General features: G+C 41.8%; 1 protein-coding gene across 2 annotated transcripts; it reads right to left on the bottom strand.

Annotated features, from left to right (window-relative positions):
• Positions 1–17,163: 17,163 nt before the first annotated feature.
• Positions 17,164–69,014, bottom strand: MAP3K7CL (MAP3K7 C-terminal like). 2 transcript variants are annotated; one of them, XM_040421763.1, is made up of 5 exons: positions 68,674–69,014; positions 40,285–40,393; positions 21,902–21,963; positions 18,484–18,599; positions 17,164–18,063 (listed from the first exon to the last, which is right to left on the bottom strand). In XM_040421763.1, exons 2-5 carry the CDS (start codon positions 40,352–40,354, stop codon positions 17,883–17,885), a joined length of 429 nt encoding a protein of 142 aa, XP_040277697.1. In that variant the 5' UTR covers positions 40,355–40,393; positions 68,674–69,014; the 3' UTR covers positions 17,164–17,882. The 2 variants fall into 2 exon arrangements, with proteins under 2 accessions (XP_040277697.1, XP_040277698.1); XM_040421764.1 differs by lacking the exons at positions 40,285–40,393; positions 68,674–69,014 and adding an exon at positions 25,135–25,325.
• Positions 69,015–72,089: the final 3,075 nt, after the last annotated feature.

Below are 72,089 nucleotides of genomic sequence, written 5' to 3'. Positions count from 1 at the left end.
GGCACCATGAGGATTAATGCACATTATCCATGGACCACCTTTGAGTGATTTAACTCGGTGATCCCGTGCATTGCGACTCAGCACTGGTGATACTTGTGTAATTAGGAGCATATTATGCATGTCATTCCTATATTACCTAGAAACTGTGCTATCTAATCATAGCAATATCTGGACATGCCTTGTATATCACATCTATACATATGCAAGGTGAAGGCCATTTTTGAATGACATGGTCACTGAATCAAGGGTTTTGTATTCAATGTGTTTAGATATCTGAGGGTTGACTGAGAGTCATACACGTGATGAATTATTCATATATGGTTTACTTTAATTATACTTACGGAATCATGGAACTTTGATCAATCTGGTACTAATCATGTTGGCCTGAAAGTTGCTTGTAGATTGAGAGATCACCTTTGTTGACTATCTGGTGCATTAACAATCATGTTGATATAAATCATCTCTGTTTATCATCTGGTGCATAAACAATTGTATTGATGTCTTTTTAAATTATGTATTGATTTTCATTCTTTTTGGTTAATTCATTTTGGATTCATCATAATCCTTGTATTTTTGTTTTTTTGTTACCCAGTATTTTTCCCCTGATGAACCTATACTTGGGGAAACGCGTTGGAATGTTTAGGGTAATATGAGGGTGAGTCAGGGCAGGCACGAGACCACCGGCCACCCACCATCAGGGTGTTCCTGTGGGTTGAGGTACTAATCGCGGTCCTGGTAGGGATAGCTTGTTCCCACGTGTGCCCCCACTGTCAGTCTCTCCCCCCTGACTTTTGTACTAACAGTTTGAAAACAAGGATATGACGTAATATTAGTTTTTTGTTTTTCATTTGCTTTTGATATACTTTGAAGTGGCTTGTATATTATAAATATTAAGCATTAAAAGTTACGTTTTAATTCTTGCCTACTGTGATTCAGATGTGATATTGCAGGAATTGATATATATTGAAAAAATATTTTTTGTGGATTTGTGAAGTTTTTGACACTATAGGTGGTGGCGGAAATCCTGATGGAAGTAGGGCCCGCAATCCTTGGCGTCGTTAGCACCTGTGCCATCCCAGGGTACGACTCGCTCCCGGCCTCCAAAACGTTCACCCAGTGTGCCGTTAGGGAAATGTAGCGTCCCTGGCCACAAGCACTTGTCCATGTGTCAGTCGTTAAGTGGACCTTCCCAATAACTGCGTTGGTCAGGGCACGGGTGATGTTACGTGACACATGCTGGTGTAAGGCAGGGACGGCACACCGGGAAAAATAGTGGCGGCTATGGGTAACGAGGGACCACAACCGCCATCAGGCTGCGGAAAGCCTCAGTGTCCACAAGCCTAAATGGCAACATTTCCAGGGCCAGCAATTTGGAAAGGTGCGCATTTAGTGCCATGGTCTGTGGGTGGCTGGGTATTTGCGCTTTCGTTCTAAGGCCTGGGGTATGGACATCTGTACGCTGCGCTAGGACACAGAAGTGAATGTGCTAGCTGATAGTGCTTGCGAAGGTCCAGGTGCAGGGCGGGAGGCATCCGGGCCTGCGTCTTGGACAGGGGATTGGTCATCACGTAACACAGGGGAAGAGGAGGCAGTGGTGTGACCCGCAGACACTGATTGTACACCCAGGCGTTCGGCCCACCTATTAGGGTGCTTTGATGCCATGTGACGGAACATGCTGGTGGTGGTGAGGTTGCTAGTGTTCACGCCCCTGCTCATTTTGGTACGGCACAATTCTTTTGTCGTCCTCACTTTCCTCAGAAAAGCGCCAGACTGCGGAACACCTACCCCTTGTCAACAGAGATTGCTGCAAGGGGGTGCTCCGCGGAACAGTTGCGGGCCTGTTTGGTGTGGCCGCCTTCTCCCTTTTGCCACCCCACTGTCTCTTCCAGCCTGTTGCGGTGCTGCGGATCCCTCCCTCTCTGTACTGCTGTCCTCGCTCGGCTTGCCACCTTCCCAGGTTGGGTCAGTGACTTCATAGTCCACCACCTCCTCTTCCACTTCCTCACTCTGGTCATCCTCCTGACTGACTGGTTGACCTAACAACAACCTCACTTATTGAAAACTGTGTCTCATCCTCATCATCAACCTCTTGAGACACTAATTGCCGTTGACTTATTGGCAACTGTGTCTCATCATCGTCATCATCCACCTTGTGAAACACTAATTGCCGTTCCCCACCGTCATCTTCTTCTGACTGTGGATGCTCAAGTGTTTGGGAATCGGTGCACACAATCTCCTCATGTCCCTCTTCAAGCGGGCTTGGCGAGAGGCCCAAATCAAGGAATGGCGATGAAAAGAGCTCCTCGGAATATCCGAGTGTGGGATCACTTGTTTGGCAAGACTCTCCATGGTGGGAGGAAGGAGGATCAGGGCGAGGATTCTGTTGACCAGACTCTTGGCTACTGAGACTGGACTTTGTGGAAGACAGGGTGGTGCTTAACTGACTGGAAGCATTATCTGCTGCAATCCAACCGACCACCTGGTCGCACTGGTGTGACGTCGAGAGTGGTGTCCTGCGCCGCCCTGCAAACTGGGACATAAAGCTAGGTATCGTGGATGAGTGTGTTTCTTGTGCTCTGGCAGCAGGCACAGTTTCACTGCGCCCAGGGCCACGGCCTCTGCGTGCACCATCAGCATCACGGCCACTTCCCCGTCCCTTACTGCTCGCCTTCTGCATATTAAATGGTATATATGCTTGCAAGTATGTTATATGTACAGTAGTGCAGGTTTTGTAAGTGTATGCGCACATAAATTACACTGAATGTCTCAGATATTTGGGATGCACAAACGTTATACAGGAGATATAGCGCAGGTAATGTAAATGTCCGCAGCGGACACCGTCTACATAAAAAGTACACTGGATGTCACAGATATTTAGGCTGCGCACACGTTAGACAGGAGATGTAGCGCAGATAATGTCGCTGTCTGCAGCGGCCAAACAATTGCAAGCTATTTAGCGCAGGTTGCGCTAATAATATATATTGCTGCCAGATACAACTATAGTCCTTAACCACCTCCGGACCGCTGTACGCAGATTCGCGTTCCGGAGGTGGCAGCGCTGCGCTCAGCGACGCATATACGTGTCATCTCGCGTGAGCCGGGATTTCCTGTGAACGCGCGCACACAGGCGCGCGCGCTCACAGGAACGGAAGGTAAGAGAGTTGATCTCCAGCCTGCCAGCGGCGATCGTTCGCTGGCAGGCTGGAGATGTGTTTTTTTTAACCCCTAACAGGTATATTAGACGCTGTTTTGATAACAGCGTCTAATATACCTGCTACCTGGTCCTCTGGTGGTCCCCTTTGTTTGGATCGACCACCAGAGGACACAGGTAGCTCAGTAAAGTCCCACCAAGCACCACTACACTACACTACACCCCCCCCCCCGTCACTTATTAACCCCTTATTAGCCCCTGATCACCCCATATAGACTCCCTGATCACCCCCCTGTCATTGATTACACCCCTGTCATTGATCAACCCCCTGTAAAGCTCCATTCAGATGTCCGCATGATTTTTACGGATGCACTGATAGATGGATCGGATCCGCAAAACGCATCCGGACGTCTGAATGAAGCCTTACAGGGGCATGATCAATGACTGTGGTTATCACCCCATATAGACTCCCTGATCACCCCCCTGTCATTGATTACCCCCCTGTCATTGATCAACCCCCTGTAAAGCTCCATTCAGATGTCCGCATGATTTTTACGGATCCACTGATAGATGGATCGTATCCGCAAAACGCATCCGGACGTCTGAATGAAGCCTTACAGGGGCGTGATCAATGACTGTGGTTATCACCCCATATAGACTCCCTGATCACCCCCCTGTCATTGATTACACCCCTGTCATTGATTACCCCCCTGTAAAGCTCCATTCAGATGTCCGCATGATTTTTACGGATGCACTGATAGATGGATCGGATCCGCAAAACGCATCCGGACGTCTGAATGAAGCCTTACAGGGGCATGATCAATGACTGTTGTTATCACCCCATATAAACTCCCTGATCACCCCCCCTGTCATTGATCACCCCCCCTGTCATTGATCACCCCCCCTGTCATTGATCACCCCCCCTGTCATTGATCACCCCCCCCTGTCATTGATCACCCCCCTGTCATTGATCACCCCTCTGTAAGGCTCCATTCAGACATTTTTTTGGCCCAAGTTAGCGGAATTTTTTTTTTTTTTTTCTTACAAAGTCTCATATTCCACTAACTTGTGTCAAAAAATAAAATCTCACATGAACTCACCATACCCCTCAAGGAAACCAAATGCGTAAAATTTTTTAGACATTTATATTCCAGACTTCTTCTCACGCTTTAGGGCCCCTAGAATGCCAGGGCAGTATAAATACCCCACATGTGACCCCATTTCGGAAAGAAGACACCCCCAGGTATTCCGTGAGGGGCATATTGAGTCCATGAAAGATTGAAATTTTTGTCCCAAGTTAGCGGAACGGGAGACTTTGTGAGAAAAAAATTAAAAATATCAATTTCCGCTAACTTGTGCCAAAAAAAAAAAATTTCTATGAACTCGCCATGCCCCTCATTGAATACCTTGGGGTGTCTTCTTTCCAAAATGGGGTCACATGTGGGGTATTTATACTGCCCTGGCATTCTAGGGGCCCCAAAGCGTGAGAAGAAGTCTGGTATCCAAATGTCTAAAAATGCCCTCCTAAAAGGAATTTGGGCCCCTTTGCGCATCTAGGCTGCAAAAAAGTGTCACACATCTGGTATCGCCGTACTCAGGAGAAGGTGGGGAATGTGTTTTGGGGTGTCATTTTACATATACCCATGCTGGGTGAGATAAATATCTTGGTCAAATGCCAACTTTGTATAAAAAAATGGGAAAAGTTGTCTTTTGCCAAGATATTTCTCTCACCCAGCATGGGTATATGTAAAATGACACCCCAAAACACATTCCCCAACGTCTCCTGAATACGGCGATACCACATGTGTGACACTTTTTTGCAGCCTAGGTGGGCAAAGGGGCCCATATTCCAAAGAGCACCTTTAGGATTTCACAGGTCATTTACCTACTTACCACACATTTGGGCCCCTAGAATGCCAGGGCAGTATAACTACCCCACAAGTGACCCCATTTTGGAAAGAAGACACCCCAAGGTATTCCGTGAGGGGCATGGCGAGTTCCTAGAATTTTTTATTTTTTGTCACAAGTTAGTGGAAAATGATGATTTCTTTTTTTTTATTTTTTTTCATACAAAGTCTCATATTCCACTAACTTGTGACAAAAAATAAAAACTTCCATGAACTCACTATGCCCATCAGCGAATACCTTGGGGTCTCTTCTTTCCAAAATGGGGTCACTTGTGGGGTAGTTATACTGCCCTGGCATTCTAGGGGCCCAAATGTGTGGTAAGGAGTTTGAAATCAAATTCTGTAAAAAATGACGAGTGAAATCCGAAAGGTGCTCTTTGGAATATGGGCCCCTTTGCCCACCTAGGCTGCAAAAAAGTGTCACACATCTGGTATATCCGTATTCAGTAGAAGTTGGGGAATGTGTTTTGGGGTGTCATTTTACATATACCCATGCTGGGTGAGAGAAATATCTTGGCAAAAGACAACTTTTCCCATTTTTTTTATACAAAGTTGGCATTTGACCAAGATATTTATCTCACCCAGCATGGGTATATGTAAAATGACACCTCAAAACACATTCCCCAACTTCTCCCGAGTACGGAGATACCAGATGTGTGACACTTTTTTGCAGCCTAGGTGGGCAAAGGGGCCCATATTCCAAAGAGCACCTTTCGGATTTCACTCGTCATTTTTTACAGAATTTGATTTCAAACTCCTTACCACACATTTGGGCCCCTAGAATGCCAGGGCAGTATAACTACCCCACAAGTGACCCCATTTTGGAAAGAAGAGACCCCAAGGTATTCGCTGATGGGCATAGTGAGTTCATGGAAGTTTTTATTTTTTGTCACAAGTTAGTGGAATATGAGACTTTGTATGAAAAAAAATAAAAAAAAAATCATAATTTTCCACTAACTTGTGACAAAAAATAAAAAATTCTAGGAACTCGCCATGCCCCTCACGGAATACCTTGGGGTGTCTTCTTTCCAAAATGGGGTCACTTGTGGGGTAGTTATACTGCCCTGGCATTCTAGGGGCCCAAATGTGTGGTAAGGAGTTTGAAATCAAATTCTGTAAAAAATGACCTGTGAAATCCGAAAGGTGCTCTTTGGAATATGGGCCCCTTTGCCCACCTAGGCTGCAAAAAAGTGTCACACATCTGGTATCTCCGTACTCAGGAGAAGGTGGGGAATGTGTTTTGTGGTGTCTTTTTACATATACCCATGCTGGGTGAGATAAATATCTTGGTCAAATGCCAACTTTGTATAAAAAAATGGGAAAAGTTGTCTTTTGCCAAGATATTTCTCTCACCCAGCATGGGTATATGTAAAATGACACCCCAAAACACATTCCCCAACGTCTCCTGAATACGGCGATACCACATGTGTGACACTTTTTTGCAGCCTAGGTGGGCAAAGGGGCCCATATTCCAAAGAGCACCTTTCGGATTTCACAGGTCATTTTTTTACAGAATTTGATTTCAAACTCCTTACCACACATTTGGGCCCCTAGAATGCCAGGGCAGTATAACTACCCCACAAGTGACCCCATTTTGGAAAGAAGAGACCCCAAGGTATTCGCTGATGGGCATAGTGAGTTCATAGAACTTTTTATTTTTTGTCACAAGTTAGTGGAATATGAGACTTTGTAAGAAAAAAAAAAAAAAAAAAAATCATCATTTTCCGCTAACTTGTGACAAAAAATAAAAAGTTCGATGAACTCACTATGCCCATCAGCGAATACCTTAGGGTGTGTACTTTCCGAAATGGGGTCATTTGTGGGGTGTTTGTACTGTCTGGGCATTGTAGAACCTCAGGAAACATGACAGGTGCTCAGAAAGTCAGAGCTGCTTCAAAAAGCGGAAATTCACATTTTTGTACCATAGTTTGTAAACGCTATAACTTTTACCCAAACCATTTTTTTTTTACCCAAACATTTTTTTTTTATCAAAGACATGTAGAACAATAAATTTAGAGCAAAATTTATATATGGATGTCGTTTTTTTTTGCAAAATTTTACAACTGAAAGTGAAAAATGTCATTTTTTTGCAAAAAAATCGTTAAATTTCGATTAATAACAAAAAAAGTAAAAATGTCAGCAGCAATGAAATACCACCAAATGAAAGCTCTATTAGTGAGAAGAAAAGGAGGTAAAATTCATTTGGGTGGTAAGTTGCATGACCGAGCAATAAACGGTGAAAGTAGTGTAGGTCAGAAGTGTAAAAAGTGGCCTGGTCTTTCAGGGTGTTTAAGCACTGGGGGCTGAGGTGGTTAAAAGGACTTTTGGGTCTCTAATCACACGCAATTTAGCGCAGGTTGCGCTAAAAATATATATTGGTTGCGCTAAAAATAATATGTATTACCGGACACAACAATAGTCCTTAAAAGGACTTTTGGGTCTCTAACACCAACCCTGCCTAACCAAAAAATTTAATTAAATTCCCTACACTCTCTGTCCCTTCTACAGCACAGCTCTCCCTGACTAATACTGGCCGAACCACGTGTCATGGGGTGCTTTATAGCACCCGATGACGTGTTCCGGCCAGCCAATCACTGTAATGCCAGTAACCAACATGGCTACGGCATTACAGTGAGTGGTAGTACTTACGTGCACGTTAATTGGCTGCGTAGCAGCTGCAAAACGTGCGGGGAGGAGACTCGAGCATGGCGCTCGAGCACACACTGTATTTGGCTGAACACCGCGATGTGCCGAGCATAGCGATGCTCGAGCCGAACTGGTGTTCGGCCGAGCATGCTCAATCATCACTACTCCTAAGCTGTGATAGGGAGAGAGCTGCAGCAGAATGGACACGCCCCCTTAGCTGCAGCAGAGAAGACACTCCCCTTGAGCTGTCAGCTTGATATAAATATAGCAGAGCAATGAATCGGGAGATCTCTGTATCCATGCGAGGTACAGGCCTTGAGATTGTCATGCACTATATGATGTCTGATTGTCATTTTTTACATTATTCATGGGATAACCCTTTAGTACTCTTAATTGTTCATTTGCAAATTTGCAGATATTGATGGTTAATTTTAATAAATTATGTTTGTGATCATTATATTGGAAGCTTAGAGGGGTTGTGCAAGAATTTGGGGGGGGGGGGGGGGTAGTAAAGGGAAGCTTACTTACCTGCTTCCTGGCGCTGGCTCCCCGTTCTTTCTCCAGGCCTGCGATGCTCCGCTGGGATCCCTCGATGTCAACATCGGGTTTGACATTACCGCAGCCAATCACTGGTCATGACGGTGACTGTCTCCCCTTATGTCATGACAAATGGTCACATGACACAAAGGGATCCAGTGTCTACCGTGGCCAGTGATTGGCTGCGGCGATGTCAGACCGCTAGGAGAAGGAGCAGGGAGCCAGCGTCAGGATGCAGATAGGTCTGGTAAAGTGGCGTGTGGTTTTGCCCCAATTAAATCACGGTTTGTCTTTTGTTGATCTGAGGAACCGTTCCTGAGTTATCATACTTTTTCTTAATATGCAAACTAGGCATTTGGTGCAACGAGGGCCTCACTGTTGCTCTCATTGCACCCCAGCTCCAGCCCCTCCCTGGCAGCTTTGATTGACAGGGTGAGGGAGTGGCAAACCAGCCAGGGAGGGACTGGCCACAGGATTGGGTGCAAAAAGACCAATGGTGATGCCCTTATTGCTCCAAAGGCCAAATTTTCTTATTAAGAACAAGTATCATAACTCGGGAACGAAGCCTCGAAGCAACAAAAGAAAAACAGTGTTTTAATCACATGAACCACATCTATGGTTCCAGGTTTTCTATTAATGACCTTTCTTTAGGTCCCTGGACCAGCAGTGATAGCGAGAATAGGCAGCCATAATAGCCTGGCCTTCATCCCCCTTTGGATATATTCCCACCACCTTAGGTCTATATGTGTAGGTATTCCCCGGCGTATAGCTTCAGCATATTCCAATATACAGTATAGTCAGCCGTGACATATGTTGGCCATCCACCCAATGCAGAAAAACATGCAGTATATTTTTTTCTTGCATTGGCCTATTGTATTGGAAAGCACAGTCTGATACTGGTGTACACCACCCCCATGGAGGTTAAAAGAACATTATTTTGGTCTTTGTTGGGCCATTAGGTGTCTATGGCTATGTTTGGCATACAGTATGTGCGGAACGTCTTCATGCTAAATGTGTTCATCCAAGTTGGTATGGACGTCGCAGTGACTGGATAAAAGTCTGTAGGGGTTCCAGAGTTCAAAACAGAAAATCCTGGAAAGTCCCTTTAAAGGGGTTTCCCCATCTAAACATGTGTGCCATATCACTAGAACATGCCACAGATGTCAGACTTCTGGGACCTGCTCCTATCTTGAGAACAAGGCCACCAAAGGGAAGGAAGGCGCACCGCGCATGTGCTGCATGCTCTCCATTCGCTGTCGAGAGTCTTCCAAAAATAGCCAAGCAAACACAGAGGTATTTTCGGAGGTACCATATCAGTGAAAGGTGAGCAAGCCACGTATGCACTGCCACGTCTCTATTCTCAGCTATAGGACTGACAGAAATTGGCAAGCCAGCGGCCGGCTATTTTCGGAATGTATGGGGGGGTGGCCATGTTTGCATGACTGCTCTCCCTTCACGTTGGAGGCCCCGTTCTCAAGATAGGAGTGAGTATCTTAGGTGGGACACACACCTATCCGACATTTGTGGAATATACTAGCAATATGCCACAAATGTGTAGATGGGAATACCCCTTTAAGTTTTCCATTTAAAGGCGTTGTCTAGTATATAATATATAAGGTGTTAGGTAATTCAGAGTTTATAGAGTGGGACCCCCAGAATGCCCGGGCCCCTTCTCTACAGCATTCTTACCTGCTTCCGTGCACCTGCGTCCCTCCGGATCCCTGCACAGCCGCCGGTAGCGCAGATCAAAACATGTAGCGACGGGGGGAGCAGCCAATGGCAGGCCGCGACAGTGACCAGCCTCCCCAGTGTCACCAGCGATGCTAGGGAGGCTGGTCAAAGAAGATGGTCTAAAAAGTAGGGATTGTTCAAAGCGGACAAGCTTTAATGACCAGAGAAATTTTGAAAGCTGGAATTGATAGAACATTGCAGTCTCTTTATTCTGCTTTTACTTGGTGAGGGGTCCAGGAATCAGATCCTCACCAGTCATCCTCAGGATTGACCATCAATGGAATATCTTGGGCATGCCACTACTGGCTCATGCTCCTCTTGGGGAACATCACCACTGAGGCCAGAAATTAGCCACAGCACTAATGTGACCCCCATTCTGGATGTGCCTGGAAGCACCCAAACCGTTCCTGGAACAGAGGGATGAGGAGCGGGTGAGTCATTTTTTTATTTTAGGATCAGCCCTCTACTGGCCAAATTGAAAACTGACATAAAAGCTGGAAAAACCCTTTAAAGCAGTTTTCCCACTCAGAACACTTATCTTCTACTTCTTATAGTAGATAAGTGGGGGACTGAAAACAAAGGTCCCAGAGTCCCCTATGAAAATGGTGTGGTGTTGCTCATGCGTGTCCACTGGTCCATTCACTTTAATGGGAATGTAGTTTACAGGGCTTGGCACTTTTTCTGGCAGTCCCGTACAAGTCAATGGAGCAGTGATGACGTTGTTAGGAAAACCCTTTTAAAGCCAAAAATAGGCTGGTCTGGGATTAAAATATCTTCATAGCAATTGGTATTTTTCTAACACAGAGCTCCAAATGCCATGCACAGACACAGATTTGAAACATACCATTCTAGCTGCCTGCAGCCACCACTAGAGGGAGCCCAGGAGCTTACTGCATACTGTGTTATTATACTGTAGAGTTCAATGTATAAACAGTATGCAGTAAGCTCTTGAGCTCCTTCTAGTGGTGAATGCAGGCAGTCAGTATTTTATCTGTCAAGCCTATGTCTATGAAGAAATGTCATGATAAACACAGAGCTCTGATACCTATAAAGATATATTTAGAAATTAATCCGAGCAGAATTTAGATAAAAACAAATGGTGTTCAAGGACAAATATTTATTCTATGAATTCTACTCCTCTGTATGGGTATCAGCTCCATCTTTACACTCTTGAATAAAGGTCACAGTGATGTGGAGTAAGCTGGCCAATCATGGGACTTCAGAAGTGGATCTCAATTGAATGGCGGGAAAAAAGGCCATCAAGTCAATGAAAAGTTGATGGCAGATTTCACAGAGGAAAGTGTCCGTTTTCTGCGATGAAATCTGCAAAGGATTGTATTTGTGTATACATAGCCGCATACCTTGTGCCATATTGAGAGCCTTGATTTGTGCCAAGGGGCAGATTCTTAAGCTGGGGATGTCTACTAGCATTCCCTCAATTGCTATTTGGAAAAATATTTAAAATGTGATTTGGTGTGAACATGGGTTACGTATGTATCAAGGATATTATGATAAGTACATAGCTGCCTGGTCTCCTTGGATCTCTTCACTACCTGAGGAAGTTTCGGGTTTTGGGAAATTAGTTTTCCATTTTTCCTTTTTCTCTGCCTCTTTCCAGTTTTTGGAAAATATATGTTACAATGGCATTTCACTTGTGCTATTGTATCATGCGCTCAGGCATCGGCTTCTTGTGGGTTAAACATATACGTTAAACGGATGGGAAAAAACGTGATGTGAACTCAGCCTTAGTGCAAACTGATGCTCAAAATAATGGATAAGTTTTTTATTTTCTTTATTTTTCTGTTCTTTTGACGGTGGTGATGTGAACTCGAAATCATTAGTCAAATAGGTACATGCACACGGATCCAGGGAGATTAACCCTTACAATACTGAACTAAGGAGAGGTACAAAGCACATTGGCACCTATTCACACCCACAAATAGCCGAGGCCAGGATGGACAGGGCAATGGCAACATGAACGGCCATTGAACACGATGGCAAAAATTCCAACCTACAAGATAAAGATTTACATGCGCTCGTCACTCCAGATCTTGGTACTGCTGGGAGACGGGACGCCGTCATTCCCAGCGCTGACACTGGTCAAGGGTCCTGGGATGCCAGAACCCCTAGCGTCAGCTGTTGCCAGGGAACCTCTGCTGTCATGTCTCCTGACTCAGAGATGTGGTGGGAGGCTCCTTCCTCAGCCCTCACCTGTGGTTTCCTGGTCTGAGGGTGGAGATTGGGGGTGACCTCAGCAGTGTCAGGTGATCAGTGGAGGGATATTTAAACCTGGTCTTTCCCCCCACTCACTGCTGATTATTCAGTTGCTTCCCTGGCTCTGGATCTGAAGCTATCTGGTGAGTGGTTTCTCTGGTTATTGACTCTGGCTTTGGTTGTCTTCTGGTTCTTGTGCCCTGGCTTACGTTTACTGACCATTCTCGTGTTTCCCTATTGACCACTGCTTCAGTGTCACGGTATTTACTTTGGGGTTTTGCCCAACTGCGGCCGGTGTGCCCAGCCACCAGCCGCCCTGCTACTGACACCTGGGAAGGGCTCTGCCAAAGTTCCCCTTCCTACTGGAGGCGGGTGAAGAGTACCCCGGCCCTTAAGGGTGTTCAGAGTGTGACGGCTTGTGCAAAGTGTGTCTGGTACCCTGCGTTTGCTGGCCGTCAGTTTGGCTTTATCATTACATTAGCATTACAGCCCTCCAGAAAGATTGTCCCAAAAATTCCAAAAGATGACTTGACATGTAGACAGTAAAGAAGACATATACAATGTTTATGGCAACCATGTCATACACAAAAACCTATGATGCAGAACACAGCCCGCTTCAACAGAATATAGGCTTACAAAGGCAAATGACATTGAACACAATGTGAAAGTTATGTTCGTAGCTTATGGATCAGTGGTCATACAGTCTCCAAAAACAGGATAGAACAAGGTCACATCTCAATTAATTATTTTTTTAAATAAACAGCTAAACACACACAAATTCACAGATTTATAAGGGCACGTTCACATCGGCGCTATTATTTCCATTGTTCTGCTCTGTTATAGGAGCAGAACATCGGAAATGCCGGATTCGGCACATAACTGGCCTAACAATTCCAATTCACTATACTGGGATCCGTTCAGTTTCCATTCGGAAGAAGGACTTTTCACTTCCCTATTTTTGACAAACTCTTGGCCCCGAACAGAGCTTCCAATGCAGATGTGAACATGCCATAGGTTGGGTTTTATGAAAGGTGCAATACTTAAAGGCGTTCTCCAGTTTTATTATTTTTGAAGTGTCACTTAGGCTCTGGCCCCCCTTTTTGCAGGTGGATTTCCATTGCAGAGAAGTCCATTGAGTATAACGAAGTATAACATTTCAAGCCCTGATGTAATATCTGTAACATAGGCGCACTTACAATGTACCATTTATAATACTGGTGTCCTATTATGTGGAAGAGGGGCCTTTGGGTTTGGTTGCAACTTTTTACCTCTAGACCCCCAATATGTCCCTGCAGCCAGCATGCAAGGTTTGATAAATCTGGCCCAAATTTCAGCAACACAAACTCAAAGCAAAACTAACTTCAAAACCTCTCCTCTGCCTATAGGGTGTCATCCATTAAGTAGCACTAGGATCCCTTCACTCAGTAGACTGATCCCAGCTATTTATAGGCTATAAAAAAAATGTATTGTTGCATTCTACTGAAATTGAGCTAAAAAAAAAACATTTTTCTAACTGGTCTTTATTAAATATTGTCAACAGTTTTTCCTCAACAGCTTTCAGGTTCACTGCCTCTCCAGATTGTTGCTTGTTCTTCTGCTGCTCTGATGGCTCCCTCTGTAGCCCTTATCTCTAGTATCTTGACAGCTCATAAACACTTGGGCTCACTGAGGTGAATCTGAAATCTGAAATCATTTCCCTGTTAATGTGGTCTCATTATTTCCTGTACTGCTATACTGCACTTACATCTTCAGCTGCTAACTGGCCCTGTATTGCACCTCACAGCAACCTTCAACACCAGTCAGGAGAACCCCAAAGCCAGGGTGTGCCCCAAAGGGAAGAAAAGGTGCATCCTTCTCATGGGAAGTATCAGCTTGTGCTAGCTGCTAGAGCCCAGCAGCATATTACAATATTTTTTCGACTATACGACTACGTAGCTATAGGGGGTGCAGAGGTAGCAGTCGCTACCGAGCCCAGGAGCCTGAGGGGGCACAAAGACCCTTGTGCTGCATAAGAAGACACCAGTATTATAGAAAGTGCATGCTGGTCAAGTTACACCTCTGGCAGGAGGGAAGGGGTTAGGTCAAGAATTTGGCATGGGGGGTTGCCATTTACATTTTTGCCTCAGGCAGCATGAAGGCTATGTGCTTCCCTACCCCTGGTTACAAAGCACTGACGAAAGGGGGGACTCAAGCTGGACTCTTCCACCAGGGCCCATGAGCCTTTAGCTATGATCCTGACTATAAGACTCACTTTTTTAGCAGGAAAAAAATCTTGTTTATAAGTGCCCGCGTCTGCAGTTCAGGTAGTCCAGCTTTAATTAGTAAGACAATTCCTGTTGTCTAAACCTAGGGGGGTGTCTTATGGTCCAAAAAATATGGGTATATTATCAGATTATTTTAAATGTATTTCATCTTATCTTATCTACATGTTGTATCCAGGGGTTTTAATAAAACCAAATTTTTGCACCATATAAGTAGAAACTATTGCATTTGCACCTGAGCAACAGAATACTTACTGATCATCTAAATTCTGATCAGTTTAATAAAAACTTTTTTTGTTTTTTGTTTATGGGCTGTTAGTAAGGTACAGGTAAGGGCTACACATTGCGCCATCACTGACAAATTCACTGAGAAGGAACAGTCTGCAGATGGAGTGAAACTGAAAGCTGTAGAGGAAAAACTGTTAATTTTTTTACAGTTCTTTAAAAAAAAAAAAAAAAACTTTTATTTTAGCTCAAAATAAGCAGTATGCAAAAGCTTTAAAAAAAATGCCCCCCAAAGGTGTCCATAGTCTTTTACTCACTTTAATGTTATTTTTCTCATAAGAAACATAGCTTGAGGCTTTTAGCCCCCAAAGCAAAAATCTGTGACTAGGTCCCCCAAATGTGCCATTTATAATACTGGCGGCATCTTATAAGGCAGAGGGGTCATTGCATCCACTCAGAGCCCAAGTGCACATTCTAGCTCTGAACCGCCTAAAGCTACATCCCTGTGTCTAAATTTATGTGATAAAACTGGAGGCCCTTTTAATGGACATATACAATGTAAATAGAACTACCCTTAACAATTTATTAGTTAAGAAAATGGATTCTGATTAAGGCATATACATGATTCTTTTGGCAAGTGATGTAATACCTCCTGACAACCTGTAGGTGTCACTATTACAAAAGCTGTTCTGATCGTCTTTAGAAAAACGGGGTCTTCCGAACAAATGGAAGCATACCAATTATATTTACATTTACAAAACATAAGTTATAGGTAAGTTACAGTTCCCTATCACATTAAGATAAAACGGGTTCATTTATGAACAAAATGCAAATGTATAAAATCCGTCACAACCCGAATAATGCTCAGTTATCCTATCCACATAAAGATTTAATGATCTTTTTGATGACGAGGGGAGGATGGATTGGAACAAGGTTGGAGATAAGCCAGTGATGACCAAGTTCACTACACTACACAGGAATATTCTCGGTGATAAATGTATGATCGCTGGGGATCTGATCACCACTCCTGAGAATGGGGTCCCTGAGTCCCTCCGGGGGAATGGACTAGTTGTGCACATATATGACCCAGGGGCGTAGCTAAAGGCTCATGGGCCCTGGTGCAAGAGTTCAGCTTGGGTCCCCCTTTCCTCAGTGCTTTGCGTGTCTTCTTATGCGGCACAAGGGTCTTTGGGCCCCTTGAGGCTCCTGGGCCCGGTAGTGACTGCCCTACCTCTGCCCCCCCCCCCACCCCTATAGCTACACCCCTGATATGACCAACGTGCCAATCACTGTCTACAGGTCTGATGAATAGAGCTAAACTCAGCAGTCCATTAGAAAGTAAATGGAGCAGTGGTCAGAGGTGTCCACTCCTGTTCCATTCCTGTAGGGGACTTGGGAAGCCCCGTCGTGGAAAATGTTGTATGTGGGCCAATCTCTTTAAAATTTAGAGAGGCGGGTCTGTAAAAACCATTAATTATATTTATGTATAATATTTAATGTATTTTCAGGAATAGATGAGCAGTTGGAATAATTAAAGGGGATGTCCGATTTAGAAAAACCATTTTTGAACATTCTATTAGGGAATTCTGAGTTAAAGGGGTTGTCTGGTGTCAGCAAGTTAAGAAAGTTAATACAAGACACTTACTAATGTATTGTGATTGTCCATATTGCCTCTTTTGCTGATTAATTTTTCCATCACATTATACACTTCTCGTTTCCATGGTTATGACCACCCAAGATCCAAAGTCAATTTGCTCAAAACGTTGTTTTCATGTTGTACGGAGACCCGTCTCCGTACAGCATTAAAATGTATGGCCTCTGGCGAGGTTTAAACTTGACAACCATTTTAAAACAGGATCTTGAAGTCGGCTTCAGTACCGGCTGATACCTCGGTACCAAAGCCGACTTCGGATCCAAGTCATAAAATACTTGTTCATCAAAGTCCCGGGGGGGCGTAACCCCAGAAAACGAGGAAAGTATAATAAGATGGAAAAATAAATCAAGCCAGCAAAGGAGGCGAGGGGAGTGATCCCAGTCAGGAGCGGTGAGAAAAAGGAAAATCCCTAAATAACACTTGCTGCCAGATTCCCCCAATTACAGCTGATGCCTTGAGGTCCTTTTCCAAAAGGTAGCAGCCTGGTGGTTCCCCTGCAGTGAAGGCCAGATCCCTGTATAGGGGTTAAAGGGAGGTAGCAGTGGGGATTGCCAGGAGAACGCACCCAGGAATAGCCCAAAGACAAACAGTTACGGTAGTTGGCACAGTGGTTCCACAACCATTGTCCATAACAGCTATGGAATAATACCAAGGCAGCACGGTGGCTCAGTGGTTAGCACTGGTGCCTTGCAGCGATGGGGTCCTAGGTTTGAATCTGACCAAGGACAACATCTGCATTGAGTTTATATTTTCTAGCTGTGTTTGCGTGGGTTTCCTCCAGGTTCTCCGGTTTCCTCCCACACTCCAAAGACATACTGATAGGGAACTTAGATTGTGAGCCCCATTGGGGACAGTTGGGTGCTAATGTCTGTAAAGCGCTGCGGAATATAGTAGAGCTATTTAAGTGCATAAAATAAATAAAGGATAAAGTAAAAAAAAATTACAAATGAATACATTTTTGGGTCAATTTGACTCTCATTTCTGATAGGTTGCTCCAGTTTTACACATTTGCACTTTGTTATTAAAGGGAAGCTGTCACCAGGATGGATTCCCTTAAGGAAATTTGCAAAATGCCTTATTCAAGCTGAACTAGGGGGTACAAATGTGCCAGCTCATCGTGGGTTGATCAGAGGGCTGTAAAAATAGGCCTTGTCCCCTGAATCTTCAGAACCAAGCTCTCCTTGTCTCTAAGGAGTCAGGCCTGCAGAGCAGTGACTTCTCTTGGTTCTGCTGAATGACTGAGTGGGCTCAAAGGTGGAGGGGCATATGTGACAAGGGATAATCCAGCCCCCTAAGGCACTTTTGAGATTTATTATTAGGCCCAGTTGTGCCCCCTAGATTAGTATTATTAGGGCATCTCATGTCAGGATATAAAAAAGTCAGCACTGGTGACAGGTTCACTTTAGGAGGCATCATCGTGTCTCGCATGTCACCACTAAATCACTTTGGAAATGTGGTGTCTACTATCACAACATTCAAACAAATGTCTAAAATAAAAGTGCTGATGTGTCGATCACGTTGTACGGGGTTGTTGCTTGTCATTTGCCGCTTCACTGTTAGGACGAGCCCTGCTGTTTCTGGTACTGTATCCTCAGTTTTTCTAATTGCTCTTTACATCGGGAATGAGCCAGGCTAAGGCTCTGATTCTCTTTACTGAGGTCCTCATATGCTTGCGCTAAGTGATCGGGGTCTGTGTTTTGCTTCTCAAACTGATCCAGCCTAGCCATCAACTCTTTTCTAGAGAAGAACAAAAAATAGAAAAATTTTATTTTTCAAAAGTGACCGGTATTCAAACACAACTTTTTATAAGTGACCAGTCTCGTTCACACCTAAACCTCCTCCGCTACTTACAGTTACCTAATCTCTAACTTAGACTCTTTCCACAGCAGTTGGGATTTTTCAATAGTTGGCGAGCCAGCAAGGAAGGCAGAACTTCACCAAGGTGTTCTTCTCAGTCAACAGTGTGGTTGTAATCCAAGATTTATTTGGGAAATTTTCTGTTACATTCAATCTTCAATTAGCTCTTAAGGGCCCCCCAACCCCTGGGGTTTGTGAATTTGTCAACCTCATTGTCCCCCACCAACAGCATCTTCTGACAAGTATCTAGCCTCTCAATGTCCAAAGTACTATTTCACTTGTTCTGTGTGGAGAACTTACTTCCTTTCCTCCAGAAGTTCAATCTCCCTCTTCACTTGGTGGTATTCCTCTGCAATTCTACAGTGCTGTTTGAACACCTGCATCGACTCCTTGGACGTGTTACATGGTGGAAGAGGCTGAAGATGTAAGAAGTAAAGAACATCAATACGTGAAGGTCGGCCAGTAAATACGAAAGTAGTTGAGTTTGGATCAAATATTATATAATTTAGGCTGGATTCAGACAGCCAGTCCGATTTCTGTATGACATAATTAATTTTTTTCCTGAAACCGGTCATTTTCAATGCATCTCAAACGGAAAACGGACAAGAAAGGCACAGGCAGTGCCAAATTCAGCATATGCCAGACACCAACAGTGCCCACCGGTTCCCTGTAACTATAATTGTATAAGGCAAGTCTCCATTATGAAATGCAGAATTCTTCCAGACAAAATACCACTGCACGCAGTTCACTTTTATTATAGATCCAAAAACTTACAGTACAAAGAGGGCTGTGTAATATATAGATGCCCATATTGGTAGAGATAAAACCCACTTATGTTACTGCCTTATTAAAGTTAATATATGGAGTAGTTAAAGGGGTATTCTGGTTGTAACTAGTTATCCACTGTCCACAGGATAGGAGATAAGGATTTTACTGACAGGGTCCCAGCTGATAATGATAACAGGATCTTGTACCCTGCAGGGCTCCTCGAAATGAATGGAGGCAGGGCTCGTGCACAAGACTTAATTTGTCTCTATAGGACTGCCGAGCGCTGTACTCAACTTTCTCTGGCAGTCCCATAGAGTTGAATGGAGCCTGAGCATTCATTTTGGGGTGCCACACGGGCTATGGGGTCCCTGTGGTGGGGGTCCCAATGCTCGGACCTTCACAGATCCAACAGTTATCTCCTATCCTGTGGACTCGAGGTAACTTGTTACAACTGGAATACCCCTATAAAAAAGGTAGACCGCCGAGATTCCCACATTCCCAAGAACAGAGGTGCTTGTTCCCCAGTTCCTGGCAGAGAATTGTCATGCATGCTTTAACTTTATGGGATGTAAGGAAACCCAACCGCTAACAGACTGTTCCTGTGTTTGTCAGAAAAGCTTTTCGGAGTGAGACTGATCACGTGCGGCTTTCTTTCTGCCTGGAATCTCAGTTACGGTATTGGTGGGGTTTCCAGTTGAATATTTATTGTATTACAGCTTCCAGTAGTGTTGTCACCTGGCTTTCTAATACTCCAGAGCAGTAATACTGCTGAGATCAAGATACCAGAGCAGGTTCAATATCCGTGACAAATTAGGTAGTATTGTTATTCAAGGTCTAGGAATGCTGGGTAATAACTGTAACCAGGAATTTCATACAAAAATAATCACATTTTGTGCCATGCTTTCAAGCTATCCCCCACCCAGTACTAACTGATCAGTGGGGGGGGGGGGGGGTTTCCGAGTGCTGGGACCCTCACCGATCCCAAGAATGGGGGTCCTGTTCCTCTGTCCTGATGGATCATCAGTCTGCACATGTGCACTGCTGCTCCATTCATTCGCTATAGGACTGCCGGAGATAGCCGAGTATACCGCTGGTGTGGCAGGGCACATGTCCAGAATGATGCTCCATGAGGACGTCAAACAGGACCCCTGTTCTTGGCATTGGTGGTGGTCCCAGCTGTAGGATGGATCCCCACCTTTCAGTTAGTTGTCCTCTATCATGTGCATAGGAGATAACTTGAAAACTGGACACAACCCCTTTAAATGGTGGATATACGGTACTGGTTGTCAGGCAATTTTGTCAGAAGCAGTTATAACCAAGGAAACACTGGATGCAGGACTGAAGTTTAAAAAATAAAATTCAACTTACTGATTTTTTATTTTATTTTTTGTAGCCAAAAAGACAAGGCTAAAATAGAGGACACATAAAAGTCTCTGTTGACATGCTTTCCCTTGACATGTAGTGTATTTCCCACCATATACCTGTGGCTGAGCACTTTTATTTTTAATAACATGCAAATTAGTGCTTAAAGGGAATGTGTCACGAATGTTTTTTTCTGCCAGTTAAAAACTGAGAGCGAAATCCTTTACTTCTCATCTCTTTTTATTTTCTGATAGCAGATTTTTTTTAATTTTATGTTCTGAACATGATTATGGGGGCGGCCATCTTGCCTGAGCTGTTGTTAACAGCATTAAAAAAAATTGCTTTACGGCATCCCCAAGTTCCATAGACACAATGGTCAGGAGGGGACCTTGTTGACTTCTATGGGAGAGTTTTCTAGGCATGCTCTGTGACCAGTGTAGAGGTCATTGTACAAGGAAAGACTAGATACGCTCTGACAATCATCTATTGTGAATGGTGGATCTTGTCTTATCTGTACACAGAGGTGATACCATTACAGGCAGGATTAGAATGACAGATACGCAGATAACTGCAGCAAAGTGATCTGTACAGACCAAGAAGTGCCGACTGTTATTAGGCTCAGTGGCCTGTGCAGAAACTCTAGGATTTTATGGTTTTTGTTAAATATAGATAGTGACATGGAAAGTTATTAATAATGACTAAAAATTCTTTAAAAATATGTTAAACATATAAACGTGACACATTTTCTTTAAATACACTGAGGGTGGGCCCTCTCCTCTTCACTGAATTGATAGGACCAGGTATCCAATTCATTATCTCATCTGGCAGAGATGCTAAGGAGGAGCTAAGGGCTGCACCAAGTGGCTAGGGCCCGCCCTCAGTGCACTTGAGCCACAATTTGCATATTGTTTAAAATATTGATTTCTACTAAATGCCTCAAGGATTGTTGTTGACACCTGGCAGCCATGGGAGCCATATATAGCTGTCGGTCGCGTTGTAGGGTTCAGTGATGTGACAACATTGAGAGCCCCCATCTAGCCTTAAAGGGGTTGTCCGGGTTCAGAGCTGAACCCGGACATACCCATATTTTCACCCAGGCAGCCCCCCTGATTTTAGCATCGGAGCATCTCATGCTCCAATGTGCTCCCTTGCCCTGCGCTAGATCGCGTAGGGCAAGGGCTCTTTTATTTACAATAACACACTGCCGGGCGGAAGCTTCCACCCGGCAGTGTGTTCGGTGACGTCACCTTGCTCAAATGGGCGTGCTTTAGCGCTGCCCTAGCCGTTTTACTGGCTAGGGCAGCGCTAAAGCACGCCCATCAGTGCCGGTGACGTCACCGGGCTTCCTGGCAGCCCCATGGAGAGCCCGGTTTGTCACTGGAACTCCTGAAAATGCACGATTTAGCGCAGGGCAAAGGAGAGCATTGGAGCATGAACTGCTGTGATGCTCAAGTCATGGGGGCTGCCTGGGTGAAAATAGAGGTATGTCCGGGTTCAGCTCTGAACCCGGACAACCCCTTTAATTGTCCATTATCCAGCTTGTTTACCAGTAGGCTCAATACAAAGAGAAGGCCTCAACCATTCTTACCTGAAGTTGTTGGTCTAGATCTGGAAATGACAAAGGGAAAGCATTCTCTGCAGATGTTTCATCTGACAAAAGCAAGCACAATTATATCAGGTTAAGTGGAATTTATTTTGAAGACAGTAATATATTATTATTATTAATATTTTTTTCTGATTATTATTAATTATTCACTATCTTGGTGCAGGATAGACCACCCACCACTGGGGGCACTGATCAATTGACTAATGCTACAGAGATAAAACCATTTACCACGTGTCACACTGTAATTATTTAGACAAGGTGGATTAAAAATGAGGGATAATCAAGCAGACATATAATAATACAGATGTGTTAAAGGCAACCGGCTCAAATAGAGAGACATAGGGACAAAGGGATCTGCCCTCAGCTTGGTGCTCTGAACCCTCCGCACTACACATTAACGTGTTTTATTGGTCTCCCACACCTCTCGTTCGAGGTGACATCTCTCCGGACCTTGTCTCTGAGGCCCGTCTGTCAAACAGAACTGTGGCATGGACGAAACCTCCAGTCCACAAACAGGGCATCACTCCTTCACCTCTCCTCACGGAAGCTACAGAGGCTTACAATGTCACACACACATATGGCGGGAGACAACCCCTTTTATTAGTAAATCCACCTCCTAGTGGCATCACCGTGACAGCTTTTAGCCACTAGGAGTACCACTAGGAAAACCACAGAAAGCACCACCATGTTAGTGACCATCACCATTACACTGAACATTTTAAAATAAAGAATGGCTGGACATTTTGGCCAACATTAACCCTTTCCATCCCAGGGAGTCCATCCTAAAAGGGAAAGAAACACACATTCAATGTATAACATTTCAATCTAGGTAACAGAGTTCCCGCACCCCTACATGGTCTGTTACCTGTGCAGTGGTCATTGTGCAGGGAGGGAGAGAAGTTGAGCTGTGACCATCAACTATTCTGAACGGTGGATCCTGTGTTGTGTGTGTGTGTGTGTATATATATATATATATATATATGTTATAATTTATTGTTTGTGATAATAATGAGAACTGTAAAACCGGGATCTCTACAGAACAAGAAGTGTCAGCCCGTGGAAAACTTTTTGGATTTTATTTTTCTATAAAGTGACATGGAACAAAAATAAAAATAAAAAAGTCTTAAAAAATGTTTAACCTAAAACCTTGAATTAAGCAATGGGTAATTTTCTGGCTACACATTCCCTTTAAGAATATGAAGCTGCTAATTGCACCAGTACCATGTGTATTGACATGTAGCTTTTCCACGGTTTGTTAGGTGTAGTAGTGATAATAACCACCCCGATGATGGTCGTGAGGATGTACGGTAGCATATAGAGTCCATATAGCTCTATACTACCCAGCTTTACATCATCCATGTGCTCCCATATGGTGTCTGTGTGTGGCACCTCATTATTGGGATATGATTCTAGAGGCAAATGTCTCTCTAATACATGCCGTATTACAGAGACATTTGCCTCTAGAATCATAGCACACTACAGTGTTTTTTGTAGGATTTGCAAGGAATCAAGCAGATAAAACTCAGTATGTCGCTGAATGTGCAGCAAGCCCCTGATGACCTGAAGCGGAGGATGGGAGTGGTAGTGGCTCTGGGTGCAGAAAGTCTCACTTTGGGCCGTATAGTCAGTGAATGGAGGGTTCATCCTTTCTTGTCTTGGGGCACTAGGGCTCCTATCTGATGGTGGTTTGGGGTGCCCTTGGTGTTAACATTTGTATGGGTGCAAGGCAGGGCGTGTAAGGTGTACAATGGTCGGTATATGGTGCAGAAGTCAGTAACCAGGCCAGATTTATCAGAATAAACATCTCTTTTTTTTAGTTGAAAGACAATAAAATAGGCTGATTCTTCACTCCACCCCTACGACTAGAAGGTTCTAGTTCATCTAGAAACTGTATATAAGGAGAGCACTTAGAACCCTTAGTTCTCTGCAGATAGGGGCTAGTGCTTAGAATAATAGACTTTGCCAGACTGCATGAGTGACCAGAAGAAGACGCTAAGATGGGGATGGTGAGCCACAAACCCCAGGTCACCAACCCATTGACAAGGGCTCCAGCCGGATGACTGAGCCACAGACCCTGGGCCACCAGCATTTGGCCAGGGTACCAGTCCTCTGAGAGAAAAAGACAGCTAGCTCAGGGCTTTCCTCAACATAAAACCTTCTTCTGCCAAGGAGGAGACTGGAGAAGACAACTCAGTGCCTCGCCTGTATTGTTTCACTCTTGAGTTCTTCCAGTAAAGAAGCACACTGGTTACTGCAGACCCTGACTCCTGGACTTATTTCCCTTTTGGGGTGTACCACACCTTACCATCCCCTCTGGAGAGCTGCAACACATGGTGACATCTCAATGGTGTCCAGGGGACCCAGCGTAGCGTTAATGCCCCTCCAAACCCAGCCAGTGCAGTAGTACATTCAACAATAGCAAAAAGAGGTCCAACTGTACACAGTGCAGTTCTTCCCAGATAACGATGAATGGATGTAGGAAAGAATGGGAGTTATGGCCCTCCTCCTTCTCTGTCTTGTTTCTTTTGGTAGAATCTATGGCCGGCAACAGTATCTTGGTAATAAGGGCTGTAGTGTCCACTGAGGGATTCAGGGTTTTAGAGATACGTCAGGCCAGGTCGTGTCCAGAGGTGAAGGATGTCTTAACAGTGTTCCCCACTGCAGTAAAGTCATAATAGCTTTTGGTAGCAGGTTACGCTACTGACTCCAATGCCAGGTTCTCTAGTCCTCTCCTTCTGTAGATCTTGCAGAGATTGGTGAGTCTCTGTAGCTTTTGGGGCTAAGATGAGGGAGCACATGTCACAGCTTCCTCTACCTTCCAAACTCTAGTTTAGACTAACTAAAGCTAGGGGTGGATCCAGCCCACACCTAACCTCCTGCAAAGTGTGAGCCAGGATTGTTAATCCCGGCAGTGCCATCCATGCATGGTTATACTGGGTGCAATACATAGCATGACATAATGTAATGAAATTAACGATTAGTAGATACCCCCTACTCTGAGGTACTGCAGATGAAAAGCAGTGGTATATAGAGGTATGGTAAGGCCTAGTGTGACTTCACATAGGAGAAGACAAAGCCTCGGACGAGGATGATCAGCAATAATAAGGGACAAGACTAAACAAGACAATCACGGAGGATGAGATTTCCATGTCTTGGCTATAAATATCAGTTATGACAGCCATGGGTGACGGCTGTTTTATCAGGGGTATATTTACCTCCCTCCCGGGCACGCTGCTGTCAGTCCACAATTCCTCTGTGTTTACTTTAAGATGTATAATTGCCTCCTTTAAAAATAGGTGAAAGCTCTAAAAGTGGAGACATGAAGCACGCTGTGCAGCAATGGCTTCTGAAAGTGACTCAGTCCGCCTCCGCCGGCTGCTGCATGTGCGCTGAGCCAAGTGGATGAGAGCAGAGTGCCAGGGTTCCTGTACGGCAGAGAATGGTGGTCTAATGCTGCAACTGTAATAGTACCTAGACTTGACATATGGGAACGTACAGTCGCTGTAAACAATGATGGGAGTTATTACTTTTGTAGATTATTGTAAAGAGCACATTGACATCCATAAGGTTGCAGGAGTCCAAGGAAGAGAGGAGTCCCACGATAAACAAGCAACACTAGTCATCCAATGTGATTGGTTTAAAAGCAGCGCGTGACAAAATGTGAGACTGTTTTCACCTGTTGCGTTTTTTTTTTTTTCAACTTTCATATATATATGGAGCATCTATTCATATGACTACATTGTGCCATTCCTCTATTATTTCCACTTGAAGTTATGAATGAATTGCCTGCGATTTACAATGAAGGTCCAGCTAGGTGTTACCAGTTGGGAGTGTGTCCCTGCACAGTCTGACACTGGCAGCACTAATTGGATGGTATCAGACGGTGCAGGGACACGTCCCCAGTTGGTAACACCAGGATGGATCTTCATTGCAAAGTGTTGGCAATCCATTAAGACTGCTGCAAAGTTTTTTTCGAAAAAACTGTAAAATTGAAAGGAGGCTCTAGGACCCAGTTGGGCGCCTCTAGCCTGGATACAAGATGAGATATGGCCTCTAGCTTGCATACAAGATGAGATACGGCCTCTAGCCTGGGTACAAGATGAGATACAACCCCTAGCCTGGATACAAGATGAGAACCAGTTGGACATGGAGGTGTACAGGTTCTGTATGTTATCCTGCGGCACATTTGCCAACAGATGTTACACCTGGGCCTGTAGATCCTGCACACTCGTAGGTTACTGAATCTGACTTCCCAGCTCTATAAATGATGGATTGGTGATAAATCTCTCACCAAGGGGTACACCACCCAAAAGTGGCCTCTGGGAGTCTTTTTACACAGCGACCTCCGCACCATTTACCAAACACAGCGCTATTCATTGTATAGTGGCTGTGCTTGGTATTGCAGCCTCGGCACGTTCACTTGAATGGGACTGAGATGTGACTGATGAACGCGACGTCCCCAGCATAGGAAGAGGCACAGTGCTCACTGGAGCACCGCGGCCTCTTCAAACAGCTTTATGGTGGAGCTGCCAGGAGTTGGACCGACATCAATTAGATATTGATGACCTCTCCTGAGGACAAGCCATAAATATTAAACTCCCAGAAAACCCCTGTGGGAAAAAAAGTTACAAAACATTACACAGAATGAGATGCCAATCAATCACCTAAGTGTATCCAAAGCCCAATATGACCACAGGGCTCTACTAGGGTCAGGTGCTCTCAGTCCTGCATGGTGCTCTGAACCATCCACACATTCTCTTGGGTGGTATGCTACAATGGTTCCTTTCACAAACTCAAAGTTGATCCTCTCTCTCTCTCTCTCTCTCTCTCTCTTTAGACTCCTGAGTCACACACTCTCTGACCTCTTCAGGATCTGTATCTTGGACTCTCATGTCTTGTTCCGCAACCAACCACACCAAACAACAGCATAAAATCAGCTGGCGGGAGACATCCCCTTTCTAACAGCTCCACTAGTGATGTCACCTCAAGGAGTTTGTGACCACTATGATTTCCTATGCCCCTATGTTACCAACTCTTACATACGACCCAGCGAACAACCACCACCTCTCTTACAAGATACAAAAAACTAATTTTTCAAGCAATTAACACTCCCCAACCCGGTCTGTCCTACCTACATGGGGAGCAACACAGAAAACGTGTCCATACATCATTTTAACCCAAGAAACATAAGTCAGATCATAACATTATATTGTAAGGTGGGTTCTGCCGCTTCCTTACAAAAGTGCATGTGTGGGGGACGTTGGGAAGAATAGCTGTCGGGCCAAGGGAGCATTCAGCCGACAACTTGTGAAGTTGTATGAACAACATAAAGGCCTTTCCAGTAGATCCTCAGTATGGCCACAACCACAGAGGGAAACATACTTACCCGATCACCACTGTTGGGTTCTGGCTCTGCTACTGTTGCAGATCTCCAGTCTCCCCACGTCAACACTGACGCGTTTCACATGGCCGCTGAAGCAATCTCTGGCTGAAATGGTGACGTGTCCCTCATGCGTCACATGACCCAGTAAAATGACGAAAAGGGGATACGTCACCGCTGTGGTCAAACATTGGCTGCAGCGGAAGTATGATTCCTCCCCAGGTCTGACCACACTGGGGGAAGTCTGCCTGAAAGGGCACCGGTGGTGAACAACCCCTTAAAATGGGTTATAAAAACCCTAAAATTACAGATGTAATCACCTTAGTAATTTTAAGACTGAAATGTTAAATATTTTTCTCTCTCAAGAGATGACAGTATTTCTCAAACATAATTTCCCTTTCAAATGGACAGCCCATAGCCTATCATATTTAGGCATCCAGGTCCCAGCTCAATTGCACCCGCTATTCCCCTTAAACTACTTACCTCTGCAGAAGAGAACTCTTGACGAACTACAGACGTACAAACTTAAACACCTTTCATGGTTCGCTCGAATGAATACTGTCAAAATGGACATCTTGCCGAGGTTTTTATACCTCTTCCAAACCATACCTATTCACGTTCCTAAAAAGTATTTCCTAGAGATCCAAAAGGCCCTCAACAGGTTCATTTGGCATACCAGTAGACCTAGATTGAATAAAAGTGTCCTGATTAAGCATAAATCCCTGGGTGGGTTTAGACTACCGGATATTTGCTTATATCGCGAAGTGGCGGTACTCACTAGACTTTTAGATTGGAGACATAAAGGTTTAATGAAGCTTTGGGTCACTTTGGAACAGTCTTTGTCGCCTCTCTCCCTTCAAGCCATACCCTGGCTAACTATGACCGATAGACCCACTCAAGAAGATTGCCCATACCTTGTGAGACATGTCCTCGCAGTCTGGGAGGAATGGATTACTAAATCCCAAATTACCTTTAGACCAGGACCCATGATCCCACTTCATGGGAATCCAGCATTTACTCCGGGTATGACCCTGTCCTCTTTTCTCATTAAAACCACACGCAATTAATTACTGAGAATCAGGGATGTTCTATCAGCGGGGACACTATCCTCATTTGAGGTTTTACGCCAGAACACAGCTTTTAGCATGACGTCCTGGCTGGGATACGCTCAATTAAACTCTATTCTTGGAGCCACATTTTCCAGAGCAACAGTAAACCCGTTGATGGATTTTGATAAGATATACCTGCAACAAGGCATAATTAAAGGTACACTATATCGGGTGCTCCTTAATATACATAGTGGAGAGAGGGCCCCATTTTTCGATAAATGGGAATCTGATTTGCAGGTCCGGTTCACAGATGAGGAGGTGGAGAAGATGTGTACGTTCTCTCATGGAATCTCATTGGCGTCGCAGATAAAAGAAAAGAACTACAAAATTCTTTCCAGGTGGTACTATTGTCCTACTATATTACATCAGATGTTCCCTACGGTTTCAGAAAAGTGCTGGAGGTGCGAGAATGATAGGGGATCTCTGTTACATATTTGGTGGAGATTTATGCCAAATATTCAGGTAGGACGATCCCTAACACCCCCCAACTTACTCTACTATCCCTAATACCTGGCTCTCTTGCCCAGGTCAAGAAAGGGGTTCTGAGACATTTCCTGCCAGCTGCGCAGATGGTTATCCCCAGACATTGGAAATCCAGTTCTCCACCCACATTGCTTGAATGGACAAGAGAGTTACCATTTACATTGCGCATGGAAGAGTTGATAGCAGATCAGCAAGAAAGGTCTGAGTCCTTTGCACATAGTTGTAACCCCTTACTCCAGTTCTTGGACTCTCCTGAGTTTAATGATTTGGTATGAGCTTTTTACGAGTTCTAAGGATCTCTCAAAGTACCTTCAGGTCAGGACCCCTTCGTATTAACATCTTTTATTGGCGTCTTCTCTTTCCACCCCCCTCCTCCCTTCCCTTTATACCCTTCTGTTCTCCTTCCCCATACTATTGTCTTACTAGTCGGTGATGGTATTTGACGAGGCAAGTTTACAGTCATAAGGAATATGTTGAGATTGATAATAGACTTAACAGTTTATAATGCTTTCTGTGTTTATTGACTACCATAGTTACACTGTTAACAAGAGAATTTATATTTTTGTATGCCTTATTTGGCGAATGTATACATTCTTTATATGTGTTAGACTAATAATAGCTATTCTCATTGGCAATTAACACATTGGATCCTAGGCGGTCCTATTGTAGATTGTATGCATTCTAAATGTCCTTACTCATCTACTGTTATTTTTTATATTAATAAACTCAGAGTAAACATAAAAAGTAAAATGCCTCCCCTACATCCCGGGCCCCTCACACTGATTGTACTTACCCTACTCCCTGACACCCGCACGGCCGCGGGTGACTCTAGGGAGGCTCGTCCCCGTTGCGGTCTGCTATTGGCTGCCCACCCCCCATCGCCGGATGTTTTAAGCCACACGACGGAGAGATGCAGCAGCGGCGTTGCGGGCGTCAGAAGCGACGCGGGTGCCAGGGAGCAGGTAAGTACAATCAGTGTGAGGGCCCGGGCAGTAGGGGAGGCATTTTAGGGGTTGGATTACCCCTTTAAGTGCCCTGTCTTGTCAGGAGGATTCTCTGATGGTATATGTTTTTTTACTAGATTGGATTTCTTCTCTTGTCTGACCTTGGTTCGAGTCTCTTATTCTGCATTGTGAGGCATTTATGGCTTCACAGTAAAAAATGTGACCGGAAAGAATTCATCTGGTTGTAAAGATTGCGCACTGTGATGTAATGGTGTAAATCAGTCATTTATTGCATAATTAGTTCCCCGAATAGGCTGAAAGAGAGCGTTATAAGCAGAAAACAGCCGGGTGGTCAATGGCTGCAGAAATAGTGCTGATCCCTGTGCACAACTTTATTGCATTCCATAGTAGGTTTCCTAATGGGCTTGTCTGAGCATCTATTAAACAGCTGTGATCTATATTTTTAGCCACGCTGCTCCAAGACAGCTTCACAACAATGGTGCAAATACAATGTCCTGGAAATGTCTTAATGAACTGCTGGGCTCTGCTATGCCATCTAATCCGAGAAGGTGATAGATTTCTACAGTGATGTGTCTGCTGCGGCGAGGGCTCGTTTGTGGTGAGCATCGCGTACGAAAAACTGAGTTAAAGTCAATAGACATTGAAAGTTTGCGTGCACCATATTTCACAAAAAAAGAGGTACAAAACATTGGTCTAAAGTAAGCCAACCAAGAGGTGGAAAGAAAAGGTGGTTAATATTAGACATGAGCGAACCAGTTGAGATTCGTTTCAGCTCCAGTTCCCCGAATTATTGAAAGAGTTCGATTCGGATGTGAATTGATTTGGGCAGAACCAAAGTTGCTCCAATTGCCCTGAAAGTTGGTATATAACCCCCTCTAACCTCCTACGACTTAATGGGGGTTATTTACTAACAGATATACGCCACTTTTTGGCGTATATCTGTTGCAGATTGCAGCACAAAGGTTATTTGTGCTGCAATCTGCCACTTTTCCCCGCTCAAGCGAGGTCTAAAAAAGGGGGTGGGGTGGGAAGGGGAGGGGAAGGGGGGGGGACCACCAGGCCCGTATCATTTATCATTTTGTGTGCCGATTTGGACAGTCTCCTGGACCTTGCCAGCACCTTGTATAAAAATATATAATTTTATTATGACATGATTAAAATATACAGCACGCCGAAACGAGCGTTGGGGTAGCGCCATCCTGGGTTATATAGCACACGGTCCTTTATGGTGAGTCTTTGCTTCCTTTTTTTACTCACACGCCATTAGATTTAGGCCCCCGAACGATGTTACAAATATCTAAATGGCCCTCGGCAGCAAAAAGGTTCCCCACCCCTGATATAAATTATAAATCTAAAGGTTCCAGCCCTTTACAGAGTGATGAGGGAGAAGTTGCAGATAGCGATGAGGAGAAAGCAAAGCTATTAACCACTTAAGGACCACAGGTTTATACCCCCCTAGTGACCAGGCCCTTTTTTACAAATCGGCACTCCACAAATTTAATGGTTTATTGCTCGGTCATGCAACTTGGCTCCCAAATGAATTTTACCTCCTTTTCTTCTCACAAATAAAGCTTTCTTTTGGTGGTATTTGATTGCTGCTGAGATTTCTTGTTTTTCTGATATTAATCAAAATAGACCGCAATTTTCTCAAAAAAAGTGTATTTTTAACCTTTTCTGGTAAAATTGTTCAAATATAATTACATTTCCATACAAGTTTGTGTCAGAATTTATTGTGCTACATGTCTTTGATAAAAAAAAAATCCAATAAGTGTATATTTATTGGTTTGCGCAAAAGTTATAGCGTTTACAAACTATGGTACAAAAATGTGATTTTCCGCATTTTGAAGCAGCTCTGACTTTCTGAGCACCTGTCATGTTTCTTGAGGTGCTAGAATGCCAGGATAGTATAAATACCCCCCAAATGACCCCATTTTAGAAAGAAGACACCCCAAAGTATTCGCGGAGGGGCATGGTGAGTTCATGTATGATTTAATTTTTTTTCACAAGTTAGGGGAAAATGACACTTTCTGAGAAAAAAATAATATATAAAAGTTTCCATTTCTGCTAACTTCTGGCAATTTTTTTTTTAGTCTCCCACGGACTCACTATGCCCCTCAGTGAATACCTTGGGGTGTTTACTTTCCGAAATGGGGTCATTTGTGGGGTGTGTTTACTGTTTTGGCATTTTGGGCGGGGCTAAATTGTGAGCAACCCTGTAAAGCCTAAAGGTACTCGTTGGACTTTCGGCCCCTTTACGCACCTAGGCTGCAAAAAAGTGTCACACATGTGGTATCGCCGTACTCAGAAGAAGTAGGGCAATGTTTTTTGGGGTGTATTTTTACATATACCCATGCTGGGTGAGAGAAATATCTCTCTAAAATGACAACTTTGTATAAAAAAATGGAAAAAGTTGTCATTTACAGAGATATTTCTCACACACAGTATGGGTATATGTAAAAATACACCCCAAAACACATTGCCCTACTTCTTCTGAGTACAGCGATACCATATTTACAGAGATATTTATCTCACCCAGCATGGGTATATGTAAAAAGACATGTATAAGTATATAGTTGTGCCTGCGCTGTCGCTCAATGGTTAACTCTATATGCACTAGGCAGATAGAGCCGCTGCTAGGTACCTAGATGGATGTCGGCTGCTCCGATCCAACAAGACAAACAAAGATTGTAAAATTAATATTTGGATGTAATATTAGATGTAAACTATAGCAGTTGCCATAGGGACCGGGCACCTATTTAATCCAGGGAACAAACATAGCAATTATCCCTGACGAAGAAGCCCGTAGGCTTCGAAACACGTAGGATCGCTTTTTGGTCTCTGGATCTCTCCGTAGGACTGTTGTGACGTCACACTACACGCTCCGGAACCTCATACCAACACAGCTCCTTCGCGCGCACGCCAGCCACCGGCCGGGGCGTCGCACGCGCTTTGAGGTCGAGCAAGAAGCACTGCGAGTTACTCCATTACATCGCTGGATTGGATACCCGCCATACAACCTGACACCAAGTCATCGTCTCACTGGAACAGGTAACTTTCAATTAGCATAACGGAACCTTATATAAACCATTCACTTTTTTACTCCAGCGCTGGTACCAAATATTAATTTTACAATATGTAAAAAGACACCCCAAAACACATTACCCTACTTCTCCTGAGTACGGCGATACCACATGTGTGACACTTTTTTGCAGCCTAGGTGCGCAAAGGGGCCCAAATTCCAATGAGTACCTTTAGGATTTCACAGGGCACTTTTAAGCATTTGGATTCCAAACTACTTATCACGCTTTAGGGCCCCTAAAATGCCAGGGCAGTATAAATACCCCACAAGTGACCCCATTTTGGAAAGAAGACACCCCAAGGTATTCAGTGAGGGGCATGGCGAGTTCATAGAAGTTTTTTTTTTTGGCACAAGTTAGCGGAAAATGATTTTTTTATATTTTTTTTCTTCTTACAAAGTCTCATATTCCACAAACTTGTGACAAAAAATAAAATTTTACATGAACTCGCCATGCCCCTCACGGAATACCTTGGGGTGTCTTCTTTCTAAAATGGGGTCACTTGTGGGGTATTTATACTGCCCTGGTATTTTAGGGGCCCTAAAGCGTGAGAAGAAGTCTGGAATCCAAATGTCTAAAAATGCCCTCCTAAAAGGTGCTCTTTGGAATGTGGGCCCCTTTTCCCACCTAGGCTGCAAAAAAGTGTCACACATGTGGTATCGCCGTACTCAGGAGAAGTAGGGCAATGTGTTTTGGGGTGTATTTTTACATATACCCATGCTGGGTGAGAGAAATATCTCTGTAAATGACAACTTTTTCCATTTTTTTTTATACAAAGTTGTCAATTTACAGAGATATTTCTCTCACCCAGCATGGGTATATGTAAAAATACACCCCAAAACACATTGCCCTACTTCTTCTGAGTACGGCGATACCACATGTGTGCCACTTTTCTGCAGCCAAGATGCGCAAAGGGGCCGAAATTCCAATGAGTATCTTTAGGATTTCACAGGGCATTTTTACGCATTTGGATTCCGTGAGGGGTATGGTGAGTTCATGTAAGATTACATTTTTTGGCACAAGTTAGTGGAATATGAGACTTTGTAAGAAAAAACAAAAAAACAAAAAGAAATCAATTTCCACTAATTTGTGGCAAAAAAAAAATCTTCTATGAACTCGCCATGCCCCTCAAAAGTGATCTTTATAGCGCCGCAGCGATTTTACTGTGTTTTTGCAGTGATCAGAAAAAAAATTCTGTCACTGCGGTGGGGCGGACTGAACGCAAGTGTGCGCACAAGATCAGGCCTGATCGGGCGAACACTGCATTTTTTGTAGAGCCTAAGGTGACCCTAATGTACTGATATAGATCTGATTGCGATCAGTCTTGATCACTTACAGATACTATATAGTACTAGTGCTATTACAGTGATGACGCTAATCAGCGACTAATCAGTGACTGCGGTGCGGTGGGCTGGGCGCTAACTACCTAACAAGTAGCTAACTAACTGGCGGTGATAAGGGACCCTTAGGCCCCATTCACACGTCCGCAATTCTGTTTCGCATTTTGGGGAATGGAATTGCGGACCCATTCATTTCTATGGGGACAGACTTTGTCCTGCTCGGATCCGGAATTGCGGATCTGCACTTCCGGGTCCGCACTTCCGTTCCGCAAAAATATAGAACATGTCCTATTCTTGTCCGCAATTGTAAACAAGAAAATGCATTTTCTATATAGTTCTGGCAATGTGTGGATCCGCAAAATGCAGAAAGCACATTGCCGGTGTCCGTGTTTTGCGGATCTGTGGATCCGCAGATCTGCAAAACACATACGGATGTCTGAATGGAGTCTTACAGGGGGGTGATTAATGACAGGGGGGTGATCAGGGAGTCTATATGGGGTGATCAGGGGTTAATAAGGGGTTAATAAGTAACAGGGGTGGTGTAGTGTTGTGTGGTGATTGGTGCTACTTACAGAGCTGCCTTTGTCCTCTGGTGGTCGATCCAAGCAAAAGGGACCACCAGAGGACCAGGTAGCAGGTATATTAGACGTTGTTAACAAAACAGTGTCTAATATACCTTTCTGATGCGATTATTTTAACATCTACAGCCTGCCAGCGAATGATCATCGCTAGCAGGCTGTAGTATAACTTCCGAGCAGCGCGCCGCTGTGAACGCGCGCGTTCACGCGAAATCTCGGGTCTCACGAGATGACGCCAAAAGGCGTCATCGAGACCTGAGAGAGCCGCCGCACTGACGCCTTTCGGCGTTAGTGTGACGGCAAGCGGTTAAATTTATTTTTTCTCCACTATATTCACTGAGGAAAATAAACTGTCAGATGAAATGCAGAATATAAAAGTAAATTCCTGATTAAAAGTGCCCTGTCTGACCCAGGAAGAAGTACAGCGGCATCTTAAAAAGATAAAAATAGAAAATTGACGGAACCAGATGGTATTATACACCCCTGTATCCTAAGAATATTAAGTAATGTCATAGCCAGACCCTTATTTCTGATATCTAAGGACTTTACAGTGATTAATGGCCTCAGTATACAAAATTTTCAAACATACAATGGTCTTTTCTGACCCATCGTAAGTTGAAACTAGACTCAACATACAACGCCTCAGACTCAGACCCAACCAATCAATGCCACTTCTCTGGTAAAATAGCTGTATTAATTACTAGTTAGCAGCTATTCCTTACTGTAATATGTAAGGACTTGTTTTCTGCTTATTTTTCCTAAATCTTCATTTTCTCTTATCTTGGATGACATTTTGGGGCTTTTCGAACCAATTACTCAATGGTTTCAACATACAATAGTCGTCCTGGAACTAATTAGTATTGTAACTCGAAGTACCACTGTATATTGACAGAGAGTGTTCCACAGGATTGGCGCATAGCAAATGTGGCGCCAAAATATTCAAAATAGGTCTAAAAACAGATCCCGGAAACTATAGGCCAGTAAGTTTAACATCTTTAAAGGGGTTCTGCAGTTCTTTTAAACTGATGATCTATCCTCTGGATAGATCATCAATATCTGATTAGCAGCGGTCCGACACCCGACACCCCCGCCAATCAGCAGTTTGAGAAGGCAGTGGCGCTGGCAGTAGCGCCACGGCCTTCTCGCCGTTTACCGCAGGCCCAGTGACGTCACGACTAGTATTACTGGCCTGGAAGAGGCTAAGCTCTAATAAAGTGAACAGAGCTTAGCCCCGCCCAGGCCAGTGATACTAGTCGTGACGTCACTGGGCCTGAGGGAAACGGAGAGAAGTCTGCGGCGCTACTGCCAGCGCCACTGCCTTCTGAAACAGCTGATCGGCAGGGGTCCCAGGTGTCTGATCCCCCGCCGATCAGATGCTGATGATCTATCCAAAGGATAGATCATCAGTTTAAAAGAACTGCAGAACCCCTTTAACATATTTATAGACTGTCTATATCAGAAAGACAGAATTTCTATACCATTCAGCCTCCTATGTCATCACTACACTGTCCTATACCCGATTATTCTATAGGTAGTGGTGCCATTTCAGTTGTCTTAAGATCTTTTAATTGGTGGCAGCAATTGGAAGTTGTGCAGGTTATGTATGACCATACGAGCCCATTTCTTGCTAACAATTCCCACATTATACTCTCTTGATGTATGTGCAGATCCTCTACACATTTATGCCACTAGAGCAGCCTTCCCTGCTGATTTTTCTTTTTTGCCTTATATACCAGAGGGTTGTTTTTAATGGTTCACAGTCAGATTGGGTCACTGTCACTAGTGGGGTACCACAGGGGTCAGTATTGGAGGGGTCACTGTCACTAGTGGGGTACCACAGGGGTCAGTATTGGACCCTATTCTCTTCAATATATTTATTACTGATCTTGTAGTAGGCTTGCACAGTAAAATATAAATTTTTGAAGATGACACTAAACTGTGTAAAGTAATTAACTTGGAAGAGGAAAGTATACTGTATATATATATATATATACGACAGAGGATGGTATACTGTGTGTGTGTGTATATATACAGTACAGACCAAAAGTTTGGACACACCTTCTCATTCAAAGAGTTTTCTTTATTTTTATGACTATGAAGGCATCAAAACTATGAATTAACACATGTGGAATTATATACATAACAAACAAGTGTGAAACAACTGAAAATATGTCATATTCTAGGTTCTTCAGTAGCCACCTTTTGCTTTGATTACTGCTTTGCACACTCTTGGCATTCTCTTGATGAGCTTCAAGAGTTAGTCCCATGAAATGGTTTTGACTTCACAGGTGTGCCCTGTCATGTTTAATAAGTGGGATTTGGAACCATCAGTGGCGTTGAGGAGAAGTCAGGTGGATACACAGCTGATAGTCCTACTGAATAGACTGTTAGAATTTGTATTATGGCAAGAAAAAAGCAGCTAAGTAAAGAAAAACGAGTGGCCATCATTAGGGCTCTTTCACACTTGCGTTCTTTTCTTCCGGCATAGAGTTCCGTCGTCGGGGCTCTATGCCGGAAGAATCCTGATCAGTTTTATCCCAATGCATTCTGAATGGAGAGAAATCCATTCAGGATGCATCAGGATGTCTTCAGTTCCGGACCGGAACGTTTTTTGGCCGGAGAAAATACCGCAGCATGCTGCGCTTTTTGCTCCGGCCAAAAATCCTGAACACTTGCCGCAAGGCCGGATCCGGAATTAATGCCCATTGAAAGGCATTAATCCGGATCCGGCCTTAAGCTAAACGTCGTTTTGGCGCATTGCCGGAGCCGACATTTAGCTTTTTCTGAATGGTTACCATGGCTCCCAGGACGCTAAAGTCCTGGCAGCCATGGTAAAGTGTAGTGGGGAGCGGGGGAGCAGTATACTTACCGTCCGTGCGGCTCCCCGGGCGCTCCAGAGTGACGTCAGGGCGCCCCACACGCATGGATGACGTGATCGCATGGATCATGTGATCCATGCGCATGAGGCGCTCTGACGTCATTCTGGAGCGCCCGGGGAGCCGCACGGACTGTATGTATACTGCTCCCCCGCTCCCCACTACTACTATGGCCAGCAGGACTTTAATAGCGTCCTGGCTGCCATAGTAACACTGAACGCATTTTGAAGACGGATCCGTCTTCACATGCTTTCAGTTCACTTGCGTTTTTCCGGATCCGGCGGGCACCTCCGGCAAATGGAGTGCACGCCGGATCCGGACAACGCAAGTGTGAAAGGGCCCTTACTTTAAGAAATGAAGGTCAGTCAGTCAGCCGAAAAATTGGGAAAACTTTGAAAGTAAGGGCTATTTGACCATGAAGGAGAGTGATGGGGTGCTGCGCCAGATGACCTGGCCTCCACAGTCACCAGACCTGAACCCAATCGAGATGGTTTGGGGTGAGCTGGACCGCAGAGTGAAGGCAAAAGGGCCAACAAGTGCTAAGCATCTCTGGGAACTCCTTCAAGACTGTTGGAAGACCATTTCAGGGGACTACCTCTTGAAGCTCATCAAGAGAATGCCAAGAGTGTGCAAAGCAGTAATCAAAGCAAAAGGTGGCTACTTTGAAGAACCTAGAATATGACATATTTTCAGTTGTTTCACACTTGTTTGTTATGTATATAATTCCACATGTGTTAATTCATAGTTTTGATGCCTTCAGTGTGAATCTACAATTTTCATAGTCATGAAAATAAAGAAAACTCTTTGAATGAGAAGGTGTGTACAAACTTTTGGTCTGTACTGTATATATATATATACACACTACAGAGGACAGTCTGTGTATATATATATATATATATATATATATATATATACTACAGAGGATGGTATACTGTGTATATATAGACTACAGAGTACAATATACTGTATATATACTACAGAGGACAGTATACTGTATATATATACTACAGAGGACAGTATACTGTATATATATATACTACAGAGCACAGTATACTGTATATATATATACTACAGAGGACAGTATACTGCTACAGAGGGATCTGGATAGATTGGAGGCTTGGGCAGAGAAGTGGCAGATGAGGTTTAACACTGACAAATGTAAGGTTATGCAATGGGAAGGAATAATGCAAGTCACCCGTACATACTAAATGGTAAAACACTGGGTAACGCTGACATGGAAAAGGACCTATGAATTTTAATAAAAAGCAAACTAAGCTGCAAAAACCAGTGTCAGGCAGCTGCTGCCAAAGCCAATAAGATAATGGGTTGCATCAAAAGGGGCATAGATGCCCGTGATGAGAACATATTCCTACCACTTTACAAATCACTGGTCAGACCACACATGGAGTACTGTGTACAGTTCTGGGCTCCTGTAAACAAGGCAGACATAGCAGAGATGGAGAGGGTTCAGAGGAGGGCAACTAAAGTAATAACTGGAATGGGGCAACTACAGTACCCTGAAAGATTATCAAAATTAGGGTTATTCACTTTACAAAAAAGACGACTGAGGGGAGATCTAATTACTATGTATAACTGTATCAGGGGTCAGTACAGAGATCACTCCCATCATCTATTTATCCCCAGGACTGTGACTGTGACGAGGGGACATCCTCTGCGTCTGGAGGAAAGAAGGTTTGTACACAAACATAGAAGAGGATTCTTTACGGTAAGAGCAGTGAGACTATGGAACTCTCTGCCTGAGGAGGTGGTGATGGTGAGTACAATAAAGGAATTCAAGAGGGGCCTGGATGTGTTTCTAGAGTGTAATAATATTACAGGCTATAGCTACTAGAGAGGGGTCGTTGATCCAGGGAGATATTCTGATTGCCTGATTGGAGTCGGGAAGGAATTTTTTTCCCGTAAAGTGAGAAAATTGGCTTCTACCTCACAGGGTTTTTTTTTGCCTTCCTCTGGATCAACTTGCTGGATGACAGGCCGAACTGGATGGACAAATGTATTTTTTCAGCCTTATGTACTATGTTACTATGTTACTAATCTATCTGAGGAGTCCAATAATCTGGGAGACCCTCTCAGATACTGTATGAGAAGACTTCTGTAATATATTATATATAATCTGCTAAACCCTTCCAGATATTCAATGAACACTGTAGGGTCTATTTCATATAATCTATCTGAGGAACCCCTGTAGATAATGATTTTGAGAATCTTATCCTCTGTCTGAGGGTCTATTCAAAAGAGTCCATCTTTTCAACTGGGTTTGGATATACCCTTTACATACCTACATAAATTCCCACCATCCACTTTTTGAAGTTTATTATTCCAGGTGATTTTTATATGCATGTTCCCCTTAAATACAACAAAAGTACCACGACCGTAAGCAGTGAAGGAACAGAGCCTCGGCTCATGCATATTGTACGGTATTCATTATAAGGAAGCCTTTGTGACAAATAGAGATAGCGGATAGCAGATTTTTATCCGCCACGGGATGTGTGGTCTGCTTCTTGTTCACTGAGGTAGAGGCAGATAAATGCGGTACCTGCGGAGTCATTAAGACTGAAGGAAATGCGCACGGGTTTATCAGCGGGGATTCTTGCCGTGGTGATCATGTGGGCACAATGACTTCAACCGCCTTATCTGAAATAATACTGAAACGAGAAGAATAACACATAAACAGTCGGTAATGCAGCAAAGAAAAAATTCTAGCACTTTGAATTGGAAATTTAGAATTACATTGGGGGAAAAAAGCATAAAAGACCATTCAAATGAAAATCTTTTTAACAAGAGGCAAAATAATCTTGTGCCGACCTTAAAAGAAATAAAACTTTGAGCCAGATACATTGGGTTTTATCAAGTGGGGGAGGCAGCTATGTGACACGCACACACATAACTAATGTCACCATACAGTACTAATGTCACACTGTACACATAACTAATGTCACCATACAGTACTAATGTCACACTGTACACATAACTAATGTCACCATACAGTACTCGTAATGTCACACTGTACACATAACTAATGTCACCATACAGTACTCGTAATGTCACACTGTACACATAACCAATGTCACCATACAGTACTCATAATGCCACACTGTACACATAACTAATGTCACCATACAGTACTAATGTCACACTGTACACATAACTAATGTCACCATACAGTACTCGTAATGTCACACTGTACACATAACTAATGTCACCATACAGTACTCGTAATGTCACACTGTACACATAACCAATGTCACCATACAGTACTCATAATGCCACACTGTACACATAACTAATGTCACCATACAGTACTAATGTCACACTGTACACATAACTAATGTCACCATACAGTACTCATAATGTCACACTGTACACATAACTAATGTCACCATACAGTACTCATAATGTCACACTGTACACATAACCAATGTCACCATACAGTACTCGTAATGTCACACTGTACACATAACTAATGTCACCATACAGTACTCATAATGTCACACTGTACACATAACTAATGTCACCATACAGTACTCATAATGTCACACTGTACACATAACTAATGTCACCATACAGTACTCGTAATGTCACACTGTACACATAACTAATGTCACCATACAGTACTAATAATGTCACACTGTACACATAACTAATGTCACCATACAGTACTCGTAATGCCACACTGTACACATAACTAATGTCACCATACAGTACTCGTAATGTCACACTGTACACATAACTAATGTCACCATACAGTACTCATGTCACACTGTACACATAACTAATGTCACCATACAGTACTCATAATGTCACACTGTACACATAACTAATGTCACCATACAGTACTAATAATGTCACACTGTACACATAACTAATGTCACCATACAGTACTCGTAATGTCACACTGTACACATAACTAATGTCACCATACAGTACTCGTAATGTCACACTGTACACATAACTAATGTCACCATACAGTACTCATGTCACACTGTACACATAACTAATGTCACCATACAGTACTCATAATGTCACACTGTACACATAACTAATGTCACCATACAGTACTCGTAATGTCACACTGTACACATAACTAATGTCACCATACAGTACTAATAATGTCACACTGTACACATAACTAATGTCACCATACAGTACTCGTAATGTCACACTGTACACATAACTAATGTCACCATACAGTACTCGTAATGTCACACTGCACACATAACTAATGTCACCATACAGTACTCATGTCACACTGTACACATAACTAATGTCACCATACAGTACTCGTAATGTCACACTGTACACATAACTAATGTCACCATACAGTACTCATAATGTCACACTGTACACATAACTAATGTCACCATACAGTACTCATAATGTCACACTGTACACATAACTAATGTCACCATACAGTACTCGTAATGTCACACTGTACACATAACTAATGTCACCATACAGTACTCGTAATGTCACACTGTACACATAACTAATGTCACCATACAGTACTCATGTCACACTGTACACATAACTAATGTCACCATACAGTACTCATAATGTCACACTGTACACATAACTAATGTCACCATACAGTACTAATAATGTCACACTGTACACATAACTAATGTCACCATACAGTACTCGTAATGTCACACTGTACACATAACTAATGTCACCATACAGTACTCGTAATGTCACACTGTACACATAACTAATGTCACCATACAGTACTCGTAATGTCACACTGTACACATAACTAATGTCACCATACAGTACTCATGTCACACTGTACACATAACTAATGTCACCATACAGTACTCATAATGTCACACTGTACACATAACTAATGTCACCATACAGTACTAATAATGTCACACTGTACACATAACTAATGTCACCATACAGTACTCGTAATGTCACACTGTACACATAACTAATGTCACCATACAGTACTCGTAATGTCACACTGTACACATAACTAATGTCACCCTACAGTACTCATAATGTCACACTGTACACATAACTAATGTCACCATACAGTACTCGTAATGTCACACTGTACACATAACCAATGTCACCATACAGTACTCATAATGTCACACTGTACACATAACTAATGTCACCATACAGTACTCGTAATGTCACACTGTACACATAACTAATGTCACCATACAGTACTCATAGTGTCACACTGTACACATAACTAATGTCACCATACAGTACTCGTAATGTCACTCTGTACACATAACTAATGTCACCATACAGTACTCGTAATGTCACACTGTACACATAACTAATGTCACCATACAGTACTCATAATGTCACACTGTACACATAACTAATGTCACCATACAGTACTCATAATGTCACACTGTACACATAACTAATGTCACCATACAGTACTCGTAATGTCACACTGTACACATAACTAATGTCACCATACAGTACTCGTAATGTCACACTGTACACATAACTAATGTCACCATACAGTACTCATGTCACACTGTACACATAACTAATGTCACCATACAGTACTCATAATGTCACACTGTACACATAACTAATGTCACCATACAGTACTAATAATGTCACACTGTACACATAACTAATGTCACCATACAGTACTCGTAATGTCACACTGTACACATAACTAATGTCACCATACAGTACTCGTAATGTCACACTGTACACATAACTAATGTCACCATACAGTACTCGTAATGTCACACTGTACACATAACTAATGTCACCATACAGTACTCGTAATGTCACACTGTACACATAACCAATGTCACCATACAGTACTCGTAATGTCACACTGTACACATAACTAATGTCACCATACAGTACTCATAGTGTCACACTGTACACATAACTAATGTCACCATACAGTACTCGTAATGTCACTCTGTACACATAACTAATGTCACCATACAGTACTCGTAATGTCACACTGTACACATAACTAATGTCACCATACAGTACTCATAATGTCACACTGTACACATAACTAATGTCACCATACAGTACTCATAATGCCACACTGTACACATAACTAATGTCACCATACAGTACTCATAATGTCACACTGTACACATAACTAATGTCACCATACAGTACTCATAATGCCACACTGTACACATAACTAATGTCACCATACAGTACTCATAATGTCACACTGTACACATAACCAATGTCACCATACAGTACTCGTAATGCCACACTGTACACATAACCAATGTCACCATACAGTACTAATAATGTCACACTGTACACATAACTAATGTCACCATACAGTACTCGTAATGTCACACTGTACACATAACTAATGTCACCATACAGTACTCATAATGCCACACTGTACACATAACTAATGTCACCATACAGTACTCATAATGTCACACTGTACACATAACTAATGTCACCATACAGTACTCGTAATGTCACACTGTACACATAACTAATGTCACCATACAGTACTCGTAATGTCACACTGTACACATAACCAATGTCACCATACAGTACTCATAATGTCACACTGTACACATAACCAATGTCACCATACAGTACTCATAATGTCACACTGTACACATAACTAATGTCACCATACAGTACTCGTAATGTCACACTGTACACATAACTAATGTCACCATACAGTACTCATAATGTCACACTGTACACATAACTAATGTCACCATACAGTACTTATAATGCCACACTGTACACATAACTAATGTCACCCTACAGTACTCATAATGTCACACTGTACACATAACTAATGTCACCATACAGTACTCACAATGTCACACTGTACACATAACTAATGTCACCATACAGTACTCATAATGTCACTCTGTACACATAACCAATGTCACCATACAGTACTCATAATGTCACACTGTACACATAACTAATGTCACCATACAGTACTCATAATGTCACACTGTACACATAACTAATGTCACCATACAGTACTCATAATGTCACACTGTACACATAACTAATGTCACCATACAGTACTCGTAATGTCACACTGTACACATAACCAATGTCACCATACAGTACTCGTAATGTCACACTGTACACATAACTAATGTCACCATACAGTACTCATAGTGTCACACTGTACACATAACTAATGTCACCATACAGTACTCATAATGTCACACTGTACATATAACTAATGTCACCATACAGTACTCGTAATGTCACATTGTACACATAACTAATGTCACCATACAGTACTCATAATGTCACACTGTACACATAACTAATGTCACCATACAGTACTCATAATGTCACACTGTACACATAACCAATGTCACCATACAGAACTCATAATGTCACACTGTACACATAACTAATGTCACCATACAGTACTCGTAATGTCACACTGTACACATAACTAATGTCACCATACAGTACTCATAATGTCACACTGTACACATAACTAATGTCACCATACAGTACTCATAATGTCACTCTGTACACATAACCAATGTCACCATACAGTACTCATAATGTCACACTGTACACATAACTAATGTCACCATACAGTACTCATAATGTCACACTGTACACATAACTAATGTCACCATACAGTACTCATAATGTCACACTGTACACATAACTAATGTCACCATACAGTACTCGTAATGTCACACTGTACACATAACCAATGTCACCATACAGTACTCGTAATGTCACACTGTACACATAACTAATGTCACCATACAGTACTCATAGTGTCACACTGTACACATAACTAATGTCACCATACAGTACTCATAATGTCACACAGTACATATAACTAATGTCACCATACAGTACTCGTAATGTCACTCTGTACACATAACTAATGTCACCATACAGTACTCGTAATGTCACACTGTACACATAACTAATGTCACCATACAGTACTCATAATGTCACACTGTACACATAACTAATGTCACCATACAGTACTCGTAATGCCACACTGTACACATAACTAATGTCACCATACAGTACTCGTAATGTCACACTGTACACATAACTAATGTCACCATACAGTACTCGTAATGTCACACTGTACACATAACTAATGTCACCATACAGTACTCATAATGTCACACTGTACACATAACTAATGTCACCATACAGTACTCGTAATGTCACACTGTACACATAACTAATGTCACCATACAGTACTCATAATGTCACACTGTACACATAACTAATGTCACCATACAGTACTCGTAATGTCACTCTGTACACATAACTAATGTCACCATACAGTACTCGTAATGTCACACTGTACACATAACTAATGTCACCATACAGTACTCGTAATGTCACACTGTACACATAACTAATGTCACCATACAGTACTCGTAATGTCACACTGTACACATAACTAATGTCACCATACAGTACTCATGTCACACTGTACACATAACTAATGTCACCATACAGTACTCGTAATGTCACACTGTACACATAACTAATGTCACCATACAGTACTAATAATGTCACACTGTACACATAACTAATGTCACCATACAGTACTCATAATGTCACACTGTACACATAACTAATGTCACCATACAGTACTCATAATGTCACACTGTACACATAACCAATGTCACCATACAGTACTCGTAATGTCACACTGTACACATAACTAATGTCACCATACAGTACTCATAATGTCACTCTGTACACATAACCAATGTCACCATACAGTACTCATAATGTCACACTGTACACATAACTAATGTCACCATACAGTACTCATAATGTCACACTGTACACATAACTAATGTCACCATACAGTACTCATAATGTCACACTGTACACATAACTATTGTCACCATACAGTACTCATAATGTCACACTGTACACATAACCAATGTCACCATACAGTACTCGTAATGTCACACTGTACACATAACTAATGTCACCATACAGTACTCGTAATGTCACACTGTACACATAACCAATGTCACCATACAGTACTCATAATGCCACACTGTACACATAACTAATGTCACCATACAGTACTCATAATGTCACACTGTACACATAACTAATGTCACCATACAGTACTCATAATGTCACACTGTACACATAACTAATGTCACCCTACAGTACTCATAATGTCACACTGTACACATAACCAATGTCACCATACAGTACTCGTAATGTCACACTGTACACATAACTAATGTCACCATACAGTACTCGTAATGTCACACTGTACACATAACCAATGTCACCATACAGTACTCATAATGTCACACTGTACACATAACCAATGTCACCATACAGTACTCATAATGTCACACTGTACACATAACTAATGTCACCATACAGTACTCGTAATGTCACACTGTACACATAACCAATGTCACCATACAGTACTCATAATGTCACACTGTACACATAACTAATGTCACCCTACAGTACTCATAATGTCACACTGTACACATAACTAATGTCACCATACAGTACTCATAATGTCACACTGTACACATAACTAATGTCACCATACAGTACTCGTAATGTCACACTGTACACATAACCAATGTCACCATACAGTACTCGTAATGTCACACTGTACACATAACTAATGTCACCATACAGTACTCATAATGCCACACTGTACACATAACTAATGTCACCATACAGTACTCATAATGTCACACTGTACACATAACTAATGTCACCATACAGTACTCGTAATGTCACACTGTACACATAACCAATGTCACCATACAGTACTCGTAATGTCACACTGTACACATAACTAATGTCACCATACAGTACTCATAATGTCACTCTGTACACATAACTAATGTCACCATACAGTACTCATAATGTCACACTGTACACATAACTAATGTCACCATACAGTACTCGTAATGTCACACTGTACACATAACTAATGTCACCATACAGTACTCGTAATGTCACACTGTACACATAACCAATGTCACCATACAGTACTCATAATGCCACACTGTACACATAACTAATGTCACCATACAGTACTCATAATGTCACACTGTACACATAACTAATGTCACCATACAGTACTCATAATGTCACACTGTACACATAACTAATGTCATCCTACAGTACTCATAATGTCACACTGTACACATAACCAATGTCACCATACAGTACTCGTAATGTCACACTGTACACATAACTAATGTCACCATACAGTACTCGTAATGTCACACTGTACACATAACCAATGTCACCATACAGTACTCATAATGTCACACTGTACACATAACCAATGTCACCATACAGTACTCATAATGTCACACTGTACACATAACTAATGTCACCATACAGTACTCGTAATGTCACACTGTACACATAACCAATGTCACCATACAGTACTCGTAATGTCACACTGTACACATAACTAATGTCACCATACAGTACTCGTAATGTCACACTGTACACATAACCAATGTCACCATACAGTACTCATAATGTCACACTGTACACATAACTAATGTCACCCTACAGTACTCATAATGTCACACTGTACACATAACTAATGTCACCATACAGTACTCATAATGTCACACTGTACATATAACTAATGTCACCATACAGTACTCGTAATGTCACTCTGTACACATAACTAATGTCACCATACAGTACTCATAATGCCACACTGTACACATAACTAATGTCACCATACAGTACTCATAATGTCACACTGTACACATAACTAATGTCACCATACAGTACTCGTAATGTCACACTGTACACATAACCAATGTCACCATACAGTACTCGTAATGTCACACTGTACACATAACTAATGTCACCATACAGTACTCATAATGTCACTCTGTACACATAACTAATGTCACCATACAGTACTCATAATGTCACACTGTACACATAACTAATGTCACCATACAGTACTCATAATGTCACACTGTACACATAACTAATGTCACCATACAGTACTCATAATGTCACACTGTACATATAACTAATGTCACCATACAGTACTCGTAATGTCACACTGTACACATAACTAATGTCACCATACAGTACTCATAATGCCACACTGTACACATAACTAATGTCACCATACAGTACTCGTAATGTCACTCTGTACACATAACTAATGTCACCATACAGTACTCGTAATGTCACACTGTACACATAACTAATGTCACCATACAGTACTCATAATGTCACACTGTACACATAACTAATGTCACCATACAGTACTCATAATGTCACACTGTACACATAACCAATGTCACCATACAGTACTCGTAATGTCACACTGTACACATAACTAATGTCACCATACAGTACTCATAATGTCACTCTGTACACATAACCAATGTCACCATACAGTACTCATAATGTCACACTGTACACATAACTAATGTCACCATACAGTACTCATAATGTCACACTGTACACATAACCAATGTCACCATACAGTACTCATAATGCCACACTGTACACATAACTAATGTCACCATACAGTACTCATAATGTCACACTGTACACATAACTATTGTCACCATACAGTACTCATAATGTCACACTGTACACATAACTAATGTCACCATACAGTACTCGTAATGTCACACTGTACACATAACCAATGTCACCATACAGTACTCATAATGTCACACTGTACACATAACTAATGTCACCCTACAGTACTCTTAATGTCACACTGTACACATAACTAATGTCACCATACAGTACTCATAATGTCACACTGTACACATAACTAATGTCACCATACAGTACTCGTAATGTCACACTGTACACATAACCAATGTCACCATACAGTACTCGTAATGTCACACTGTACACATAACTAATGTCACCATACAGTACTCATAATGCCACACTGTACACATAACTAATGTCACCATACAGTACTCATAATGTCACACTGTACACATAACCAATGTCACCATACAGTACTCGTAATGTCACACTGTACACATAACTAATGTCACCATACAGTACTCATAATGTCACTCTGTACACATAACTAATGTCACCATACAGTACTCATAATGTCACACTGTACACATAACTAATGTCACCATACAGTACTCGTAATGTCACACTGTACACATAACTAATGTCACCATACAGTACTCGTAATGTCACACTGTACACATAACCAATGTCACCATACAGTACTCATAATGCCACACTGTACACATAACTAATGTCACCATACAGTACTCATAATGTCACACTGTACACATAACTAATGTCACCATACAGTACTCATAATGTCACACTGTACACATAACTAATGTCACCCTACAGTACTCATAATGTCACACTGTACACATAACCAATGTCACCATACAGTACTCGTAATGTCACACTGTACACATAACTAATGTCACCATACAGTACTCGTAATGTCACACTGTACACATAACCAATGTCACCATACAGTACTCATAATGTCACACTGTACACATAACTAATGTCACCCTACAGTACTCATAATGTCACACTGTACACATAACTAATGTCACCATACAGTACTCATAATGTCACACTGTACACATAACTAATGTCACCATACAGTACTCGTAATGTCACACTGTACACATAACCAATGTCACCATACAGTACTCGTAATGTCACACTGTACACATAACTAATGTCACCATACAGTACTCATAATGTCACTCTGTACACATAACTAATGTCACCATACAGTACTCATAATGTCACACTGTACACATAACTAATGTCACCATACAGTACTCATAATGTCACACTGTACACATAACTAATGTCACCATACAGTACTCATAATGTCACACTGTACATATAACTAATGTCACCATACAGTACTCGTAATGTCACACTGTACACATAACTAATGTCACCATACAGTACTCATAATGCCACACTGTACACATAACTAATGTCACCATACAGTACTCGTAATGTCACTCTGTACACATAACTAATGTCACCATACAGTACTCGTAATGTCACACTGTACACATAACTAATGTCACCATACAGTACTCATAATGTCACACTGTACACATAACTAATGTCACCATACAGAACTCATAATGTCACACTGTACACATAACTAATGTCACCATACAGTACTCGTAATGCCACACTGTACACATAACTAATGTCACCATACAGTACTCGTAATGTCACACTGTACACATAACTAATGTCACCATACAGTACTCATAATGTCACACTGTACACATAACCAATGTCACCATACAGTACTCATAATGTCACACTGTACACATAACTAATGTCACCATACAGTACTCGTAATGTCACTCTGTACACATAACTAATGTCACCATACAGTACTCGTAATGTCACACTGTACACATAACTAATGTCACCATACAGTACTCATAATGTCACACTGTACACATAACTAATGTCACCATACAGTACTCATAATGTCACACTGTACACATAACTAATGTCACCATACAGTACTCGTAATGCCACACTGTACACATAACTAATGTCACCATACAGTACTCGTAATGTCACACTGTACACATAACTAATGTCACCATACAGTACTCATAATGTCACACTGTACACATAACCAATGTCACCATACAGTACTCATAATGTCACACTGTACACATAACTAATGTCACCATACAGTACTCGTAATGTCACTCTGTACACATAACTAATGTCACCATACAGTACTCGTAATGTCACTCTGTACACATAACTAATGTCACCATACAGTACTCATAATGTCACACTGTACACATAACTAATGTCACCATACAGTACTCGTAATGTCACTCTGTACACATAACTAATGTCACCATACAGTACTCGTAATGTCACACTGTACACATAACTAATGTCACCATACAGTACTCGTAATGTCACACTGTACACATAACTAATGTCACCATACAGTACTCGTAATGTCACACTGTACACATAACTAATGTCACCATACAGTACTCATGTCACACTGTACACATAACTAATGTCACCATACAGTACTCGTAATGTCACACTGTACACATAACTAATGTCACCATACAGTACTAATAATGTCACACTGTACACATAACTAATGTCACCATACAGTACTCATAATGTCACACTGTACACATAACTAATGTCACCATACAGTACTCATAATGTCACACTGTACACATAACTAATGTCACCATACAGTACTCATAATGTCACACTGTACACATAACCAATGTCACCATACAGTACTCGTAATGTCACACTGTACACATAACTAATGTCACCATACAGTACTCATAATGTCACACTGTACACATAACTAATGTCACCATACAGTACTCGTAATGTCACACTGTACACATAACTAATGTCACCATACAGTACTCATAATGTCACTCTGTACACATAACCAATGTCACCATACAGTACTCATAATGTCACACTGTACACATAACTAATGTCACCATACAGTACTCATAATGTCACACTGTACACATAACCAATGTCACCATACAGTACTCATAATGCCACACTGTACACATAACTAATGTCACCATACAGTACTCATAATGTCACACTGTACACATAACTATTGTCACCATACAGTACTCATAATGTCACACTGTACACATAACCAATGTCACCATACAGTACTCGTAATGTCACACTGTACACATAACTAATGTCACCATACAGTACTCGTAATGTCACACTGTACACATAACCAATGTCACCATACAGTACTCATAATGCCACACTGTACACATAACTAATGTCACCATACAGTACTCATAATGTCACACTGTACACATAACTAATGTCACCATACAGTACTCATAATGTCACACTGTACACATAACTAATGTCACCCTACAGTACTCATAATGTCACACTGTACACATAACCAATGTCACCATACAGTACTCGTAATGTCACACTGTACACATAACTAATGTCACCATACAGTACTCGTAATGTCACACTGTACACATAACCAATGTCACCATACAGTACTCATAATGTCACACTGTACACATAACCAATGTCACCATACAGTACTCATAATGTCACACTGTACACATAACTAATGTCACCATACAGTACTCGTAATGTCACACTGTACACATAACCAATGTCACCATACAGTACTCATAATGTCACACTGTACACATAACTAATGTCACCCTACAGTACTCATAATGTCACACTGTACACATAACTAATGTCACCATACAGTACTCATAATGTCACACTGTACACATAACTAATGTCACCATACAGTACTCGTAATGTCACACTGTACACATAACCAATGTCACCATACAGTACTCGTAATGTCACACTGTACACATAACTAATGTCACCATACAGTACTCATAATGCCACACTGTACACATAACTAATGTCACCATACAGTACTCATAATGTCACACTGTACACATAACTAATGTCACCATACAGTACTCGTAATGTCACACTGTACACATAACCAATGTCACCATACAGTACTCGTAATGTCACACTGTACACATAACTAATGTCACCATACAGTACTCATAATGTCACACTGTACACATAACTAATGTCACCATACAGTACTCATAATGTCACACTGTACACATAACTAATGTCACCATACAGTACTCGTAATGTCACACTGTACACATAACTAATGTCACCATACAGTACTCGTAATGTCACACTGTACACATAACCAATGTCACCATACAGTACTCATAATGCCACACTGTACACATAACTAATGTCACCATACAGTACTCATAATGTCACACTGTACACATAACTAATGTCACCATACAGTACTCATAATGTCACACTGTACACATAACTAATGTCACCCTACAGTACTCATAATGTCACACTGTACACATAACCAATGTCACCATACAGTACTCGTAATGTCACACTGTACACATAACTAATGTCACCATACAGTACTCGTAATGTCACACTGTACACATAACCAATGTCACCATACAGTACTCATAATGTCACACTGTACACATAACCAATGTCACCATACAGTACTCATAATGTCACACTGTACACATAACTAATGTCACCATACAGTACTCGTAATGTCACACTGTACACATAACCAATGTCACCATACAGTACTCGTAATGTCACACTGTACACATAACTAATGTCACCATACAGTACTCGTAATGTCACACTGTACACATAACCAATGTCACCATACAGTACTCATAATGTCACACTGTACACATAACTAATGTCACCCTACAGTACTCATAATGTCACACTGTACACATAACTAATGTCACCATACAGTACTCATAATGTCACACTGTACACATAACTAATGTCACCATACAGTACTCGTAATGTCACACTGTACACATAACCAATGTCACCATACAGTACTCGTAATGTCACACTGTACACATAACTAATGTCACCATACAGTACTCATAATGTCACTCTGTACACATAACTAATGTCACCATACAGTACTCATAATGTCACACTGTACACATAACTAATGTCACCATACAGTACTCATAATGTCACACTGTACACATAACTAATGTCACCATACAGTACTCATAATGTCACACTGTACATATAACTAATGTCACCATACAGTACTCGTAATGTCACACTGTACACATAACTAATGTCACCATACAGTACTCATAATGCCACTCTGTACACATAACTAATGTCACCATACAGTACTCGTAATGTCACACTGTACACATAACTAATGTCACCATACAGTACTCATAATGTCACACTGTACACATAACTAATGTCACCATACAGTACTCATAATGTCACACTGTACACATAACCAATGTCACCATACAGTACTCGTAATGTCACACTGTACACATAACTAATGTCACCATACAGTACTCATAATGTCACTCTGTACACATAACCAATGTCACCATACAGTACTCATAATGTCACACTGTACACATAACTAATGTCACCATACAGTACTCATAATGTCACACTGTACACATAACCAATGTCACCATACAGTACTCATAATGCCACACTGTACACATAACTAATGTCACCATACAGTACTCATAATGTCACACTGTACACATAACTATTGTCACCATACAGTACTCATAATGTCACACTGTACACATAACCAATGTCACCATACAGTACTCGTAATGTCACACTGTACACATAACTAATGTCACCATACAGTACTCGTAATGTCACACTGTACACATAACCAATGTCACCATACAGTACTCATAATGCCACACTGTACACATAACTAATGTCACCATACAGTACTCATAATGTCACACTGTACACATAACTAATGTCACCATACAGTACTCATAATGTCACACTGTACACATAACTAATGTCACCCTACAGTACTCATAATGTCACACTGTACACATAACCAATGTCACCATACAGTACTCGTAATGTCACACTGTACACATAACTAATGTCACCATACAGTACTCGTAATGTCACACTGTACACATAACCAATGTCACCATACAGTACTCATAATGTCACACTGTACACATAACCAATGTCACCATACAGTACTCATAATGTCACACTGTACACATAACTAATGTCACCATACAGTACTCGTAATGTCACACTGTACACATAACCAATGTCACCATACAGTACTCATAATGTCACACTGTACACATAACTAATGTCACCCTACAGTACTCATAATGTCACACTGTACACATAACTAATGTCACCATACAGTACTCATAATGTCACACTGTACACATAACTAATGTCACCATACAGTACTCGTAATGTCACACTGTACACATAACCAATGTCACCATACAGTACTCGTAATGTCACACTGTACACATAACTAATGTCACCATACAGTACTCATAATGCCACACTGTACACATAACTAATGTCACCATACAGTACTCATAATGTCACACTGTACACATAACTAATGTCACCATACAGTACTCGTAATGTCACACTGTACACATAACCAATGTCACCATACAGTACTCGTAATGTCACACTGTACACATAACTAATGTCACCATACAGTACTCATAATGTCACTCTGTACACATAACTAATGTCACCATACAGTACTCATAATGTCACACTGTACACATAACTAATGTCACCATACAGTACTCGTAATGTCACACTGTACACATAACTAATGTCACCATACAGTACTCGTAATGTCACACTGTACACATAACCAATGTCACCATACAGTACTCATAATGCCACACTGTACACATAACTAATGTCACCATACAGTACTCATAATGTCACACTGTACACATAACTAATGTCACCATACAGTACTCGTAATGTCACACTGTACACATAACCAATGTCACCATACAGTACTCATAATGTCACACTGTACACATAACTAATGTCACCATACAGTACTCGTAATGTCACACTGTACACATAACCAATGTCACCATACAGTACTCATAATGTCACACTGTACACATAACTAATGTCACCCTACAGTACTCATAATGTCACACTGTACACATAACTAATGTCACCATACAGTACTCATAATGTCACACTGTACACATAACTAATGTCACCATACAGTACTCGTAATGTCACACTGTACACATAACCAATGTCACCATACAGTACTCGTAATGTCACACTGTACACATAACTAATGTCACCATACAGTACTCATAATGTCACTCTGTACACATAACTAATGTCACCATACAGTACTCATAATGTCACACTGTACACATAACTAATGTCACCATACAGTACTCATAATGTCACACTGTACACATAACTAATGTCACCATACAGTACTCATAATGTCACACTGTACATATAACTAATGTCACCATACAGTACTCGTAATGTCACACTGTACACATAACTAATGTCACCATACAGTACTCATAATGCCACACTGTACACATAACTAATGTCACCATACAGTACTCGTAATGTCACTCTGTACACATAACTAATGTCACCATACAGTACTCGTAATGTCACACTGTACACATAACTAATGTCACCATACAGTACTCATAATGTCACACTGTACACATAACTAATGTCACCATACAGTACTCATAATGTCACACTGTACACATAACTAATGTCACCATACAGTACTCGTAATGCCACACTGTACACATAACTAATGTCACCATACAGTACTCGTAATGTCACACTGTACACATAACTAATGTCACCATACAGTACTCATAATGTCACACTGTACACATAACCAATGTCACCATACAGTACTCATAATGTCACACTGTACACATAACTAATGTCACCATACAGTACTCGTAATGTCACTCTGTACACATAACTAATGTCACCATACAGTACTCGTAATGTCACACTGTACACATAACTAATGTCACCATACAGTACTCATAATGTCACACTGTACACATAACTAATGTCACCATACAGTACTCATAATGTCACACTGTACACATAACTAATGTCACCATACAGTACTCGTAATGCCACACTGTACACATAACTAATGTCACCATACAGTACTCGTAATGTCACACTGTACACATAACTAATGTCACCATACAGTACTCATAATGTCACACTGTACACATAACCAATGTCACCATACAGTACTCATAATGTCACACTGTACACATAACTAATGTCACCATACAGTACTCGTAATGTCACTCTGTACACATAACTAATGTCACCATACAGTACTCATAATGTCACACTGTACACATAACTAATGTCACCATACAGTACTCATAATGTCACACTGTACACATAACTAATGTCACCATACAGTACTCATAATGTCACACTGTACACATAACTAATGTCACCATACAGTACTCATAGTGTCACACTGTACACATAACTAATGTCACCATACAGTACTCGTAATGTCACTCTGTACACATAACTAATGTCACCATACAGTACTCGTAATGTCACACTGTACACATAACTAATGTCACCATACAGTACTCGTAATGTCACACTGTACACATAACTAATGTCACCATACAGTACTCATAGTGTCACACTGTACACATAACTAATGTCACCATACAGTACTCGTAATGTCACACTGTACACATAACTAATGTCACCATACAGTACTCATAATGTCACACTGTACATATAACTAATGTCACCATACAGTACTCGTAATGTCACACTGTACACATAACTAATGTCACCATACAGTACTCGTAATGTCACACTGTATACATAACTAATGTCACCATACAGTACTCATAATGTCACACTGTACATATAACTAATGTCACCATACAGTACTCGTAATGTCACTCTGTACACATAACTAATGTCACCATACAGTACTCGTAATGTCACACTGTACACATAACTAATGTCACCATACAGTACTCGTAATGTCACACTGTACACATAACTAATGTCACCATACAGTACTCATAATGTCACACTGTACATATAACTAATGTCACCATACAGTACTCGTAATGTCACACTGTACACATAACTAATGTCACCATACAGTACTCGTAATGTCACACTGTACACATAACTAATGTCACCATACAGTACTCATAATGTCACACTGTACACATAACTAATGTCACCATACAGTACTCGTAATGTCACACTGTACACATAACTAATGTCACCATACAGTACTCGTAATGTCACACTGTACACATAACTAATGTCACCATACAGTACTAATAATGTCACACTGTACACATAACTAATGTCACCATACAGTACTCGTAATGTCACACTGTACACATAACCAATGTCACCATACAGTACTCGTAATGTCACACTGTACACATAACTAATGTCACCATACAGTACTCATAATGTCACTCTGTACACATAACTAATGTCACCATACAGTACTCATAATGTCACACTGTACACATAACTAATGTCACCATACAGTACTCATAATGTCACACTGTACACATAACTAATGTCACCATACAGTACTCGTAATGTCACACTGTACATATAACTAATGTCACCATACAGTACTCGTAATGTCACACTGTACACATAACTAATGTCACCATACAGTACTCGTAATGTCACACTGTACACATAACTAATGTCACCATACAGTACTCGTAATGTCACACTGTACACATAACTAATGTCACCATACAGTACTCATAATGTCACACTGTACACATAACTAATGTCACCATACAGTACTAATAATGTCACACTGTACACATAACTAATGTCACCATACAGTACTCATAATGCCACACTGTACACATAACTAATGTCACCATACAGTACTCATAATGTCACACTGTACACATAACTAATGTCACCATACAGTACTCATAATGCCACACTGTACACATAACTAATGTCACCATACAGTACTCGTAATGTCACTCTGTACACATAACTAATGTCACCATACAGTACTCGTAATGTCACACTGTACACATAACTAATGTCACCATACAGTACTCATAATGTCACACTGTACACATAACTAATGTCACCATACAGTACTCATAATGTCACACTGTACACATAACTAATGTCACCATACAGTACTCGTAATGTCACACTGTACACATAACTAATGTCCCCATACAGTACTCATAATGTCACACTGTACACATAACCAATGTCACCATACAGTACTCGTAATGCCACACTGTACACATAACTAATGTCACCATACAGTACTCGTAATGCCACACTGTACACATAACTAATGTCACCATACAGTACTCGTAATGTCACACTGTACACATAACTAATGTCACCATACAGTACTCATAATGTCACACTGTACACATAACCAATGTCACCATACAGTACTCATAATGTCACACTGTACACATAACTAATGTCACCATACAGTACTCGTAATGTCACTCTGTACACATAACTAATGTCACCATACAGTACTCATAATGTCACACTGTACACATAACTAATGTCACCATACAGTACTCATAATGTCACACTGTACACATAACTAATGTCACCATACAGTACTCATAATGTCACACTGTACACATAACTAATGTCACCATACAGTACTCGTAATGTCACACTGTACACATAACTAATGTCACCATACAGTACTCGTAATGCCACACTGTACACATAACTAATGTCACCATACAGTACTCGTAATGTCACACTGTACACATAACTAATGTCACCATACAGTACTCATAATGCCACACTGTACACATAACCAATGTCACCATACAGTACTCATAATGTCACACTGTACACATAACTAATGTCACCATACAGTACTCGTAATGTCACTCTGTACACATAACTAATGTCACCATACAGTACTCATAATGTCACACTGTACACATAACTAATGTCACCATACAGTACTCATAATGTCACACTGTACACATAACTAATGTCACCATACAGTACTCATAATGTCACACTGTACATATAACTAATGTCACCATACAGTACTCATAATGTCACACTGTACACATAACTAATGTCACCATACAGTACTCATAGTGTCACACTGTACACATAACTAATGTCACCATACAGTACTCGTAATGTCACTCTGTACACATAACTAATGTCACCATACAGTACTCGTAATGTCACACTGTACACATAACTAATGTCACCATACAGTACTCGTAATGTCACACTGTACACATAACTAATGTCACCATACAGTACTCATAGTGTCACACTGTACACATAACTAATGTCACCATACAGTACTCGTAATGTCACACTGTACACATAACTAATGTCACCATACAGTACTCATAATGTCACACTGTACATATAACTAATGTCACCATACAGTACTCGTAATGTCACACTGTACACATAACTAATGTCACCATACAGTACTCGTAATGTCACACTGTATACATAACTAATGTCACCATACAGTACTCATAATGTCACACTGTACATATAACTAATGTCACCATACAGTACTCGTAATGTCACTCTGTACACATAACTAATGTCACCATACAGTACTCGTAATGTCACACTGTACACATAACTAATGTCACCATACAGTACTCATAATGTCACACTGTACATATAACTAATGTCACCATACAGTACTCGTAATGTCACACTGTACACATAACTAATGTCACCATACAGTACTCATAATGTCACACTGTACATATAACTAATGTCACCATACAGTACTCGTAATGTCACACTGTACATATAACTAATGTCACCATACAGTACTCGTAATGTCACACTGTATACATAACTAATGTCACCATACAGTACTCATAATGTCACACTGTACATATAACTAATGTCACCATACAGTACTCGTAATGTCACTCTGTACACATAACTAATGTCACCATACAGTACTCGTAATGTCACACTGTACACATAACTAATGTCACCATACAGTACTCATAATGTCACACTGTACATATAACTAATGTCACCATACAGTACTCGTAATGTCACACTGTACACATAACTAATGTCACCATACAGTACTCGTAATGTCACACTGTACACATAACTAATGTCACCATACAGTACTCATAGTGTCACACTGTACACATAACTAATGTCACCATACAGTACTCGTAATGTCACACTGTACACATAACTAATGTCACCATACAGTACTCATAATGTCACACTGTACATATAACTAATGTCACCATACAGTACTCGTAATGTCACACTGTACACATAACTAATGTCACCATACAGTACTCGTAATGTCACACTGTATACATAACTAATGTCACCATACAGTACTCATAATGTCACACTGTACATATAACTAATGTCACCATACAGTACTCGTAATGTCACTCTGTACACATAACTAATGTCACCATACAGTACTCGTAATGTCACACTGTACACATAACTAATGTCACCATACAGTACTCATAATGTCACACTGTACATATAACTAATGTCACCATACAGTACTCGTAATGTCACACTGTACACATAACTAATGTCACCATACAGTACTCATAATGTCACACTGTACATATAACTAATGTCACCATACAGTACTCGTAATGTCACACTGTACACATAACTAATGTCACCATACAGTACTCGTAATGTCACACTGTATACATAACTAATGTCACCATACAGTACTCATAATGTCACACTGTACATATAACTAATGTCACCATACAGTACTCGTAATGTCACTCTGTACACATAACTAATGTCACCATACAGTACTCGTAATGTCACACTGTACACATAACTAATGTCACCATACAGTACTCATAATGTCACACTGTACATATAACTAATGTCACCATACAGTACTCGTAATGTCACACTGTACACATAACTAATGTCACCATACAGTACTCGTAATGTCACACTGTACACATAACTAATGTCACCATACAGTACTCATAATGTCACACTGTACACATAACTAATGTCACCATACAGTACTCGTAATGTCACACTGTACACATAACTAATGTCACCATACAGTACTCGTAATGTCACACTGTACACATAACTAATGTCACCATACAGTACTAATAATGTCACACTGTACACATAACTAAGGGTACTTTCACACTAGCGTTATTCTTTACCGGCATAGAGTTCCGTCCTAGGGGCTCAATACTGGAAAAGAACTGATCAGTTTTATCCCCATGCATTCTAAATGGAGAGCAATCTGTTCAGGATGTCTTCAGTTCAGTCTTTTTGACTGTTCAGGACAGAGATAATACTGCAGCATGCTGCGTTTTTACCTCCGGCCCAAAAAACTGAACACTTGCCTGAATGCCGGATCTATTTTTTTCCATAGGAATGTATTAGTGCCGGATCCGGCATTCAAAATACCGCAATGCCAGATCCGTCTTTCCGGTCTGCGCATGCCGGATCTGTTTTTCCTGATGACATCGGAAAGACGGATCCGGTATTTCAATGCATTTGTAAGACAGATCAGGATCCTGATCAGTCTTACAAATGCCATCAGTTTGCATACGTTTTGACGGATACGGCAGGCAGTTCCGGTGACGGAACTGCTTGCCGGATCACTCTGCCGCAAGCGTGAAAGTAGCCTAATACACCATACAATACTCATGAATAATAATTTCAGATTTACACAACAATGATGCTATACAATACTCATAAATAATGTCATACTGTACCTATAACTAATGTCACCATTCAATACTCATAAATAATGATGTCATACTGTACCTATAACTAATGTCACCATTCAATACTCATAAATAAGGATGTCATACTGTACGCATAACTAATGTCACCGTACAGTACTCATAAATAATGCTGCCATACTAAGACTGCCATAGTAAGACTTAGTCAGTCTTAAAGACGGGGATCTATATTTATAATGATGTTGTGCAATTCTTCTATTATTCCTGCTAGACATTTATGAATAATGGCCCATCTGGATGTTACTAGTTGGGGGGGTGTCACTGCGCACTGGCATCACTGCTTGGATAGTGTCAGACTGTGCAGGGACACACCCTCAACTGGTAACACCCACCTGTACCTTTACTCAAACTTCTAGCAGGAATAATAAAGGAACGGCACAACATAGAGTCATAAGAACAGATGCTTCAGAATTGTTATAACATGGAGAGGGGACAGGTCCTCAGGTCCTGATTTATGAAACAAATGCAGAAATATGATTGGCTACCCGGGAAATAAACAAGGCATCTCATTGGTTCCTTGAACTTGTACATAGGTATACAGATTTTCATACAGATAAGAGTAACATTTTATATTATACAGATATAGAAGGGGCAGTTTAAAGTATAGCACCACCTCTTACTTCTATTGGCTCAAAGATATTCTTCCATTTTTTTAGGTTTGTTTTTATTTTGTGCCTGGAAACCATCAACAAGCTGCAGTTGACCCATCTAGTTATTCCTATTCTTGTCTCCATTTAGGATTTTAAAGGACTAATGGTGTCACTAATGGTGGGATGTGGCTCATTAACACCATTAACACCTTAACAACCCATATACATGAATAGTTAATGCATGTTTTGCTATTCAAACCACCCATAATAATATTTTTCAGCAGCAGTTGATGGTTTCAGTTAACAATGGGATATTTTTTTTTTTCATTATACGAAAAGTTTTTTTCATTTTAGAAAAAGTCTGTAGATTTGCAGTCTACAGTTTAGTATCAAAAAAAGTTGATTTGATCTTCAATTATGGGCCCATTGATGCTTCTACTTGATACCCCAGATTTCCCAAACGGTTTACGCAGATATTGCTTCCTGAAGAGTCAAAGTCTAAGACCTTTCTCATTGCTGACGGAGTTTTGGGCCTCTAGAAGAGTTCCTGGTTATTATATTATCAACTCAGTTTTTTGACCCCTCTCAATAGCCTTGACAAGAAATCTTACCTTTCTAAAGCTTTGTATTCAAAAGGCAGTGCTTCACATATCCATATTCTGCTGGTAGGAGACAGAGCTCAGAGAGGGGTAGCATGCCCACTCGGAATGGGGGAAACAATTGGGGAACAAATGTTACCCCTAAATTTTAAGAAATTATTAGATTCCACATGGAACAGGAAACTGGCTTTCCTTACCAAGACTTTAAACTTGGTTTCTCACCACCCCCTGAGTTATTCAATAGCTTTGGACAAGATGGTCCACATCTGGTCAGAATGCCCCGGAGCTTACATTTTAGAGATGTAGACATCTCTTTGTAAGTCTCTATAATAAACACCTCCAGGGTTACTCGTCTTGACTTTGGTATATGTGCCTTTCATTATGCAGTGTCCCAGTTGTGTATGCAGCAAAAAGATCAAAATGTGATTTTATTATGTAACGATACATTTTCCTTTAAAAATAAGTTAATAATTGGGAGGAGCTTAATGTTGACAGTGGATGCCTAGACATTGATGAGTGCAGATGCAGAGAACCAGCTTTAGAGAGAAAACCAGCCACAGAAGCAAAAGTAGAGAAAGAGACAAATGGAAAAGAATGAAAAGCATACCAGTGTCAATAGGAGGTGCGAGAAGAAACCCTGTGGAAATAAACTGCTTAAACAGAAGCTTATAGATTATGCAGTAAACATTGTCCTGATATTGAAAGGTTTCTGGCCCTGGCCAAATCTAAAAGGCAGAATTCGGATGTGTCCACTACACATCCGCACAGGAAACCTGTGGTGACAAAGTATTGTGAGTTTGGAAACCTGCAAAAAAAGGTGCAGAGCTTAGTCTGACATTGAGGTCCACTTTGTGGTTGCATAGTTAAAAGTGCTTTACTCCTATTTTTGGATGCTTATACTAGAGTCAGCTAAAAAAGTGCAGTGTGAGAAGAATTGCTTTAAAGAGACATCTTGGCCTATTAAGTATTACTGCAGGCTGCAGCTGTAAGTACTGTGGAAATTGCACATTGTGAAATAACTGCCAGTCCATGCATGCTGAGAACTGGGACTAATGTACTTGAACTTGAGCCTTCAGTAAAGAATGTTTGCCGTTAACATGGCCTCCTTATTTCCTACACTGCAGCAACATCAAACTCCCCTTGCCTTGCCCCTCACAATTCATCACCCTCAAGGGCACCCTGATCCACCATCAGACAAGATAACCCCAGAACCACGTTGTACCCTGAAGGGAATAAAAGGTGCTCACTTCCTATCACTGCATGGTCCAGGGAGCGTTCGAACTGTGAGTACAACTACTCCTATGATTCACCCCACCACTGTGGCTTCCTGCAATTAGGCCACCTTGAACATTTCCTTATAACATGAAGTCTATAGAGGTTGTCCACACCACCCTTGAACTGATGGCTGCCAAATGGCAAGATACCCATGCCTTCCAGAATATATGGCATCATCTGTCTACTCGGAGGTAGCAGTGGTACCCCGACCATGGTATAATCATGGTAGATGGGGGCATGTTACAAATATTGCATTCAGAAGGTTCCGATTATTCCTCCGGGTCTCCTTTTAGTACTGTAACATTCATTCGACCTTACAGATTGGCTGTGTTTCCCCTTTATCTCATCCCGTTCAGTGTGTTTTCTCTTCTCCCATCCGACCCCTCGAGTCCCTTTCTGTTTCTCTGCCTTTGTCCTGCCACCCCCGTCCTCCCTTTTACCTGCAGTAAATGTTGACCTTGTTGCATTATTATACTGAGTTACTGTGGATCGTATCTACTATTATATATATATAGAGAGAGAGAGCCATGGCTTGAGTGTTGTTTACTTCTATATATTTTAATTGACCATAAAAACGTACAATCCACCCACCACCACCGCCCGGTTTCATCTACACGAAGCAGTGCTTCATTTTCAGTAATTTATTCCTGACCTCCATCGGGAACCACCACTTGTGAAGCTTCATGCATTATTCTAGAACTGAAGGGATAAGAAATATTACCCAATTTATTTCCTGTCTGGCCGGTAAACATGCATCCATCGTGTTTAATTACGAAGGCGTCTTAATCGAATGAACCTGTTCTATCAAGTGCAATGTGATATCCTGTGCTCTTATTGGTATGTATGTTGGAGATAGAAGATTGTGATGCTAAGGACGTTCTCTGGGGCTTTTATAAAAGGGAGCACCTGGTTCTCATGCCTTCTAAGAGGTTATGGATGTCATAATCAGGGGGGTGCTCCACTCTGGACCCCTGCAAAGCCACTAAGAAAGCACAACTCCCTAGCTCACATTCATTTAAATGCCATGTAATACCACCTTTCCCCTGAAGAGGCCGCCGCAGGTAAAATGTATGGCCTGAAGAAACTTCCCAGCCAGCTGATAGCCTGGGGATCCAGCAGTTGGTTCATTTGCTATAATCTCTTGTATCATTAAAATTGTTCTATAATTCTAGGCTTCTGGTTGCTTGATAGATATTCATTTGCACCAAGCCATAGAAATAAAAACTTTTCTGCTTAAAAAAAATTCAAAGATAAAAAATAAAAATCATCCAGGGATCTATCAAGTGAAACATAAAATCATACCCTCCAAAATCATACCCTAAGCAAAATTTATAGACATGAACATAAGGTTCTTAGTATATCTAAACATTCCTACCTAAGAAAATGATTGAAAAATACAAAGATAGAAAAGCATCATGAGAAGCATGAAATCATCCCCTCCAATACTGGAGAAAAAAAAAGACCGGGACCGCACAACCACGTGTTATACGGTACATTGTTCTTTAGCTGCTAAGCAAAATTCATTAAACATGGGGTTCTCAGTATATGTAAACCTTTCTTGCTTAAAAAATGATTGAAAAATCCAAAGATAAAAAAAATCAACCCCATTCAGAACTGTACAAAAAAGACCAGGACCGCTTGTTATGCATCGTTCTATAGCTGCTAAGCAAAATGCACACGTGTGCAGCCCGTGCTGTGGACCACTAATAGTGGTCCTCAATGCCCGGGTACCAACATGTTCTATTTTTTGCGGTGCGGAAACACAGGCCGTAATCCCACAGAAGCCATCCATAGTGCTTTCCTGGGCTTTCGCTCTGTGCCTCCGTTCCGTATCTTGCGGGTTGCAGACCCATTCAAGCGATTCAAGTTTGTGGGCCGCAATACGGGCACGGGCCACATATGTTCATGTGCATGAGCCCTTATAGACATAAACATAAGGTTCTAACTAGTATATGTTAACCTTTCCTTGTTACAAAAATTATGCAAAATCCGAAAGATAAAAAAATCAACTCCCTTAAAAACTGTAGAAAAAAAGACTGTGACCGCACCTCCACATCCATTGTTCTATAGCTGCTAAGCGAAATTCATAGACATGATCATGAGGGTCGTAGTATATGGTTTGATCCCACTCAGGGGCGTAGCTAAAGGCTCATGGGCCCTGGTGCAAGAGTTAGGCTTGGGCCCCCCTTCTCTCAGTGCTTTGTGTGTCTTCTTATGCAGCACAAGGGTCTTTGGGCCCCCTCAGGCTCCTGGGCCCGGTAGCGACTGCTACCTCTGCACCCCCCATGCGGCCATTTTTCTAATGAGTTAATAGAATACCGCCTTGGATTGCATGGGTGTGCACTGTGTCCGCATCTCAGGGCCGAGACCGGGACCCTCTTTTGATATTGTCATGCAGGGTGCATGAGAAAAGACTCGCCCATCACTGGGGCTCCAGTTCCATCATCGGGCTCCTTCTTCTCCATTTCTGGTCCCTTCCGAACCGGAAGAGTTATGTGCTGTCTACACTCACATCACTGCTGCTGGCCAAGCAGCGGCTTCAACAATGGCATGTGCAGGAACGGCACGTGACCCCTGCCACCACTGAGGACATAGACTGGCCAGCCACGTGACCCCTGCCACCACTGAGGACATAGACTGGCCAGCCACGTGACCCCTGCCACCACTGAGGACATAGACTGGCCAGCACCAGTGACCTGCGGGTAGACGGCATAAAAACTTCTGGTTAAGGGGGGACCAAAAGTGGAGGAATAGGGAACCCGATGCTAGAACTGGAGCCCCGGCGATAGGGAAATCTTTTTTTTTTTTTTTTTTAAATCCTTGAACCCTGCCTGACAATATCAAAAGATGTTCCCAGTCTCAGAGAACCCCATAATATTCAATACATTGATTCATAAAAATGGTTTCTGTTGACGGGTCCTGCTCCTTTATGGTTTCCTTTTTATAAACTATGTAGGAACACTCCTGTTCCAAACCTCTGGGGTTGTTTCCGCAGCATGGATTTCTGCAGACATTTCAATGAATGGAACCGTGGCAGCAATTTCTGCAACAAATCTGCCGCGTGTGAACATACCCTAATCGTGTAGGATTAAAGAGCCTAGAGCTGATAACACGCCGGCGAGCTCCTACCATTTAACACCGCACAACTGTCTACAATTTTGCCATCTGCTCGGTTTGCAGATTCTGTGTCCCAGCACAGATTAAGTGATGTTCCATGCTCCCGCTCCAGTGTCCACACCTGTTGCCTTACCTCACTCAGCCGGTCGCGCGAGCACTTCAGTAATCCTAGGTCAGCCACTTCCTTGGCCGGTCCCTGTCTTTACGGAGAAATAAGTCAATGGAACTAAAGTCTGCTCCTGCTGCATAGCAACATTGACCAGGCTTGAGAGGCAGGGGCAGCTGTTAGAGCAGCCTTCGGCTACCTGCGGTTGTCGCTTTCCCAGTCAGACCCCCAGCTTTTCCTGCTGTCCTCCTCCTTGTCCCACTTTGCCGTCCTTCCTTCTGGTTTAGTATGTTGTGACGCTTCAAGGGGGAGAAGAAAAAAAAAATCTCCCTGTCAAGTCTTTAAAAATAAGTGACAAACCACGGGAGTTCAAGGCTTTTAATTCATTAGTCCTGACCGACTTAAAATACAAACAGACTGACTTCACCGGGCAGGAATGTTTACAGCCCGAACCAATCAGCGGCCGCGTCTATTCCAGCTAGCTGGCAAAGATAGAGCGACTACACTCAGCAGAACTGTCTGGGGCGGCCGTCACTCAGGGATGACATAGTCAGCTTGGACAGAGTGCAGACAGGTTACCAGAAAAGTCCCAAGTGCCAACACGTTACCAGTACCCCCCCCCCCCCCCCCCATATACAAACACATAGAGATAAGAACCGCGATTACACCGCAGTGATCCGTACTTGTCACAGTCTTCATCTAACAACATCCATAGTGACACAGTCAGTGATAGAAGGACGGGTGCAGCTGGGTGGGATGGAGACAAAGATCATCTGCAGCTAGTTGAAAGTATCTAGATAAATTATCTCTCTATCTATCATCTATCTACTGTATTTATCTATATATCTATCTATATCTACCGTATCTATCCATCTATCTATCTATCTATCTATCTATCTATCTATCTATCTATACATCTATCTATCTATCCATCTATCTATCCCATCTATTGTAGCCACTAGGTGGAGCTCAGTGCAAAGAGATAAATGGTAAGTATATAAACGCCTATGCACTGAGCTCCCCCTACTGGTGGCAGCAGGCAAATAGGTTTTGTAATAGAGGAGAAGCAGATTTATCAGATTATTGAGAAGATTTTGAAATATGGTGATCAGAATGAACAACATAGTTGTGAAGCACCTGTTCCAATTTTTCTGCTATAGAATAATAATAATCTTTATTTATATAGCGCTATCACAGAGGCGGACATACCGCCTGTGCAGCCGGTTTAAACAGGGGCTCAGCGTGGGAGGGGGGCCCATTAGGAGGTTCGGCGGCAGGGCAGCAGGAGATGAGCTCTTCTATTGTGGAAGCGCTCATCTCTATATTCATCAATATCGCCGTCCTCGGGACAGCGATACAGAGGAATGGTGCGGTGGGGCAGGGGAGAGGCGTCTCGCCTCCCCGTTCCTCTGAAAGGCTGCAGGCCTAGTGTCTGTAGCCTATCAGAGGCTGATGCAGGTGGCGTGATGACGTCATTGCGCCGCCTGAGCAATACAGCGTGGGACACAGGCCGGAAGAGGCCTGCATCACGTCCCTGAAAACGGCATAGAGGTAAGCATTAGTGTTTTTTTTCTTCCTGAGGATAGGTCATCAATATTAAAAACCCAGAGAACCTCTTTTAATAATATTCCTGGCATGATTAAATATTATAATTAGAACAAATAGGTTTAAAAAATAAATTATTTTTATGGTACGATCTAAATTGCAGATATCTCTGATAGTCTAGTGGGTTAATTAATAAATAACAGTCCTGGTGTCTAGGGGGTTAATAAATAGTATTGGTAATGTTTAACAGGATAAAAACACCCATCCCCCACCGACGCTTAGTAGGTCCCTGCCAGACTCAGCTTCCTGGTCTCAATGCACAGGAAACGCCGTCCAGCCAATCACCTGCTGAGGCGGGTCTCTGTTGTGGCCAGTGATTGGCTGGGCAGACATTTCCTGTGTCTTGAGACCGAATCAGGAAGTGGAGACCAGGAGCATTGGAACGGCTGCGCTGGTTTATTTTTTTTAGCCCACTCTGCCCTTTTATTCTGCTGGATAACCCCTTTAATGGGTTAATATACAGGATAGTACTAGTAGGTCAATACTTTCCCTACTGGGTTATTACTGTCCCTGATGTCCAGAGATGTACTTCAGCTATCCTTCAATAATCAATTTGTTGCCCTGGCCCTGGATCTAAATACTTTCCTCTGACACTTACCCCTGGGGCACGCGCCCCTTCAGATATATCCCTGCTGGTGTCCATTGGTAAAATGTCCATCCAGGTCAAGCTACTATGGCTTATTCCTATGACAGGAAAAGATGAATGGAACCTTACAAAAACATATTTTAGAGCATTTACCCACAAAAAGCAAAGTTCCCTTAGGAAATGCCCCATATGTTTTAGTTACCCAGACATCTAAACATCTACACACATCTTAAGTCATGGCTTTCTGGCTTTATTTAGATCTTTTAGTCTCCAGGACCAAGTTAAATATATCCTCACACTGAACAATTATTAAGTACTTTCTGTAATCTTGATAATTCTTCCTTGATGAAATGACCTACATACAATCCTGCTCACATCAAAGCAGTTTACAAAAAGAATGCTATCATGTGAAAGTAAAAAACACAACAGTCAGCTTCCACAACTAGAACGATCTCGTTTAACATTTTGTAAAACAAATCTTATGACACAGATTACAATTTGTAACGGACAGTGGTGGTTGATCCACTGTGCCAACTAACCAGTTGAGCTTTGGGCTAGACCTAAAGTTGATGTTTTGGCTTACACCCTTAACCCATATACAGGATTATGACCTTTGCTGCACCACGAAATACCAAGCCACTACCTCTTGGAATAGTCCTGGTGTGGTTGACAGCTGATCTATGGGGGTCAGAGACACTGATGCGAAGCACCAAGGGATCAGGCAATACTCATAGTCAGGAAACAGGCCAAGGTCAGGGCAGGCAGAATTTGTGTGTATCCATAAAAGGTCAGGGCAGGTAGTTCAGGTTCAATACAGTGAACAGGCAGAGTCAGGACAAGTCAGTGGAGGGTCGGAGTTAGAAAACAGGCAGCAGTCATTACAAGAGCAGACAAACAGGAAAGGAACACTAGACTAGAATATTCAGAGCTCAGGCACACAAAATATCATTTGGTGCCACAGACAATTATTTTGTGACACATAGTGTCATTTTGTGATGCATTTGTGAGTTTTACAATTTGTATTACATAATGTAGAGAAGTAGCGAAAAATGGCATCCTTTACGGGTACACATATATGAGGCGGCAACATCAATGGTTATCAACTCGATTGTTGCTGATTGTGCCTCTGGACTATGTGTAACCGCCAAGAGTATGTGCCCTTTAGGTCGGAGACTTGTAACTTGATACGTGTATGTGCTGTCACTAAGAGACTGTAAATATGAATGTATGAATTAGAAAAGAAAATAATAAA

This window comes from Bufo bufo, chromosome 3 (assembly GCF_905171765.1).
Source record: "Bufo bufo chromosome 3, aBufBuf1.1, whole genome shotgun sequence".
Classification (NCBI taxonomy): Eukaryota; Metazoa; Chordata; class Amphibia; order Anura; family Bufonidae; genus Bufo; species Bufo bufo.
The sequence above is the reverse complement of the archived record's forward strand: the minus strand, read 5'-3'. Positions and strand labels throughout refer to the sequence as shown.

Coding starts and splice junctions, on each gene's coding strand:
- MAP3K7CL (XM_040421763.1), bottom strand. CDS start 40,354: ATGATCACCACGGCAAGAATCCCCGCTGATAAACCCGTGCGCATTTCC. Junction 21,964..40,284: donor CAGTCTTAATGACTCCGCAG/GTACCGCATTTA, acceptor TGCTTTTGTCAG/ATGAAACATCTGCAGAGAAT. Junction 18,064..18,483: donor GAACTTCTGGAGGAAAGGAA/GTAAGTTCTCCA, acceptor GTTCTTCTCTAG/AAAAGAGTTGATGGCTAGGC.